Source organism: Mercenaria mercenaria, chromosome 7 (genome assembly GCF_021730395.1).
Source record: "Mercenaria mercenaria strain notata chromosome 7, MADL_Memer_1, whole genome shotgun sequence".
NCBI classification, from domain to species: domain Eukaryota; kingdom Metazoa; phylum Mollusca; class Bivalvia; order Venerida; family Veneridae; genus Mercenaria; species Mercenaria mercenaria.
In genome coordinates, this window is record NC_069367.1 from 23,651,095 (window position 1) to 23,723,183 (window position 72,089).

At 35.5% G+C, this 72,089-nt stretch overlaps 3 protein-coding genes across 3 annotated transcripts; 2 read left to right on the plus strand and 1 right to left on the minus strand.

Moving 5' to 3' along the window:
* The first annotated feature begins 2,472 nt into the window (after window positions 1-2,472).
* Window positions 2,473-4,296, plus strand: LOC128558211 (uncharacterized). The gene has a single exon (XM_053547067.1). The coding sequence runs from the start codon at window positions 2,473-2,475 to the stop codon at window positions 4,294-4,296; it is 1,824 nt and encodes a 607-aa protein (XP_053403042.1).
* A 2,299-nt stretch (window positions 4,297-6,595) lies between these two features.
* Window positions 6,596-16,881, plus strand: LOC123556000 (stabilin-2-like). The gene is made up of 5 exons (XM_053547069.1): window positions 6,596-6,654; window positions 7,317-7,454; window positions 14,589-14,789; window positions 15,681-15,761; window positions 16,646-16,881. The coding sequence occupies exons 1-5, from the start codon at window positions 6,597-6,599 to the stop codon at window positions 16,879-16,881; spliced, it is 714 nt and encodes a 237-aa protein (XP_053403044.1). The 5' UTR covers window position 6,596.
* A 32,858-nt stretch (window positions 16,882-49,739) lies between these two features.
* On the minus strand, window positions 49,740-53,394 carry LOC128558781 (uncharacterized). The gene is made up of 3 exons (XM_053548995.1): window positions 53,275-53,394; window positions 51,813-51,932; window positions 49,740-50,248 (listed from the first exon to the last, which is right to left on the minus strand). The coding sequence occupies exons 1-3, from the start codon at window positions 53,324-53,326 to the stop codon at window positions 50,079-50,081; spliced, it is 342 nt and encodes a 113-aa protein (XP_053404970.1). The 5' UTR covers window positions 53,327-53,394; the 3' UTR covers window positions 49,740-50,078.
* Between the last annotated feature and the right edge of the window lie 18,695 nt (window positions 53,395-72,089).

The following is a 72,089-nucleotide window of genomic DNA, read 5'->3' on the forward strand; positions in this document are numbered from 1 at the left end:
CTGTGTCACGGATACCTGCTAAACGTCACCATGGCGACGCGAAAAACATATTGCGTAAACAGTTCTGGTATCTCTCCTGCACTGGCATAAGTTCCAGGGATATGTCCAGGGTAGGTCTCTTTTATTTCTTTAAGATTTTCTTCTAATAAATGCTTTGAATTTACACCGACTTTAACTTTTTGGTTTATTTTTCACATATACATATTTATTTTTGATTCAGTTTTATATAGTTTTAAATTTTGCATTTAATTACGATGACATGAAGGTGACAGGTAATTGCCTTATATCTAAAATAAATAACAAATAAAATCTCGAAAGCAACCGGTTGTTCGTGCATTTGTTTTTAAACTCGTGTAATGACAAACTCGGCCGTTTCCTTTTTTTCTTCCGAAAATAAATTGTGAAATAATCTGAATTTTGTTTCAAAACAAATGTTGTATATCAATTATACCCTTATTTGAGCGAAAAGGCCGACTTGGATAATTTTCGATTCTTTTTCTTGAAAAGTCACTAATAACTTTGGTTATTTTCTCGACTTTATTTTTTTTCAAAAAAAAAACCAACACAAATAAATGAAATTCACATATCTCCCTTACGAAACAGAAGTTATTGCTTTTTATTTCTCTAATTATTTAATTCTATTTCTTTAAGTGATCTATTCAGAGACCTTTGTTTATCTTTAATTCATTTGTTCCGGGGTAATTTACTCTTAACAGATCGCGGTCCATAGTTTGTCTATATTACCTCTAAATTTTGCCGGACGGATGTCAAAAAATTTACGAATATAATTTATGAAAATTCCTCCATGAAGTCATGTTATAAAACATTCCGGACCACGTCGTACCAGGTGTATAGCACTCATACACGGGCCTCATATCAAAACGTTAGTATTTTACTTTGAGGAGCGGAGGCTCGACCTCATGAACCGTACGTTGTTTCGCAGCCTGACTGTTACCAGTGGACACTTATCCTTATAGCAGATCAAATATCCTTCTAAATTACTGTGTCTGAAATCATTAGTCCTCCACCTCTGATTCATGTGGGGAAGTTAGCAGTTCCTTGCGGAGAATAGGTTTGTACTGGTACAGAATCCAAGAACAATTACATGGTTAGGTTAACTGCCCGCCGTTACATGACTGAAATACTGTTGAAAAACGGCGTTAAAACCCAAAACAAAAACAATTACTGTAAACATTTTGGATGTTTATGTAGTACATTATTTCTTACATCCAATGTATTGATTTTATTACATACTCGTTTCTATTCCCCGTTAAGTTACACTGGTACCGGAAACGTCAATATTTTTCCATATACTGACGCCTGACTTTCATATCGGGTGCGTGACGTAATTTTGTGTGTGTTGTTGCACTATTTTTTTTATTTATTTCAGTATTGTCAATCCTATTCAGGCTGTTGAACTAATTCATGATAGGAACATTATATTTATACTTGTAGATGCGTATGTAATAAAAAGGTTATTATCTTTGCATCGGAAAATATGCACTCGTTCTTTAGCGGAAGAATATTGCGCTCCTAAAGTCGCGCAATATTTCGCTAAAGAACTCGAGCATATTTCCCGATACAAAGGTAATAACCTGTAAATATTGCGGCCGGTGGAACAAATTAACAAAAGTCGATATACGCGGACAACAACATTTCTTATAATGATAAATAACCATGAGATAAAAACAAAGAACGATTCATTAATTGGTTCGTGTCAGAAGAAAGTATTTATATGGAGGCCTTAAAATACCTTGGCCAGGAATAAAATATATGAGTTTGATTGACAACCTGTATTCCAAACTCCAGCTTTCATCTGACATGGCTATCTTCATTTAATATTAATTTCTAGGAAATTTGTATAAGCAATATTAATATCAAATTAGACCACAGTTTTCTGTTACAATCACGATATATCGTATCATGTATATATATTTCAAATATCTTTCTAGTAAACGTGTAAAACTTTCGCTGTAAATGAAATCTGATATTTTTCATCATATTTATTTTTTTTTTCATCCCATATATATCAAACAATTATGAATTTCTTTCTATTCATTTATTTTCATCAGTGTTTCATAAAAGATTTTTCATCTCTGTTTTATATTTGCAGCCATTATTTAATTTGGATTTCTTTGAATGTTGGACTGCGATCTGCACATTTTTTGTGTATGACTGTATGCTCCTTACAATACCTTTCTTGTTGTCGGTTGCATCAATCACATAGTGTGTAAAAATCGCCTTTCGCTGATCATGCAGTCATACACAAGTCCGTGGAAACTGTCTATATTTCTGCATATAATTACAATTTTGTCCATCTATTCAAATAACATATACACGTACAGTGCTTACACGCAGGTAAAGATTCAAATAAAACACAATATCAGTCACCCATATAGACAATCCCTTACTGGAATTAACTATTTACGAAATACTTCTTTCGTAAATAAATCTATTAGCACACTTTTCATTATGACCTTTATTACATGGCTGGTTTGCCTGCTGGTTCTTGCTGGCGACGTTCATCCGAATCCTGGTCCATCATCAACTCACTCTGTTAGCTCAACGTGCTCATCTACTTCTACCATATCACAGTCATTGTCAGATCTTATGTCGGGAACTGGTTGTCTCTCTGTGCTGCATTACAATGTACAAAGTCTTTTTAACAAGGTTGATGTTCTGGAAGCCGAGTTCAGCTCTTTTGATGTCCTTTCTTTTTCTGAAACATGGCTCAGCTCTAGTGACTTAAGTGACGATATACGATTTAGAGGTTTTCATGCGCCAGAAAGAAAGGACAGAAAAGGAGATAGTCATGGCGGAGTTATTGTTTATGTTAAGGATAGCTTACATTATATTCGACGACCAGATCTCGAACCAACAGACCTCGAGTGTATTTGCGTTGAAGTATCCTTTACCCACTCGAAACGAGTTTTAATTGATACCTTTTACAGACCCCCAAATTCAAATGCCATATATACGTCTTTGATAGAAGATTCTCTCAGTTTAGTTCTTGACACTAACATTTCAGACATAGTTGTAACTGGTGATTTCAATTTTAACCTGTCTAATCCTAATTTATATCGTAAACTTACTTCCATCTGCCAATATTTTAATCTTAACCAGCTTATTTCTGAACCAACCCATTTTACTGAGACATCTTCTTCCATCCTTGATCTATTTCTTGTATCATGCAGTCACCGTGTAATTGCCTCGGGCGTGGGAGAGCCGGTTCTGGACCAAAATGTACGTTTTCACTGTCCCATCTTTGCTCTTTTTGCTTTCTCAAAACCTAAGTTGAAATCATTTAAGCGTCTTGTTTGGCAATATCATCGTGGTGATTACGACTCCTTGCGTAGAAACATATGCAACACTAATTGGGAGATTCTTAAAGATGACAATATTGAAGCATATGCAACATCAATAACACAAACACTTTTAGATTTATCGAAACAATGCATTCCAACCAAATTTATAACTGTAAAATCAAATGACTCGCCATGGATAACAACACAAATAAAACAAAAAATTCGCAAAAGGAAAAAACTGTACCGAAAAGCTAAACACTCACAACAACCTCTACACTGGCGTAAGTTTAGACAAATTCGAAATGAAATAGTATCACTCATTCGCAGTGCTAAACAAGATCATTTCAATAAAATATCAGATTCACTAAAATCAGATACAAACTCACAAACAAACTGGTGGAAATTAATCAAAGGACTGTTATCACCTAATGAAAAACAAACAATCCCAGCACTTAAACATGAACAAACAAATGAACTAGTCTTCGATCCCCAATCAAAATCTAACCTATTAAATGAATTCTTCTGCGGCCAATCTTCTCTGGATATAGCCAACAAAGAACTACCTCATAATTACTATAAGGAGCCAACAAACAAACTTTTAACAATATCAATTTCCCCGCAAGATGTTGAAGATGCTCTCATAACACTAAAGACAAACAAAGCAACTGGACCCGATGAAATTAATAATCGAATACTTCGAGAGACTGCTTCGGCCATTAAATATCCATTGTGTTCCTTGTTTAATCATTCTTTGCAACGTTGTATTGTACCCCAACTTTGGAAAGACGCTCATGTTTGCGCAATTTTCAAAAAAGGTGACCCAGCTTTGCCAAACAAATATCGCCCTATATCTCTTCTTTGTTGTGTTGAAAAGGTCTTTGAGAAAATAATATTCAAGTATCTGTTCAACTTCTTAAATGCAAACAACTTTATTTCACATCTGCAATCTGGGTTTAAACCAGGCGATTCCACTGTCAACCAATTAACGTAGCTATATAACACTTTCTGCAAAGCTTTGGACGATGGTCTTGAAATCCGAACAGTCTTTTTTGACATCAGCAAAGCATTTGACAAAGTCTGGCATGATGGTCTTCTTCTGAAACTTCGTAAAGCTGGTGTTGATGGTCCTCTCTTGTCTTGGTTCTCTAACTATCTCACAAATAGACGTCAATCTGTTATTCTACCTGGTGCTAATCTAACTGGTGTTCTCTCCAGGCTGGGGTTCCTCAGGGTTCAATCCTAGGACCTCTCCTTTTTTTAGTTTATATAAACGATATCGTTGAAGATATTGGTGCTAGAATTAACATGTTTGCTGATGATACTAGCCTTCATATTGTAGTTGACCATCCTGTAATCTCCGCTCAAGTTTTGCAAACTGACATCAACAAAATCTCTACTTGGGCAGATACATGGCTCGTAAAATTTAACCCATCAGTCAGAAACTATGCTTATCTCACGCAAAGCAAATAAACCACTTCATCCACCACTTCTCATGAATAATCAACAAATATCAACTGTAACATCTCATAAACACCTTGGAGTTCATCTTTCTGAGGATGGTTCCTGGCATAATCACATAACACACATAACAGAGCGGGCCTGGAAGAGGATCCATCTGATGCGCAAACTTAAATTTCAACTTGACAGAAAATCTCTCGAAATCATTTATTTTTCCTTTATAAGACCCATTCTCGAATATGCCGACGTTGTTTATTGCAATTGCACCCAATACGAAAAACAGGAGCTTGACAAAATACAGAACGAAGCATCTAGAATTGTGTCTGGAACGACACAGCTTGTTTCATTTCATAATCTTCATAAATAAGTTCCCTGGGAATCACTTGAAACACGTAGATTGCATCACAAATTGATTCTTTTGTATAAAATGAAAAATGGTCTCACACCTGAATATTTGTCTTCGCTTGTTCCGCAAACTGTGGGAGAAACAGCTACATACAGCTTGAGAAATGCCGCCGACATTCAGGAACTACGTACTCGTACGGCACTTTACTATAATTCTTTTCTTCCATCGGCTTTAAGAGAATGGAATTATTTATCTCCTCAGTTGCAAAATTCCCCTTCTTTATCTTCGTTCAAACACAGAATCCGTGGTAACATTCGCAAAACACCTGCACATTTCTATATAGGAACGAGGAAATGGCAAATTCATCATGCTCGGTTACGCAACGAGTGCAGTTCCCTAAACCAACACTTACATAGCAAAAATATTTCTCCCTCACCTCTCTGTCATTGTGGCCTTATAGAAAGTAACCATCATTTCTTTTTTTGAATGTCCACTTTACACAAATATCAGAGCTTTGTTGTTCCAAAAAATCTCTAACCTATGTACAGTCACGCTCTATACGTTGTTGCACGGTGATCCAAATCTTAGTGAAAACACTAACATTGAATTATTCATCGCTGTTCAAGATTTCATAAGGGACCGTAGACGCTTTCCATGACACAACATATAGGATCTGCTTCCAGCATTCGTTAATCCAAATCAATTCTCATCGTCATTCCTTTCATACTTCTTATGAAAATGTCTTTGTTATTGTTGTTAAAAACATATTTCAAACATTATATACTTGACCGTCAGATGTATAAGTAATTACACTTCAGTCGGGAGAAGACCTCTATAAGCTAGGCTTTCGGTCGTATCCCTTTTCAAATTGATTGTATCGTTGTTAATGTTAATATCTCTGTTGTGATCATATCAATTTGTTTGAAATAAAATATGTTTAAACTAAACTCCAACGCAGTGATCTCCCTTGCCGCTTCGCTCATTGATCACTGCCAACACAATGTCAGCTAAGTAGACTTCTTTTAATTATATAATTATTTAGTTAATTTTACCCCAATGTTTTCGTAGTTTACACTTCTTTTAGCACAGGCAAATGTCCAATAATAAAAAAATAACGATTGTGAATGAAAAAGGGTAGTTATTTATAAGACCGCTAAGTATCTTGAAACGAAACTGAAAGTTAACATGTCGACGTTATAATATCTTTGATGCCGTTCAAGATAATTATGCTGCCATTGATCCCAAGCCGAAACAGATAGAGGCTTTTCAATATTTTCCTGCTGGCCAAGATATGTTATTGTCAAAAGTTTGGTAGATTTCTATATTATATCAACATATAAGTTTATTTTAAAACCGATCATCACGTGATGAACAATGGTCACGTGAATGTTGTGTTGGCAGTGATCAATGAGCGAAGCGGCAAAGGAGATCACTGCGTTGGAGTTTGCCTGTATTCTAGTTGCAAATTTTACTTGTGTTTGTTTCAGATGAATCCGCTATTTGTTACCGTACTTGCGTGCGTCTTTACTGGAAATGCTCTGGCAGGTAAGAGGTAGAGATAAGATGTTCAAAGTACTATTAATTAATTTTTTAAAACTGTAACTATCTTATTGTTAATAGTAAGATCATGTTGTAAGTATTACAATCAATTTTGTGGCAGACGAAATTTCTGTTTATAATCACGGGTACTTGTTTAGTGTTACCTTTTTTTTCAGAAATCCTTTTTTTCACACAAACAGGGATCTTTGAAAAAATACACTAGACAGGTGAATTTTACGGTGGCATATGGGGACAAAGGAAATATTTTATTTATCACGTGCGCACGTGTTAGCTAACACGTGCGAACGTGATAACTATCACGTTCGCATAGGAAATGTTTTATTTATCACGTTCGCACGTGATAGCTATCACGTTCACATAGGAAATATATTATTTATCACGTGCGCACGTGTTAGCTACCACGTGCGAACGTGATAAATAAAATATTTCCTATGTCCCCTCTATGCCACCGTAGAATTTGGTTTCAGATTTTGTATTTTTAGTATGGCGTTTAAGTTTCATGCAGCAAAAAAAAAAAAAAAAAAAAAAAAAAAAAAAAAAAAAACAAGAAAGTTAAGTGAGATATTTTTCCCATTTCTTAATATTTTCTGTATATTTTCTGGCTTGTTTTAGCATTTGTACTAATTTACTAGTTTCCACGTTTTCAGCCTATATCGATGAAGCGTGTGCAAACAGTGGTGAGTGCACGGTGACCAATTCTTACTGCTACAAGACGTTTAGTAACTGTGACAAAGGGGAGTGTCAATGCAAAAGCGGTTATTACGAGGAAGACACACAAACATGTTGTGAGTATATCAAATGCCCTCTGTTATCAAGGTAGTCCGTTCAATCCAGGGGTCATGGGTTCGAGCCCCACTGGGTCACGACCACGCCCTCTCATATGACACCAATACTTGTTTTTTTTTTCAGGAAGCGGTCTCGAGTCATGACATACTTCAGCACTTACTTATTTCGGTTCTAAGGATGGCGTACTGCAGCAGTTGACATGACATACTGCAGCACTAACGTATATCGGTCCTTAGGATGACGTGCTGCAGCAGTTGACATGACATACTGCAGCACCAACGTATTTCGGTCCTAAGGATGACGAACTGCAGCAATTGACATGACATACTGCATCACCAACGTATTTCGGTCCTAAGGATGACGTGCTGCAGCAGTTGACATGACATACCGCAGCACCAACTTATTTGGGTCCTAAGGATGACGTGCTGCAGCAGTTGACATGACATACCGCAGCACCAACTTATTTCGGTCCTAAGGATGACGTGCTGCAGCAATTGACATGACATACCGCAGCACCAACTTATTTCGGTCCTAAGGATGACGTGCTGCAGCAGTTGACATGACATACCGCAGCTCCAACGTATTTCGGTCCTAAGGATGACGTGCTGCAGCAGTTGACATGACATACCGCAGCACCAACGTATTTCGGTCCTAAGGATGACGTGCTGCAGCAGTTGACATGACATACCGCAGCACCAACGTATTTCGGTCCTAAGGATGACGTGCTGCAGCAGTTGACATGACATACCGCAGCACCAACGTATTTCGGTCCTAAGGATGACGTGCTGCAGCAGTTGACATGACATACCGCAGCACCAACGTATTTCGGTCCTTAGGATGATGTGCTGCAGCAGTTGACATGAAATACCTCAGCACCAACGTATTTTGCTCCTTAGGATAGCGTGCTGCAGCAGTTGACATGACATACTGCAGCAGCAACGTATTTCGGTCCTAAGGATGATGTGCTGCAGCAGTTGACATGAAATACCGCAGCACCAACGTATTTTGGTCCTATGGGTGACGTGCTGCAGCAGATGACATGACATACTGCAGCGCCAACGTATTTTGGTCCCTAGGATAGCGTACTGCAGTAGTTGACATGACATGCTGTAGCACCAACGTGTTTTGGTCTTAAAGATGACGTGCTTCAGCAGTTGAGATGACATACTGCAGCACCAACGTACTTCGGCCCTAAGGATGACGTGCTGCAACAGTTGATATGACATACTGCAGCACCAACGTATTTTGGTCCTAAAGATGACGTGCTGCGGCAGTTGACATGAAATACTGCAGCACCAACGTATTTTGGTCCTATGGGTGACGTGCTGCAGCAGATGACATGACATACTGCAGCGCCAACGTATTTTGGTCCCTAGGATAGCGTACTGCAGTAGTTGACATGACATGCTGTAGCACCAACGTGTTTTGGTCTTAAAGACGACGTGCTTCAGCAGTTGAGATGACATACTGCAGCACCAACGTATTTCGGCCCTAAGGATGACGTGCTGCAACAGTTGATATGACATACTGCAGCACCAACGTATTTCGATCCTAAGAATGACGTGCTGCAACAGTTGATATGACATACTGCAGCACCAACATATTTTGGTCCTAAAGATGACGTGCTGCGGCAGTTGACATGAAATACTGCAGCACTAACGTATTTTGGTCCTTAGTATGACGTGCTGCAGCAGTTGACATGACATACTGCAGCACCAACAGGATTATGTGCTGCAGCAGTAGACATGACATACTGCAGGACCAACGTATTTTGGTCCTAAAGATGACATGCTGCAGCAGTTGACATGACGTACTGCAGCACCAACAGGATTATGTGCTGCAGCAGTAGACATGACATACTGCAGGACCAACGTATTTTGGTCCTAAAGATGACATGCTGCAGCAGTTGACATGACATACTGCAGCACCAACGTATTTCGGTCCTAAGGATGACGAACTGCAGCAATTGACATGACATACTGCATCACCAACGTATTTCGGTCCTAAGGATGACGTGCTGCAGCAGTTGACATGACATACCGCAGCACCAACGTATTTCGGTCCTAAGGATGACGTGCTGCAGCAGTTGACATGACATACCGCAGCACCAACTTATTTCGGTCCTAAGGATGACGTGCTGCAGCAGTTGACATGACATACCGCAGCACCAACGTATTTCGGTCCTAAGGATGACGTGCTGCAGCAGTTGACATGACATACCGCAGCACCAACGTATTTCGGTCCTAAGGATGACGTGCTGCAGCAGTTGACATGACATACCGCAGCACCAACGTATTTCGGTCCTAAGGATGACGTGCTGCAGCAGTTGACATGACATACCGCAGCACCAACGTATTTCGGTCCTAAGGATGACGTGCTGCAGCAGTTGACATGACATACCGCAGCACCAACGTATTTCGGTCCTTAGGATGACGTGCTGCAGCAGATGACATGAAATACCTCAGCACCAACGTATTTTGCTCCTTAGGATAGCGTGCTGCAGCAGTTGACATGACATACTGCAGCACCAACGTATTTCGGTCCTAAGGATGATGTGCTGCAGCAGTTGACATGAAATACCGCAGCACCAACGTATTTTGGTCCTATGGGTGACGTGCTGCAGCAGATGACATGACATACTGCAGCGCCAACGTATTTTGGTCCCTAGGATAGCGTACTGCAGTAGTTGACATGACATGCTGTAGCACCAACGTGTTTTGGTCTTAAAGATGACGTGCTTCAGCAGTTGAAATGACATACTGCAGCACCAACGTACTTCGGCCCTAAGGATGACGTGCTGCAACAGTTGATATGACATACTGCAGCACCAACGTACTTCGGCCCTAAGGATGACGTGCTGCAACAGTTGATATGACATACTGCAGCACCAACGTAATTTGGTCCTAAAGATGACGTGCTGCGGCAGTTGACATGAAATACTGCAGCACCAACGTATTTTGGTCCTATGGGTGACGTGCTGCAGCAGATGACATGACATACTGCAGCGCCAACGTATTTTGGTCCCTAGGATAGCGTACTGCAGTAGTTGACATGACATGCTGTAGCACCAACGTGTTTTGGTCTTAAAGACGACGTGCTTCAGCAGTTGAGATGACATACTGCAGCACCAACGTATTTCGGCCCTAAGGATGACGTGCTGCAGCAGTTGATATGACATACTGCAGCACCAACGTATTTCAATCCAAAGAATGACGTGCTGCAGCAGTTGAAATGACATACTGCAGCACCAACGTATTTTGGTCCTAAAGATGACGTGCTGCGGCAGTTGACATGAAATACTGCAGCACTAACGTATTTTGGTCCTTAGTATGACGTGCTGCAGCAGTTGACATGACATACTGCAGCACCAACAGGATTATGTGCTGCAGCAGTAGACATGACATACTGCAGGACCAACGTATTTTGGTCCTAAAGATGACATGCTGCAGCAGTTGACATGACATACTGCAGCACCAACGTATTTTGGTTCTTAGGATGACGTGCTGCAGAAGTTGACATGACATACTGCACCTCCAACGTATTAGGGTACCATACTGCAATATACTGCCGAAGTTGACATGGCATACTGCAGCATCTACGTGTTTTGTCTATTAGGGTAACATACTGCAGCATCTGATATGGCATACAGCAGCACTAACGTATTTTGGTCCTTAGGATGACGTGCTGCAGCAGCTGACATGACATACTGCAGCACCAACGTATTTTGGTCTTTAGAGTTACAGTATGCAGCAGTTGACATGACATATTGCAGCTCCATTAGGGTACCATACTGCAGCATACTGCAGAAGTTGACATGACGTACTGCAGCACCAACGTATTTCGTCCGTAACGGTGGCATACATCAGCGGTTGACATGACACATTGCAGCACCAACGTATTTTGGTTATAACGATGACATGCTGCAGCAGTTGACATGACAGACTGTAGCACCAACGTATTTCGGTCCTAAGGATGACGTGCGGCAGCAAAAATGTATTTCGTCTGTTATGATGACATACTGCAGCAGTTGACATGGCATACTGCAGCACCAACGTATCATAGTACTAATGGTGACATACTGCAGCATACTGCATCATCTACGTATTACGGTCCTTAGGGTGACATACTGCAATACCAATGTATTTTGTCTGTTAGGGTGACATACTGCAACAGCTGACATAGCATACTGCAACACCTACATAGTTCAGTCCTTAAGGTGACGTACTGCAACAGTTGACATGACATACTGCAGCACCAACGTATTTCAGTCCTCAGGGTGACATATGCATCAGATGACATGGCCTGCTGCAGTACCTACATATTTTCATCCTTAGGGTGACGTGGAACAGCAGTTTACATGATATTCCGCAGCACCTACGAATTTCGGTCCCTAGGATGACGTGCTGCAGCAGATGATATGACGTACTGCAGCAGCTGAGTTTGCATACTATTGCCGCTGACATGGCATACTGTAGCAGCTGACATGACATGCTGTAGCAGCTGACTTTGCATGATGTACTGCAGGTTTTAACATGGCGTTCTGCAGCAGCTGACATGGCATACTGCGGCAGCTAATTTGGCATACTAACATGGCATACTGCAGCAGCTGACATTGCACATTGTAACAGCTGACATTACATACTGTAGCAGCTGACATGACATACTGTAGCAGCTGACTTTGCATACTGTAGCAGCCGACATGACATACTGCAGCAGCTGATTTTGCGTACTATAGCAGCTGACATGGCATTCTGCAGCAGCTGACATGACATACTACAGCAGCTGACATGGCGTACTGCAGAATTTAACATGGCGTACTGCAGCAGCTGATATGGCATACTGCAGCAGCTGATTTGGCATACTAACATGGCATACTGCAGCAGCTGACATGACATACTGCAGCAGCTGACATAACATACTGTAGCAGCTGACATGACATACTGTAGCAGCTGACTTTGCATTCTGTATCAGCTGACATGGCATACTGCAGCAGCTGACATGGCGTACTTTAGCAGCTGCCATGGCATACTGTAGAAGCTGACATGACATACTGTAACAGCTGACATGATATACTGTATTGCTGACATTGCATACTGTAGCAGCTGACATGACATACTGTAGCAGCTGACATGGCATACTGTAGCAGATGGATGGCATACTGTAGCAGGTGACATGGCATACTGTAGCAACTGAAATGGCATACTGCATCAGCTGACATGGCATACTGTAGCAGCTGACTTTGCATACTGTAGCAGCTGACATGGCATACTGTAGCAGCTGACATAGCATACTGTAGCAGCTGACATGACATACTGTAGCAGCTGATATGACATACCGTAGCAGCTGACATTGCATACTGTAACAGCTGACATGGCATACTGTAGCAGCTGATATGACATACTGCAGCAGCTGACATTGCATACTGTAGCAGCTGACCTGACATACTGTAACAGCTGACATGGCATATTGTAGCAGCTGACATGGCAATCTGCAGCAGCTGACATTGCATACTGTAGCAGCTGACATGACATACTGTATCAGCTGACATTGCATACTGTAGCAGCTGGCAGTACATACTGTAACAGCTGACATGGCATTCTGCAGCAGCTGACATTGCATACTGTAGCAGCTGAACTGACATACTGTAACAGCTGACATGACATACTGTAACAGCTAACTTTGCATACTGTAGAAGCTGACATGGCATACTGTATTAGCTGACATTGCAAACTGTAACAGCTGACATGACATACTGTAGCAGCTGACATGGCATACTGTAGCAACTGAAATGACATACTGCGTCAGCTGACATAGCATACTGTAGCAGCTGACTTTGCATACTGTAGCAGCTGACATGGCATACTGTAGCAGCTGACATGACATACTGTAGCAACTGAAATGACATACTGCATCAGCTGACATGGCATACTGTAGCAGCTGACTTTGCATACTGTAGCAGCTGACTTGGCATTCTGCAGCAACGGACATTGCATACTGTAGCAGCTGACATTGCATACTGTAGCAGCTGACATTGCATACTATAGCAGCTGACATGACATACTGTAGCAGCTGACATGGCATACTGTAGCAGCTGACATGGCATACTGTAGCAGCTGACATTGCATACTATAGCAGCTGACATGGCATACTGTAGCAGCTGACATGGCATACTGTAGCAGCTGACATGACATACTGTAGCAGCTGACATTGCATACCGTAGCAGCTGACATGGCATACCGTAGCAGCTGACATGGCATACTGTAGCAACTGACATGACATAATGCAGCAGCTGACATGACAGCGTATTGCAGCAGCTGACAAGGCATACTGCAGCTGCAGACTTGGCGTACTGTAGCAGCTGACATGGCTTACTGCAGCAGCTGACATGACATTCCACAGCAGCTGATATGGCATACCGCAGCAGCTTACATGGCATACTGTACCAGCTGACTTGGCATACTGTAGCAGCTGACATGACATACTGCACCAGCTGACATGACATACTGCACCAGCTGACATGACTTACTGCACCATCTCACATGACATACTGCAGCAGCTGACTTTGCATACTGTAGCCGCTGACATGGCATACTGTAGCAGCTGACATGGCATACCGCAGCAGCTGACTTTGCATATTATAGCAGCTGACATGGCGTACTGCAGCAGCTGACATGGCATACTGCAGCAGATGATATGACATACTGCAGCAGCTGACTTTGCGTACTGCAGTACCTACAATGCTTTACTGCTGCAGAATTGCGATATGGATAATAAGACCTAATGCAATATTTTTTTACATATGGCAAACTTTAACCCTTGGTCGATAGTTTGTAGAAACACGATTTTTTGTAAAATGATCAAATTGTTTTCTTTATAAATGTACATCAAGCAAGTTTTATAGATAAGTCTTAGCGGAATGAAACGTTAAACAAACGTTTTTTAATGTAAAGTATTAGATTTATGACTGAATGAATACATTTTGCTTCGCAAACTAGACAATCATTAGTAATCGATATTGAAAAAAATTAATATCTTTCACGTGTTAATTCTCGATCTTTGAAATCATAATAATGTCAATGAAAGATTTATATAGTAAAATGTTATATGTCTGCTATAGACTTCAATCATTTCAGTGAAAGAAAGGGGCATAGGTGAAACATGCTCTTCCTCGACCCACTGTTTGTATGGAGCAACCTGTAACAGTGGCACGTCTAAGTGCGCTTGCACTTCCGGTGAAGAGTACAACTCTAAACTGAAGCTTTGTGTGACCTCAGGACTGAAGGCTATAACAGAAGAATGTTCGTCAGATAGCAATTGTTATGGTTCAAGTACCAGTACGTTTTGTTGGTATTTACAGGTCAGAAGTCTGGGTTTAAGGTTCAAGTCAGTCGACTTCAGGAAGTGACGTAATGATAGATCATGGGTCAGTCCCGACCACGTTTATGTTTATAAGGTTACATATGACATGTATGAGCCTCGATTTCGCATAAAGCGGATGCAGTGGTCCTTTTGTGAGACATCGAAATAGGAAACCGGACATCGCGAGTTCGAGCACCCCGCTCCTTCAAGTTTAAATAATGTCATTCTTTCAGACAAAAGTCCCATGCATGGGTGCTTTACATGGACCAGGGAAGCTTCCGAGACTGGAGCGGCGACTGTATCTTACAAAACACTGAGAGGCTTTGAAAACGCATGAATTAGATATATAGCTCCGAATATTTCCTTTTTCAGGCCCCGTGTTCACAAAACATTTTTCGTTCTCAGCTGAGTTTGAGTTTGAAATTTTAGTATCAATTTTATTAAAACTTCGAAGTTAAATTCCAACTGAGACTTACCATCAATACTGAATAGCCATTTGAAAAAAGTTATTAACTTAAAATTTAGTTTTAAACATGCTATTTAGATATAAATGACAAATAAAGTTTCATTATCAAACTCAGCTGAGACTGAAAATGTTTTGTGAACATGGGGCCAGGAAGGGGGTTTATTCTATTTTCTAAAAAAAAAAACTTAGTATGATAAATTATGTTACTTATACTTTAATTGATACTAGTAGGCATAAGTGTGTGCTCCAAAACACACATAAAAATGAAAAATGACACAGCATTAATTCAAATAAGGTTTTTCGCCTGATATGCTATTTAGATCAGTAAACATTCACCATGAAAATAGTGCACAGGATTTTGAAAGATATGTGAGAATTCACTCATTTTTTCATTATACAGTGGTAGAGTGTCACGGAACTTCTACAAAGACCTGTAAATGTAAAACAGGGTATATCACTGACGCCTATACATGCAGACTGCGTGAGTATTGTACAATTTGTTTGTTTTGATATAATTATCATTGTGTTGATTGTCTGACAAAAATTGAAGATTCACTTCAAATGCTTATAGTCAGTTTTATTTCACCAGAATATCTTGCAAAATATACTCAGTGGTTAAAATTTAAGTTTATTTTGTGGCTACACTACTAAAACGCTAAAAACTGAAGCCAGATCATCAATTTACATTTAACCACAAATGACTTCCCGACTGATGTTGGCTGACTTCCCGTCTGATGTTGGCTGACTTCCCGTCTGATGTAGGCTGACTTCCCGTCTGATGTTGGCTGACTTCCCGTCTGATCGTCTGATGTTGGCTGACTTCCCGTCTGATGTTGACTGACTTCCCGTCTGATGTTGGCTGACTTCCCGTCTGATGTTGGCTGACTTCCCATCCGATGTTGGCTGACTTCCCGTCTGATGTTGGCTGACTTCCCATCTGATGTTGGCTGACTTCCCGACTGATGTTGGCTGACTTCCCGTCTGATTTTGGCTAACTTCCCGTCTGATGTTGACTGACTTCCCGTCTGATTTTGGCTAACTTCCCGTCTGATGTTGACTGACTTCCCGTCTGATGTTGGCTGACTTCCCGTCTGATGACGGCTGACTTCCCGTCTGATGTTGGCTGACTTCCCATCCGAAGTTGGCTGACTTCCCATCCGATGTTGGCTGGCTTTAAGTCCTATGCTGACTGTTTTCCTAATTAAACTTCGATGGTGAAAAGTCGTATCGGAATTATTTCGTATATTCATCATCGTATTTTCAATTTTTCGTCACCGGGTGTCGTTTTTTTCTACTTTTCAATAAATTTTGACCCTAGCGGGATATCAGAAATTAATATTTTTTGTATGTGTACGATGTATTTAGCTCATGTAACTGAAGATTGTAAAGTGTCCCCTGGATGCGCAGAACAGGTAGATGTCGGCACAGGCCAGGAAACAGAAACATGCGATACAAATGACTTGAAGTGCAAATGTCCATCTACAGCAGACCGGGTATCAGCAGTTGCTGAGGGAGTGACGTACAGACTGTGTTACAGTAAGTACAGCCTTCTTGTAAGAGATCAACGATCTTGTTACAGTAATTTCGTTACCTTGCCTTAGTTCACCTTTGTTAAATTTTCGTCGAAGGTTTACATTCTCTGACACCAGCTCTCGGCAATTAATATATTGTCCGCTTGTGATTTTTGCCTCAAAGTTGTATAGAATATCTTTGTTTTGCCAATACTTGTTCCCTTGCAAAATCGATTTTGCACGGGAACAAGGGAAATATCTTGTTACTGTAATTGGTTTTTTAAGGAAGTAAAATCTTCGTACAAAGGAAAAACATGCAACCTTGCTACAGTAAGTAAAAATCTTTGTACAAGGGAAGAAACATCAAGCCTTGTTACAGTAAGCAAAATCTTCGTACAATGGAAAAACGCACAATCTTGTTACAGTTAGTAAAATCTTCGTATTAAGGAAAATACTTGCAACCTTGTTACAGTAAGTAAAATCTTCGTACAAGGGAACTACATGCAACCTTGTTACAGTAAGTGAAGTCTTCGTACAAACGAAAAACAAGCAATCTTGTTACAGTAAGTAAAATCTCCGTACAAGGGAACAACGTGCAACCTTGTTACAGTAAGTAAAATCTCCGTACAAGGGAACAACGTGCAACCTTGTTACAGTAAGTAAAATCTTCGTACAAGAGAACGCCTTGCTACATTGCTACAGTAAGTAAAATCTTCGTACAAAGGAACTACATGCAACCTTGTTACAGTAAGTGAAGTCTTCGTACAAAGGAAAAACAAGCAATCTTGTTACAGTAAGTAAAATCTTCGTACAAGTGCAATCTTGTTACAGTAAGTAAAATCTCCGTACAAGGGAACAACGTGAAACCTTATTACAGTAAGTCAAATCTTCGTACAAGAGAACGCCTTGCTACATTGCTACAGTAAGTAAAATTTTCGTACAAAGGAACTACATGCAACCTTGTTACAGTAAGTGAAGTCTTCGTACAAAGGAAAAACAAGCAATCTTGTTACAGTAAGTAAAATCTTCGTACAAGGGAACAACGTGCAATCTTGTTACAGTAAGTAAAATCTCCGTACAAGGAAACAACGTGTAACCTTGTTATTGTAAGTAAATCTCTGTACAAGGGACAACGTGCAATCTTGTTACAGTAAGTAAAATCTCCGTACAATGGGAACAACGTTCAATCTTGTTAAGTAAGTAAAATCTCCGTACAAGGAAACAATGTGCAACCTTATTACAGTAAGTAAAATCTTCATACAAGGGTAAAAATCTTCGTATAAGGGAATAACAAGCAACCTTGTTACAGTAAGTAAAATCTGTCAGTTATAGGACTCGGGGAAGTGTCTATGCCTAAAGATATTGAACAATAAATTGGGTCCAATCTTTAAGGTGACTATGTCTTAGACTAGCTGACAAACGATATAAAATGTCCTTTGTTAAAACGTACAGCTAGTGAGACCAAATATCTCATATATAGAAATTACCTCTGGCTACCTTGCCTAAATGATTCGTGTATCAATGATTTGTAAATGACTTCTATTAGGAGCTAAATAATTTTAGGGATCAGGCAAATTACTAAATGTTTCAAACTAAAAATTTTCAAATTATAATAAGCTCAAACTCCTATAGGCTGGAGACTCTATACTTGACTGGTCTTTTTGTTGAAGTTTCCGTCAGACAAAGTCTTTGAGATTCAACAACATATGAGTCCTATCGCATAGATGCTCGGCCTCTTTCCTCTTAATTGAAGTTGCAACTCTATCTGATTGCCCTGACTCCTGGATGCTCAGCGCCTTTATGCTATTATATGTAGAATTCAACTCGGTGCACGACAACTCGTCGAAAGACAATTGGTTGAATACGACAGTTTGCCGATTATGACATTAGGCCTACTGCGACAGTTCGCAAAAGGCCTTTAATGCGAAAAATTTGGCCCCCCCCCCCCAATGCCTTGGGGGTCCTTTGAAAAAACGCTGAACCGTCTTAAGCGGGAAAGTTTCTACTATTCAGTAGTTTCCCAAACTCTGTCTCTGTCTCGGGCTTTCCGATGCTCAGCCTTTTTTTGCTTTCTTTTATGTATTCAACTTTCATTTAGGAAAAAAACCCCCAGCGGGGGCCCTATGTCTAAAAATTTGGGTTAAAGTTGGGAAAACTCTGTTTAGTTGATGAACTTCAAACGTCTTCTTTTAAAAAAATTTACCCGCCCGGGACAGGGTAGTTCCCAGAAAACCTTTTCTTATAAAGGAACGGGGAAATTAAAGTATTGGTTGAATCCTCGTTTTGTTTTTTCTATCGCTGGAAAACCGAAAAACTTTTTGTCTTAAAAAAACCCCGCCATCCCCTTAGAAGACATGTTTTATAGAACTTTTTTCGATTGGCCCAAATTTTTATACATTTTTTTTTAAACAAAGTCTTGCTCAAACCCAAATATCGGTTTCCCTTTTAACATTCCCTATTACTTAATGTGCGGTGATGTGATCCAGCTATCGGAAATTAGGGAACCCCCAAATCCCCACAAAGCCCCAAAACCCTAGTATCAACGCCAAATTTCCCAGAAAATCATTTTTGCAGTTATAGCAAAAAAAAGGGGGGAAGTAAAGCCCCTATCTGTGCTTATGTGTAACATTATAAAATTTAAAAACCCATAAAAAAATTTTTTTGAAAAAATTTTCCCGTACAAGGGAACAACGTGCAAGCTTGTAACGGGTAAGTAAAATCTTCGTACATGGGAAAACATCTTCGTGCAAAGGAAAAAAGGAAATCTTCTTCAGTAAGTAAATTTTTTCGAAAAAGGGAAAAACGTGAAAATCTTCTAAGTTTAAAGAAAGATCTCCGTAAAAGGGAATCAACGTGCAACCTGGGTTAACATTAAGTAAAATCTCCGTAAAAGGGAAAAAAGGGTGCAACCTTTTAATAAGTAAAATCCCCGTACAAAAGGGAACAACGTAAAAAAACCCCTTGTTACGGTAAGAAAAAACCCCCCGTAAAAGGGAAAAAGTGCAACCTTTTTAAAGGGTAAAAAAAAATCTCCGTAAAAGGGGAACAACGTGAAACCCTGTTACGGTAAGAAAAATTTCTCCGTACAAAAAAACAACGTGCAACCCTGTTTGGGTTTAAGTAAAAAATTCCGTAAAAAGGGAAAAAAACGTGCAACCTCGTTAGGGTTTAAGTAAAATCTCCGTAAAAGGGGGAAACAACTTTGCAACCTCGTTAACGGTAAGTAAAATTTTCCTTTAAAAGGGAACAACGTGCATCCTCTTTACGGTAAGTAAAATCTCCTTAAAAGGGAACAACTTTGCAACCTCGTTTGGTAAGAAAAAAATCTCCTTTTAAAAGGGAACAACGTGCTAACCTTGTTACAGTAAGAAAAATTTTCCGTAAAAGGGGGAAAAACGGGGTAAACCCTTTTAAAAAGGGAGTTGTATAGGGATTTTGATAAGAAACAATACAAGAACATAAAAAAAGAAAGAGAAAAAAAATTTGGGAGGGGAAGGGCCTAAACGGGCCTTTTAGTGAAAAATTATTAGACTTCAGTTTTTTTTCCAAAATATTTCGGTACAAATCAAAAACCTTTTTTATGTGAAAAACGCAGTTTGTTATGTAATTTACTAGTTTACCCGGGACATATTTCTTTTTTGTGCTGTGTATTCACTACTTTTTTGCTGTACGGGTTAAAATATTTTCATGTGCATTTTCCAATATATTCGGTACAATTCATAATTTATTCTGTAGATAAAGCAGTTTGTTATGTCCCTTTTACTATTTGTCTGGAAACATTCTTAGTTTGTGCTGTGCTTTTTCACTAGTTTGGGGCTGTAAAATTTAAATAGTTCGTCATGTGTTTTAAACCAATATTTTCGGAAACCAAATCATAATTTGTTATGCAGGTAAGGCGGGTGTTAAGGTACATAGACTAGTTTGGCAGAATTTATTTTAAGAATTGCTATGCATTTGGGTTTGCTAGTTTGTGCTGTAAATTTTAATGGTTTCGTAAAATATATTTTGTATTGGAAAATGCACATACGAACAAATTGATTGGACAGCCCAGCTGTTTTTTTTACATAAAAAAACTCCCTTTATCTACATAAAAAAATTTGTTTTTAAACCGAATATTTTTTAAAAAAGCACTTTAAGAATTTTAAATTGTACAACACAAACTAGCGAATGTACTGAAACAAACTAGTAAATGTGCATAAAAAAAATTTTTTATTACGTAAAAAATTTAGGGATTTGTACGAATATTTGGGGAAATGGCACATGAAAACTAAAAATTTTACCCATCCCAAAGGCCCAGTTGGGCCGTTTTTTTAATTTGGTTTAAGACTTTTTTTTAATGGGGGGGTTCGGGGGAAAGGGGTTGTGTCAGGAGAAAGGGAGAAAAATTTTTGGGAGTAACAATGACAGTGGGAAGTGCTTTGTTTTTTTAAACGGGGGTTGGGGGGAAATTTTAAATCGGGGGGTTGAAAACAATTTAAAAGACTTTTAAGGTGAGACAGTATTGTATAAAAAAAACTTTAAAGGGGGGGGGGGGCCAAATTTACGAAGAAATTAAAAGCTTGTTGTTGGGGTTTATAAAATTTGCAAACTTTATAACTTTTAAAAAGCAACATTTAATACAGAAAAAAACTTTCCAGATGGAAATGATTCGGGAAAGTTTTTTTCAATTTCCCGGGAAAAGACGCTGTCCCTTTTAATATTTTAAAAAAATATTTGGTTATAAAATGTTACTTTTCAGATTACCATTGAACTTATTTAATTTTAATTATAGTTAGGCCCCCCTATATTATAAGGGTACAAAAAAAAAATATTTTTTAAAAAAAATGTTTTCTTTTTTCCATTAAAAATTAATCAAATGGGAAACCTTAATTTTTTTATGGGCAAAAAATACGGTTAAAAAAAATGTTGCAAAAATTACACTTCAGGTTATCAGTGAACGAATACAAAATTGGGGGGGAAAAGTTTTGGGCCTTTTGATTTAATGCCGAAACTAAAAAATTTCAGTTTCTCTATAATACCCTTGGGGGGTGGCTTCGTGGCCGAGCGGTAAACATAGCTGACTTTAAATCACTTGCCACTCACCGATGCAGTTTTGGGCCTCACTCGGGGCGTTGAACTCTTCATGTGGGGAAGCCATACATGTGGCTTACGTAAGATTGGTTGTTCTATCCAGGTGCACGAAGGGGCACCCGGTGTCTTCCTTATCAAAGCTGGGAAAGTCGCCCTTGACCTTTTTTATAATTGTGTTGGTTTTTTCGGTGAGACGTTAAACTTAAAAAAAAAATAAAAACAACACATCGGTTTTTTTTTGGGAAAATAAAATTTTTTACAAAAAGCCTTCTGAGTTTAACAAGGGAAAAACAGACATGTTTTGTTACCGTAAAGTAGCTTAGATTAGAGCAAAATGTAAATATTGTAATTCAAAATCAATTTACAGTAAGAAGATTTTGTAGTTTTGGGCAAAATGTGTTCACTTTCACATTAAGCCCTTTTAGATGGAATTTAAAAATTTTAAAAATTTTAAATTTAGCGAAAAAATGTTTTTTTGGGTTTTTGTTTTTTTTTCAGTAAAATTACTTGAAAAAAAATTTACGGTGCAAAAGGGACACGAACAATGAATGTTCGAATACCGTTGGAAATTGTCCAGGCGAAAAAGACAAAAAAAAAAGCTTTTAAATTTTAAAAAGTTTCATCTTTTCCCGGTTCAGATTTCATTTTTTTTAAAAAAACATACATCTGACTTTAAAAGCTGTTGTCGATATTTTATAGGTTTTAGAAAGAAATTTATTACTTTTTGTTTTTAACTTTGATAAAATATTTGTTTTAGTATACCTGACAATATTTTTGTCGTCATTTTGCTGGTGTTTTGAAATTCAACAAAAACTGCCGATTTTTTAAGTAAGTGTTTTAAATTTTTGTCTTTCATTTTAAAAGGGTTAAAATAAAAACTTTTTTTTCTAAAATGTTTCTTTTCCCTTTTCCCCAGCTGTCTTTACTGGTTTTTTTTGTAAGAAAACCATGCTTTAAAAATATCGAAAGAAAACTTTGTTTTTTTTTTTTTTTTATTTTTTTTTTTTTTTTCTTTTTGTTCGATCGACATGCAAATCTAAATTTGGGTTTTTTTTTCATTCCAGAATCGGCGGGGGGCAAAAATGTTTGGGTTTCCCTTAGTTTATCTCCTAATTGGGGGGCCCCCCCGGGGGGGGGGGCCCGGCTTTATTTTTGTAAGATGATATGGTGTGGCAAAGGCGTAATGGTTTTTGGGTTTTTAATTTTTCAAAAATTTGGGGTAAATTTTATTTTTTCTAAAAAATCACTCCTGCGTTTTAAGCAATTTAAAAAGCCATTCTTTTTCCCCTTTTCCGCAAAATTTTTGCCCGAATCAAAAACGTTTAATTTTCCATAGCTTTTTAAAAAAAAAATTTTTGGAATTTCCATTGGAGCGGGAGTCTGGTTTTTTAAAAAACGTTTTTTAAATTTTTTTTTTAGATTCTAAGGTAAAATTTTTAAATTTTTTTAAAAATTCCGCCCCCAAAGGGAAAATTACCCAAACTGACATTTTACTGGTTTGGGAAAAAATTTTTTCAAAAAAATGTTGCGATTTCCCACTGTCTCGGGTAATCGTCGAAAATTTTTAAGTGAAAAAAAAATTACAGGGGATGCTATGCTTTCCCTTTTTTTTTGGGTCCCTGGCAGAGTGGATGGGAATACCTAACGAGCATTTTTAAAAGGCCCCTTTGTTTTTTTTTTGGGCAAACGTGGCGAGAAATTTTTCATATATTAAAATTTGTGACCAAAAAAAATGTGGTGAAAAACTTGGAAAAAAACTGCTCATTTAGAGAAAGCGGGGCAACCCTTTTTTGGTGCGCTGGCCCCCGGAAACCCCGCCAGGTGACCCTTTATTTTCTAGTTTACGTGCATAAATTTGAAAAAGCCCATGGGAAAAGACAATTTGAAGATTTTTTAATTTAAAGTAAATAAATTTAATTTTAAAAAAAATTTTTGCTTCTTTTTCAGGTAGAAATTTCTCGGTCTGACTTTCTTCAAGCAAAGATATTATGTCGCCAAAGTGGATCACTTCTCGGTTTTAAAATTTTTTTCAACAAAATATATTATGGCGCCAAAGTGGATATTTTGGGAAAAACAGATATTATGTCGCCCAAAGTGGATCTTTTTCCCCTCCTAACTTTCTTCAAGAACATATTTTTTGTCGCCAAAAGTGGATCATTTTACGGTCTAACTTTCTTCTTCAAGCACAAAATTTATATCGTCAACGTGGTTTATTTTTTTTCAAGCCAAAAGTTTTTATGTTTGCCGGGGGACCCCTTTCCCCTCCTAAAATTTTTTCAAACACTTTTTTATGCGCCAAGTGGGTTAGTTTACGGTTAAAATTTCTTCCCAAAACATAAAATTTTTTCGCCAAAGTGGCATTTCTGCAAGCAAAAAAATTTTTGGGCGCCAACGTGACATTTTCCGGCCCCAAATTTTTCAAAACATATTTTTTGTGTTTGCCAACGTGGATCAATTTACGGTCTAACTTTCTACAAGCATATACCCTGAAAATCCCAGGTGGTGGTCTTTTTGCAAGCACAGATATTTTGTCGCCAAAAGTAGACCAATTTTTGGCCTAACTTTTTTAAGCCATTTTTCTGTGTGCCAAAGGGGATCAGTTTAGGGGAACTTTCTTCAAGACATATATTTATCGCCAAAGTGGGTTTATTTTGCAAGCCCAGGGTATTATGGCCCCACGTAAAAAAACCATTTTCCGGGGCCCAACGTTCTTTAAGCACCCTATTCTGTGTCGCCCAAGTGGATCAAATTTACGGGCTAAAATTTTTCCCAAACCCATATTTTATATCCCCCCAAAGTGGGTCATTTCTGCAAACACAGATATTATGGGCGCTAATGTGGACCATTTTCCGGCCTAACTTTCTTTAAACACATATTCTGTGTCGCCAACGTGGATCAATTCACGGTCTAACTTTCTTCAAGCACATATATTATATCGCCAACGTGGATCATTTCTGCAAGCACAGATATTATGTCGCCAACGTAGACCATTTTCCGGCCTAACTTTCTTTAAGCACATATTCTGTGTCGCCAACGTGGATCAATTCACGGTCTAACTTTCTTCAAGCACATATATTATATCGCCAACGTGGATCATTTCTGCAAGCACAGATATTATGTCGCCAACGTGGACCATTTTCCGGCCTAACTTTCTTTAAGCACATATTCTATGTCGCCAACGTGGATCAATTCACGGTCTAACTTTCTTCAAGCACATACATTATATCGCCAACGTGGATCATTTCTGCAAGCAATATTCTTCCGCTGAAGAACGAGTGCATATTTCCCGATGCAAAGACAATAACCTTTTTATTACATACGCATCTACACGTATAAATATTATGTAAATATCATATATACGTTCAATAGCCTTAATAGATTGACAATACTGAACTAAATAGAAAAAAAAATAGTGCAACAACACACACTGAATTACGTCACGCACCCGATATGAAATTCAGGCGTCAGTGTATGGAAAAATATTGACGTTTCCGGTACGAGTGTAACTTAACGGGGAATAGAAACGTGTATGTAATAAACTGTCTTCTTATGTTATCAGTAATATATAGATAACAATAAGTCTAATTGCTTTTAAAAATATACTGTGAAGGATAGAAACAGATCTAAACTGAGAGTTGTTCATAGGACAACAGAAAATTGTTCTAGATTCAACGATTTTTGGTTTGTTGGCGAGAGCGTAATAAATTATGTCAAATCTAGCTCTTTGGTCAAATCAAACTGCTTTCTTGAAGGTTACCTGACCAAAATATATTTGAAAATACGAACAACAAGAACATATGGTTTATGTGGATATGAAATTAACAAAGTTGACTCTGCATTAGTTTTAAAACAGTACGCGCTTAACACATGGATAGCTTAACACAGCGTAAATGTGCACTACCACTAAAGAACTGGAAGCTTCGTTTTTAACAAACGAGTGTAACTGCACGGTATATAAGTACGACTGTAGCTCTACGTAATTTGTTTTGTGTGTTTCTAAAATTGAATACATTTGTTATGCATTTTCTACATCTGAAGTGAATATCTAATGATAAAATATTTTAGCGAAAGTAGAACATTGGATATCTTTAAAGGCTGAATTATATTTTGTTGTGCGGTCTAAATTATGCGTATGCTGCTAAAACGCGTATGGGTTTCTCATTAATTGAGCCGCACCATGAGAAAACCAACAGTGCATTAAATGCACTATGTTGGTTTTCTCATGGTGCGGCTCAATTAATGAGACATGGATCCAGACAAGCCTGCGCATCTGCGCAGTCTGATCAGGCTTTCAAAGCCTATTACAATTAGAGAAACCGTTAGCGAACAGAATGGATCCCGACCAGACTGCGCGGATGCGCAGGCTGGTCTGGATACATGCAGGTCGCAAATGTATTATGTTGGTTTTCTCATGGTGCGGCTCAAACGATATTTTTCTTTAATATATAATAACGTTTTTGGAATCAAGACATCCAGCGAAGGGAGCAATTTATATTTTACTTTTATAAAACTTTTGTATTTTTTCTACTTTATTAGTATCCCGAAAATATCTTTTTAGATTGTGATATAACTATTAAGTTTTTAGCTCATCTGATTTTTTGAAAAAAAATGATGAGTTATTGTCATCACTTGATCGGCGTCGGCGTCGGCGTCGGCGTTGCCTGGTTAAGTTTTATGTTTAGGTCAGCTTTTCTCCTAAATTATCAAAGCTATTGCTTTGAAACTTGCAACACTTGTTCACCATCATAAGCTGGCCCTGTACAGCAAGAAACATAACTCCATCCTGCTTTTTGCAAGATTGATGGCCCCTTTTTACTTAGAAAATATCAGATTTCTTGGTTATGTTTTATGTTTAGGTCAACTTTTCTCCTACCCTATCAAAGCTATTGCTTTGAAACTTGCAACACTTGTTCACCATCATAAGCTGACCCTGTACATCAAGAAACATAACTCCATCCTGCTTTTTGCAAGAATTATTGCCCCTTTTGGACTTAGAAAATCAGTTTTCTTGGTTAAGTTTTATGTTTAGGTCCGCTTTTCTCCTAAACTATCACAGCTATTGCTTTAAAACTTGCAACACTTGTTTACCATCATAAGCTGACCCTGTACATCAAGAAATATAACTCCATCCTGCTTTTTGCAAGATTTACGGCCCCTTTTGGACTTAGAAAATATCATATTTCTTAGTTAAGTTTTATGTTTATGTCAACTTTTTCTTTTAAACTATCAAAGCTATTGCTTTGAAACTTGCAACACATGTTCACCATCATAAGCTGACCCTGTACATCAAGAAACATAACTCCATCCTGCTTTTGGCAAGAATTATTTCCCCTTTTGTACTTAGAAAATCAGTTTTCTTGGTTGAGTAATATGTTTAAGTCAGCTTTTCTCATAAACTATCAAAGCTATTGCTTTAAAACTTGCAACACTTGTTCATCATCATAAGCTGACCATGTACAGCAAGAAACATAACTCTGTCCTGCTTTTTGCAAGACTTATGGCCCCTTTTGGACTTAGAAAATAACAGATTTATTGGTTAAGTTTTATGTTTAGGTCAGCTTTTCTCCTAAACTATTTAAGCTATTGCTTTGAAACTTGCAACAGTTGTTCACCATCATAAGCTGACTATGTACATCAAGAGACATAACTCAATCCTGCTTTTTGCAAGAATTATGGCCCTTTTTGGACTTAAAAAATCATCGGTAGGACAATTTTTCTATTATACAAAAAAAAATCAGATGAGCGTCAGCACCCGCAAGGCGGTGCTCTTGTTAATTCGATGTTGTTAATGTGTAAGTAGACGACCAATAGAACTTAACCCAAATAATTTTGATTATTGTCCATCCGCTCATTTTTGTAAGTATCCTTTTCAAACAGACAATATTATTAACTGCATCACCAATACACTAAAGTGCGTTCACTTCAACGAAAAAAAGCAAACCGCGTGTGAATTCATAATTGATATTGATGGACCTGATTCATACAACACCGGGCTATATCATGTGATCGGTACACAGCACTATTCGGCATGTCCCGCGTATGTACCGAATTCATGCGCACGCAACTACTCCGACTGAAACGAGTGCAGACCGGACGAAATTGGTGTACCGGGTGAAAACAGGGTACACAATCGGGCCTACCTAACACTATTGTTTCCATAAGTTCTAATGGTCGTCTCCGTAAGTCATATTGTGTTGATACATAAATAATGAAGCGACTGGCGTTGCTGATTATATGTATACATCTGTATTACCATAATATGACTAAAATGTTGTAATAAACTTATAAAATTTTAGATTACATCTTTTGTTTATAAATACCATTAAAGACCCACAGCAACCTAGTGACCTATTCCACTCCATCCACATAAACCTCAAGAGAAAATCATTCTGTTTGAAATGCAACTATACTACAAGACGATCGATTTAGGCTCTTCTTGAATTAATATTTTTCGCAACTTCAACTTATTCTTTCTCCTTTCGTTATAGTTTTAAAAACATAACTGTAGAAAAAAAGTGTTGTCTGACATAACATAGTGGTATATTAAATCAATAAAATATTTAGGTATTAAACACATAGTCTTGGCCCAATATAAGTCACTGTAAATTTGAAACAAAATACTTGTAATTCTCAGTTTTACTATGCAAATTATATATAGTTACTTTCATGGAAACGCGAAAGAAAACAGTTATTCTGTGGTGGGTCTTTAATATTACAGTAGAAATGTATTGAATGTGCGTGACTCTTCCGAGATAATTTAAGTCGAACGGAATGCCTCGATATCACTAATTGAACTGGATGGTATATAGCCTTAGATCCTCCTCTGTTAACCAGCGGGAAGTTAGCAGTAGAGCAGTAACAGCAGTATTACTGCTATTACTGCTATAACGTTCTAGCGGTAATAGCAGTAATACTGCTGTAACTGCTGTTATTGCTCTACTGCTAACTTCCCGCTAGTCCTCTGTTAAGGGTTTTGAGCCGTTTTAATGCAATATCACAGTTATATAATGGTGATGAGCTAACATTGATTCTGTGAAAACACACGTTAACAATTTCACTGATTCGCCAGTAAAATGGTGGGAATGGAGACAAGCCACGTACGTAATGTGCAGGCAACTTGACGTTGGAAGCTCTGATTCCGCTTTGTCGCGCAAACAGCCAGATCTGCCACGAGAAGTAGAAGTTCAGACTGAAAACAATATACTCTTCGCCCTAGAAGTTAAGTCGATTAGTTGAAAGTTGAGGGAATATCTTAGTTCGAGAAGCTGAAATTAGTTTTTTTAAAATTTCTGCTTTTCGCGCTAAATTTTGGGTCAAAAGGTTGTAATTTGCGCGACAACTGTCGTAACAAAAAAAAAATCAAGTACGACAAGCTGGAAATTTTGCTGAATATTTCAAGTTGTCGCCTGTCTGTCTGATCGGAAAGTCGATTGCTGAAGCAGAACTCCTTATATACGGGTACATCATCGTTCAATACCGAAAATAACAACACTTTTCATTCATAAACTCTTTTTGGTTGAGCTGGTTCTTAGCCTTGTCAACGGCTTCCGCAGAAAGCAAAGTAAACAAATCTCCACTGCATTTAAAAGATTCGGTCTTTTTCATTGATTTCATGTAATGAGATTCGAAAGTCTTTTTCGTTGTTTCTAAACAAAAATTTGTGACAGTCGTAAAGCGAGCGGAACAAGGGACAAAAGCTTTGATCTTTTTCATTGACTTCAAAATTATCCTATCCTTATACAAGGATTGCTTTTTGTAACATTCAACATTATTATTATCATTATTATGATAACGCTCAACATAATTGAGACTGAAAATCTGTGAAGTACATACACTGGTATACTATATCGAACAGTTATGCAAAAATGAAAAAAAACTTTCATTTAGAGATAGCCTCTTTGGGTTTATATACGCTCCAATAGCTGGTTTTTCAACTTGCTAATGCATTTGCAATTGCTCGCACAGAAAGCAATGTATAACAAAAGGACCGCAATGCGGAGCAAAATACGCCAAAAAGGTATGACCTTTAAGTGTGACCTTGACCTTGATGCAAGCCATTCGAAACATTCGCTCTGCACGTCGTCCGACATATACCAATCTGTTCCGTAATGTCTAAAGTTCATTCTAAGCCATGTCGCCAATGTAAATTCTACGACTGGACCGAGTTATGACGTCATCAAAATGGCGGCCATTATTTAAAACAAGATGGCCATGAAGGCCTATTGACCTAAAAATCATCAAGATTAACATTCTGACCAAGTTTCTTTAAGATATGCTCATAAATGTGGCCAACTAGCTTTTCCTTTGATTTGATCCGTTTACCTAGTGTTTGACCCCACATAACCCAGATTTTGAGCCAGACCTAAAGATCATCAAGATTAACATTTTGACCAAGTTTCTTTACGATATGCTCATAAATGTGGCCTTTAAAGTGCTAACTAGCTTTTCCTTTGATTTGACCCGTTTATCTAGTTTTTGACCCCACATAATCCAGATTTTGAGCTTGACCTAAAGATCATCAAGATTAACATTCTGACTAAGTTTCATGAAGATGCATTCATAAATGTGGCCTCTGGTTAACAAGTTTTTCCTTTAATTTGACCTAGTGACCTAGTTTTTGACCACACCTGACCCTAATTGAAACGTGACATATAGATCATCAAGATTAACATCCTGACCAAGTTTCATTAAAATATGGTCATAAATGTGGCCTCTACAGTGTTAACTAGCTTTTCCTTTGACCTAGTTTTTGATCCTACATGTCCAAGATTCAAAATTGACCTTAAGATCATCAAGATTTACAATCTGACAAAGTTTCATGAAAATACAGTCATAAACATGGCCTCTACAGTTTTAACAAGCTTTTTAACCTTGTGGCCTAGTTTTTGACCCCAGATAATTCAATATCAAATTCCTCCAAGATTTTATTAAGGGTAACATTCTGACCACGTTTCATTAAGATTGGGCCAAAATTGTGACATCTAGAGTGTTAACAAGCTTTTCCTTTGATTTGACCTGATGACCTAGTTTTTGACCCCAGATAACCCGATATCAAACTCGTTCAAGATTTTATTGAGGGTAACATTCTGACTAAGTTTCATTAAGATTGATCTAAAATTGTGACCTTTGATTTGACCTGGCAACCTAGTTTTTTTCAACCCTAGATTATTCGTTATCGAGTTCATCCAAGATTTTTTTAGGATCACATTCTGACCAAGTTTCATTAATACTGGGCCAAAATTGTGACCTCTAGAGTGTTAACAAGCTTTTCCTTTGATTTGACCTGGTAATCTAGTTTTTGACCCTAGATAACCCAATATCAAACTCGTCCAAGATTTTATTCAGGTAATATTCTGACCAAATTTCATTAAGATTTGACCAAAAGTGTGACCTCTAGAGTGTTAACAGTCAAATTGTTGACGACGGACGACTGACGGACGACTGACAGACGACGGACGACGACGGACACAGGGCGATCACAAAAGCTCACCTCTGAGCACTTCGTGTTAATATATCGTCATCTTCAAATTATTGATTGAGTTGTTTGTTTTGTTGCTGAAAGTGGAGTTTGTTGTAGTTTACAACATACACATACATAATTATTTTGCATTATGATATTTTAAATAAAATGAACGTCATTTGTACAATATTAAAGATATATTATGCTAAACATTTCATATTTGAATATATAAACAAATATTGCATATCGTTTACATGTTTATGAGTATGAAAGGTAGTGTGTAAGTTTTAAATACTACATACGAATTAATGTGTAAGTAATGAATATATTACGCTCTAAAAACTCTGGCAGTTTGTTTGAAACAAGTGGTTGTTACTATACAGACATTTAATTATGGTTGAAGTATACACAGTTAGTTTATATATTTAGCCAAGCTAAAGATGTTTAATGAGGATTTTCTGGAGTTAGATCAATATGCAATGATGAAATATGTAACAGGTGAGCATAGTACATCTTTAAAGGGGTGTGAAATAAAGGAAAATCTTTGACGAAGTAATTTCTATGCTGCACCATACTTGTAAATCAAAAATAGAAACCTGTTGATAATTACTTATAATAATAATCTTACAAAATTGAAAACAGTAATTATTTATTATAGTAGATTAGACAAACTTATAACCGCAATCACGACCCTCCAATATTGTACATTAATATACTATAATATAATTCTAAATGAGTAAACTTTTTTCTTTCTAGTGAACTCTTGTCTTGGTATTTAACACAGCTGGACGTAACTAAATAATACAAGAGTATAACTATATATAATATGATGATCGTGATTTCTCTGACATAGACTGACTTCGCATCTTCGTAAGGAGATAGTGATAGAGCCGACAGGGACACAATGGATCGCGCTAAAATCAAATACGAAAAGATTATTGTTGCAATAGAGTCAAATGTGACTGAAAAGAAACAAACGCTCCTAAAACTTGGAACGCTTGTGTCATGTTTCTTCGAAATCCTTCAAGGGGTTCAAGAGTTACAGAGCGGACAAGAAATTACTTACGGACGGACAGACACCGGATTATAAAATAATACGCCCCCATCGGGCGTATAAAAAGCTTTTGAAAGAGGTCAATGGTGAAAAATTACAAACGGCAATCACTACTGGATGCACATGCCATTGAAAGGGTCATGAAATTGGCCTTAATTTTTTCAAACGTTTTAACAGGTCGTCATTAAAACTCACCCATTACTTCTTACTATTTAAGGGGATTTTCATGACCATAGTTTTAATGCCATATAATAAAAAGCCATGAAATAAGGTTATTAAAACCTTGGTAAAATATACCTTGTTGAAATGAATTTGATGGCCACGAAAAACTGCTTAAAATAAACCATTTAAATAAGTTAATCGGCTCCTTAAAACTCCATAAAAATTTTAATTGGCATGAAATTAATGTGTCATTAAAAATACCCCTTAATTTGACATTAATTAGTAAAATCTAATTGGGCCATTAATTTTTTATACTCTGTTAATGGCCGTTAATTATTAAATATTGATTAATGGTCTCATTAAATACGTCAGATTCAATTTTAATGAGTTCGTAATATTTTAATGGTATATCAAATTAAGGGCCATGAAAATTTGCCATCAGAATTAGACATCTTAAGATAATCAACTTCATATTGATATTTACCGTATTGAATTAAACTACGTATTTCTACACGTGTAATAGTATCTATACATATGTACTGTTTGGTAAACTGCTAGAAAAATATTTGATTCTTCTTTTTTCTCTCATTGTTTTGTAATGTAAAAACATGTAACAACCTCGTACAAACATTTATCATATTGTTTCCTCAGTCTGTCATATATTCATCTGAAATGAGAAAATAAATGGATATTGTATTGTGTTGTACTGAGAAGGGTTTACAAGTACCAGTATAACAGATCAAGTGACCATGTTGATAGTTTTAACTATTCAACATTTTTATATTAACAAACATTCTGACCAAGTTTTTATTGGTACAGTCATTAGGCGTCAGGTGTATTCAAAAAGCAACTGTTAATGACAATATCAGCGCACAATAGGCGTTCACGATTAAGCTCTCCTTCAGTACTTTGTGCTCCGGTGTATGTACTTAAACAGCTAAGAGCAAATATTTGAGGGATTGCATAGCTCCCCCAATCAAGCGTACCACACTCTTTGATTCATTGAAACGAAGAAGTCATTGATCTGCCCATGCCCCAAGTGAATTTAAATCAGACTGTAAATCGTCACAATCATGTGTACTGTTCACTTCTTTATAAACCTTATTTTCTACTCAAGGATTGGCAAATTTGAAAATCTGAACTGGTCTGAGCACATTTTATAATGTAAATTTCTTACCCCACCCACTTTCTTATACAAATGCTGATTTTTTGGACTTGGAAAAAAAAGTGGCATGCATCAATACGTATTTACCCTTACAAAAATAATGTAGATTGATGTTATCAAATAAATTAATACGTTATCATCCGACTTTCATTGAAATAAATCCGATTTTTCTGGGAACACAATTTGGCAAACATCTGAAAAAAAATGGCGTAACTGCATCAAGGGGAAAAAAATTTCATGCAACTAAATATAACATCATGATATATTATAGACGATGTGTGCGTAGTATGTATTTATTGTGATTAAAGTCCATTTTAGAACAACATTGGACTAGAATTATGGAATTATAAGCATTCAGTGGGACGAGTAGAGCAAAAAACAAAAAACAAATACTTTTGTGCTTCTGAAAATATACGAATCACATTTTACAGAATGTAGGATTTAATGAGCATCACATTGTTTTTAAGGGCTATTAAATTTACTCTTAAATGAAATCGTACAGAACCTGGACATTTAATGGTCATTAAATCAAACTTAAGTGCCATGAATAATCTTGTTAAATTAAAAAAATACAGAATTTCACTATTTTTTCAAACCCATTGACATTTTAGCTACCAAACTAAATTTTTAACGGCGTGATTCATGGTCAAAAATGGGTGTTTTAATGGTATTTTAACATGTAACCCATTAATATTGTGAAGCCAGTTAAGTAAAGTGATCCAAGAATAAATGGGGTTAATTAACGTTTTTTTTTCTATTTTTATGGATATTTTACAGGGTTTTAAACCATGTTTAATGGTATGTGCATCCAGTAGTGAATCTAAAAATCTTAAAATATTTCAAATACATCTAAATTCCGCAATTTACACAAAATATGCCAAGCTATTGTTGATAAAACGAATACATGATAGCAATTTAGTTTTTGGACGGAAAGGTTAACATGCCAGAGATTTCCTCTACAGTTAAATTCTTTAGGGAAAAATGATGCCCATCCTTTAGGCTGGAACTTACAGGACCATTAGCATTTATCTTATTTGGAAGTCCCTACCTATTTCATTGAATGTTATGTTGGTTGATTTTGGGTCTTTCCGCGCGGAAAACAAGAATGACAATTTTAATATGTCAAGGACAGTCACGTTCCCAACGCGTCACAAAATCTTATGTGCTCGACCCTTATATGTACTCATACCTGCACAAGCCTGCTGCAACTATTCGCGGATATAACTAATAACATTAACAGGTTTCAACCGGTGTATTATACATTAAACAACTAAAATACTTCTTGTACGGGTTATATACTTAGGAAGATTAATCTTAGCCCATTATAATCAGATTGCTAATAATAATATACAGCAACCGTGCTCTAATTAGTTTCCCTTCACAAACTCGGCTAAAATGATCGACATGTTCTAAAATGATCGTAGCAACCGAAACTATGAACTATGGAAAGTTTATGTTTTAAAGACTCCATTATTGTTCAATAAAGTTTTGATATCCTATGGACTATTAATTCTAACCTTTGAAAGGCTTCTATCGAAATAAAACATATCTATCGGGAAAGAAACGTTAGAAGAAAGGTAGGAATTATAATCTTTGCATTTGGTTAAGTGCGAATGTTTAAAGTCATTGTGGAGTTCAACGCAATACGAATGGTAGGCCAGCAAACTGGTACAGTGTTTATGTGTAGCAGAGACACAAAACACACATACACAGCTATAGCATTACTGGAATATGATGATATTCGTATATTTTGATGGTACAGCATATACCAAACCAATATATCCAACAAGAAAATAATCTGTTGAAATAAAGAGGGTGGGGTAAGATATAATTTTATAATTTCACATTATTTAATTATTAATATACTTCAATATTGTTATTACATTAAAAACAAATATTCTAGGATGGAAAACTAAAGATAATGAGATGAAAATTTGCTGTGTAACATAAATAAATAGAGAATTACGCAAAGTTATATATTCAAACTTGGCCGCCATTTTTATGACGTCATAGATTGGTCAAGTCGCGGAATTCGGACTGGCGACATATCTATTTTTGACATTCAGACATAGTCTAACAGTTTGGTATATGTCGCCATTAATCTTTTTTCCGATCGCACGGGATCCCCGTACTGAATACACTCTAACTTTTAGCAATGTGTATACAACATGAAAGGATTTGATCAAAGAATTCAGACAAGTTCGGTTACAAACATTGGTCAGGCATAAGTCGAAGGAGTCATATTCCCATTCTTTTTACAGAAAAGTTTCGGCTTTCAAACATATTTGGAAAAGATTTACAAATAGACTAAAACAATTTCGAATATATGACAATAATTTTTTTGTGTACTAATTAGCGTTCTAATAAAGCTATGATTATCACCATTGTTTAAATTGCAGTATCATCACTGCTTCTCCTCAATTATTTTATTCATACATATCTAAAACAATTTGCCCATAAATAGAACCGCCTGAAATAATAGCATGAAATCAATGTCCTACTCGTACATACTGCCAATAATGAAATCTCAGGTGACGATAAAAGGCGTATTTGACATTCTGAATCCAAAAGAGGAGTACCAAGAAACACACACGAGCACGAGCATATATCCAGTATGGTGGCTAATTTGTGCCATTTCATTACGACACCCCGTCGAACGTAGATCTGACGTTGAAAAAGCTGTGCAATAACCATATCTACCATAAAACAAAATGTATATTCAAAACCGATTATAATTTAATTTGACACATTTATAATAAATCATGCTGAGGTTCCTTTGCATTGTTAAACCACAATATGAATCTGGACAGGTACTACTTAAAATAATGACAATTTTTTCTAACAAATGACTGTAATTACCTATTATTGACTCGTGCATCTGGTCGTACATAAAGAATTGTTTTTATATTCATCTATATCAAATACAGTGTGGGGGAACACGTGACTTAAAACGGCAGCTTACACGGAAAAATGGCCGATATTTTCTCCGATTCGCAAGGAAAATCCAGGTATTTCTATTGATCAACCTTTGTTTAGATGTTCTAATATATCCTATCATATGCCCCCTACCTTCCGATTACCTCCGGTACCCATAATTTGTTCCATTCACCTATATTTATCGAGAACACTTGGGAAGTTTGAATACATTCGCAAGTTTTGGAATGACGCTATCCACGGACGGATACAGTTTTGTCCAGAAAATACAAATTACTGAAGTAAATGACTGTACAATTACATGAAAAGTTAACCAAATACACTGTTCAGCCTAAACATGTTAAGAACTGGCAAAAAGCAAAGCTGCCAAAAAGAAAATGTCGAAATCTACGAAATGGCGCTGAATACGTACATAGTCTTCGAAGGTGCTGTGCACGTACAGGAGCAACTATTCTATTTTATATTAAAGAAATACTAAAGTTGCCGCGAGGCTTCTGTATTTACAGCACACTATATGATTGTTTTTCGTAATAAATAACATTGTGACGTCTCAACTTTAATACTTCACCGTTGTTTCACGCACCGATGTCAAATAATATTCTTTCGGAATTCACAAAGATTCAAAAGTCTTTGGGTAGATAAAAGCACAAAATATGATTGTATTGTTTAAACACAACAGAGAATATTGGCAGAAAACCCTGATTTACTCACTCAGTCATAGCTGTGTAAAAGAATTTACTGGAAAACATTTGAATACACAACACTATTTATCATATAAAGTGAATCTACTATGCCTTCGAGTTATGAATAAGGAAACTGATTTGTCAGATTTATTTTCTTTTGCAGGGGCATTCCTTTCCCGCCATACATGTGTTGGCACATAATCTAGAAGTTCGGTGACATGCTCCCCGAAAATTGTTTGGTATTCAAATGCCATGTGATACATTCTGAGCACATCTGAGTACCTCTCCAGCAACATATGATTGGCAATTTATTTTATAAATTTATTTTGACTTTTTTTCCAGAATTTTAAACTGTGGTCAGAAGCCGGTACTGACCTATTTCAGTCACAGTTTCTCGAAGAACGACTTAGAGGCACTGAGAAATAACAATGCAAAATAGGCAGAACTGACCTGGTTTTATTGCCTCTATTTAATTCAGTGACCATTTCCACAACTCTTTTATATTTGAAAAAACATCTTGGACTACACTTTTAAGAAACTAGAGTTTTACATTTGATTTCCCTCAGTTAAAAATACTACACCATGCACAAAATCGTACCAATAATTATCTTGACTTTTAGCTATTCAAATTTCACCATTGGGTTCAATTATTTATTAATCATAACAATAATTATTCGGTAACTTTTGTCTGATATAGAGGGAAAAGGTCTAATTTATAGAATCGTAAAGAGCTGGCATTGGGTCAGAAAAAGTCCATATTCAGCATTTTCTTGAAGAGAAAGCATTTAAGACGTGGTCTACATCTTTGCAAACATCCTTTTAAATGTGTATAGAGCTAGTAAAACATTCTATCACTTGTCATTGTTGAATGAAAGTAGTTTTTGAATGCTTTCATTTTACTGAATGAGCGTTCGCAAAATGCAGATGTTGGAGGCATAGTCAGAAGCACAAACAGAGTAGTGTTTACACACGGTGGGATGTATAAGAGTGGTCTGAAGTCTGTGGTTTCTGACTGGCAATATTCAAGTGTAGTTTCTACTTTGTTACCTCATTTTTGAGTCGGCTAAACGCTTTCAAGCGTTTGACGAGTCCTTGATATCGCCCGATTTCTCATTCTTATTAAATGGCCTCACAACACAGCGAAGTGATGTAGTTCCATTAGATTGTCTCTAATTTCAAAGAGTTCATTGATCGAATGAAGTTCAGTTATGTCAATCCTATTTGCTATGACCAATATACGATGTAATCAGTCAAATTTATGACTTGTAATTGTGCAGTACTCTAATAAAGCCACGTATTTTCTTCCGCGGTAACTCATTAAGCATAAACACGCATAACGATTCTGCGGGATTTGGTAATACATTTGCGCATATGATTATTGTGACGAATTTTATGCCCTTTTGTCACAAAATAGCAAATATGATGTTCACAAATTCAAATAAAAACTGCATATTAACTTATTAGCCAAATTATCCATTTGTTACCCTGTCCGTTTCAAAAAATAATCTTTAAAGTCATTGCGCAAATAACAAATTTATTGCGCTGTGCATTTTATGAATTGCGCAAGCTTACCAAGCTTACATAACTTCCAGCGAAAGACAAAATATAGTTCCAGAACATACTGCTAGTATTTTATTGAGTGGGTACCTCTGAAAGCATTGGAATGTCTCTTATCAAAGAGTTTACCACATCGATGAAATTAAATTATGACAGCTTCATTTTAAATGACCCGAATAAGATATGTGCAGTACATTAATTCTTACGCGAGACTTCGAGGATGAATCCTAACTACATTCTGGACACTTGTCGGCGAACACGCGTGACCTGTTTATAACAACGCTTCTACGACTTTGCGTGGGTTGAATTTTGCAGTCAGTAAACGGATGAATTATCGGAAGAAGAAACTCTTACTGGTTTGTTTAATTACTACTGATATTAAAAATGATTTTATTTCTCATTTTTCGAGAAATAAACAAATCGGCGAAACATTAAATTGTATTTTCTTGTAGTTTTTGAAATCGAAAGTAGATCGTCTATGTTTGGCTGCTTTGACGAAACGAAACAACTTTTTTATGAAAAGATTTAAATAAGAGGTAATTTAACCGTAAACTTCAATGTCAGATACTGCCAATTGCTGCTAAATGTCCTCGTATCATCACAATTTGTAAAACATATTGTTGAAACTGGAGATTTAGAAAAGTGTAATCGTATCCGGATATAATATTTTGGGTAAATATCGAGCTGTGTTAAGAAATTTTAACATTCAAGTAACAGACATGATAGATATTATTGTAACAGAAATGATTCTAGAATTTATTTTTATAACACCTACAAATAATCTATATCAGACTCATATTCTAGTCCTGAGGCATGATCTGAAAGTAAAAAGATGAAGTGACAGTCATTCATACTTTGGATAATGTAATACTAGAAAGAATCTAGGTAATATTTAGAAATTGAAACATAAAATTTTCAGTTAGAAATCGCACCAAAGGCTGTATCAAGGGTCTACATATTCAAAAATTTCTTGTGGTGATACCCCAAACCCTACTTGCAGGAGGGGGTATCCTCCCACACCCTTCCCCCATATTGCCACCTGACAGTTTGATACATTTGCCCTTTTACCACCTGCCGCAATGCCCATTTCAAAATCTGACTGCAATTTAAAGCGGAAAGAAACACCCCTCCCCACACCCACCCTGCTACCGACCACGTAAAAATGGCTCAAACATTTTTCAGCCCAGTCTGGGCCTGTCTGTCTACATGAATCAAAATGGATAATTGAAAGTGCATGGACTTCGGGATTACAGACATGATTTTGAAGGGGTTAACAGGTCTGAAATAGAATAAATGATGGTTTTAACTAAAAAAAGAACTGCATTTATTAATATCGATTACACTATATATTGACGCTCGGCAACATTTACATTCATGTATCTCTAAACGCAAAAGTAAGTATACTTTAAATTGACATCACTTATAATATGATTGAACAATACCTAATATATGACAAGGTTATCGCCAGGCCCATTATCTATGAAATATCAGTTCTTTCGTCCATCCGTTACAAATTGTATGTGGCAATCCGCGCTGTAAAATTTTAATATATAAATTGTCATATTCAAATTTTATCATGTGCGAATATATACCAGCCGATAATTGCCTCTTTTGGCAATGCCGGAGGCAAATGTTTACTGGAAAAATATATATAGTCATGGGCAGTATCTTAGTGTCAGCTGTCAAATTGTAGTATGTACTTTCAACATTTTTATTTCTGCGAACCACTCTTCAATTTTAGAGAAATATATTGGGTTTAAATACTTGTATAATGTCAATCAAAGTTTTACTAGGCATCGACCGAATGTTCATTTCATTTATTGTAACAAAATCTCTCTTTAGTTGGGGGAAAAAACTAAAAACAAACTGAAACTGGTAGACTATACTACCAGTACATCAATCATTAGCCGACTCTCAGGCCCTTCAGGCCTTTGATTAAATATCTGAAATGTGCCATGAAGATCTGGTGAATATGCGGTGTAAATAGGCACTGGCACTTCTGACTTGTTTTCAGTAGATTTTGACAGCAAAACGGACTTCATTTTATAGAATGTGAGTTGCCTTTTCTAGACAAAATGGTCGAAAAATACATTGACACCATAAACTCAAAGTAATCCAAGACAGATTCTGCATCATGGTTGTCTGTATGCATTTACCTTCCAACACGCCTTGATATAGATGTTTTAGTGCCGAAGTCTCTGATTATACGCATTGCATTTTTGTATCGGGCAAGCCACACTGCAGAGTCATTCCGCTCAGTCGAGAAAACTTGTATCTTTATCTCTGTAACGGCATTTAGTAAGTCCATATCTTCCTTCTGAAAAAAAGGCTCGTTAGCGCTACGATGATACTCAACACATTTTCAGATTCAAAAGAAATGACAAAGTCAAATCTAAGAACTGCAGCAAGATACTAGCTTGCCTTCTCATTTCCATCTTCATGCAGTATTTTCTGAGCATGGATTCTCACTGGAAACGTGCTCTTGATCATGCGGAAGGCCCGACTTGACCACAGAGACTCAGAAAGGATTCGCATTTTAATGCGTTGTTCCAATTCCTCCCTTGGAACTGTGTCCCTTGCCAGTTCCTCGGTAAACGCTACCGATCATTCAGCTGAGTAATCGAACAGAAAGCTAATATCTTGCACAGCTGACATCAAGGTTTTGAGACATGGGATTTTAGAACTGTGTACTAAGGCTAAATTCAAACAATGAACTTTGCAATGTATATCAGTTGCGTCCGTAGCTCTTTCTTTTATAAGCGTTTGCACACCACGGTATTTTTTATGTTTAATGCCCCATCATAGCATTGCGCTCTTAACTTTAGAATACCTAGATCAGCTTCTTACAAGAATTCTTAGATATTGCGATTAACTTTAACACCTTTGATAGATTTGCAGTCAATAAATCATATAGGAAGTCTTTACAGAGGCACATTTATCACCAGTCGACCTAATCCTAATGCATAGCGAGAGGTGTTTCTCGGTTGATTTGTTAGTTGCATCGTCAACAATGATGGCAAATAAAGGAGCATTTATACAGTCCGCTTACAGTTTTTCTCTTATTGATTAAAGCAAACTCTCATTATCTCATTTTGAATATCAGGAGATGCGTATTTTGAATTAGATCTCTATGTGCATTGTCAGATTTTGTTGTTGTTGTTTTTTAAATTATACTGTGCATTGCCCAAAAGCTCCTTTTGAATTTCACCATCTTGCGCAAATATGTTTAGCATTGTCATGAAGTTGCTACCCTCTTCCGTATGGCCATGTGTCACTATATTCTGCTCAGTACAAACAACAGTAACCTTTATTATTTCACCTACGTGTCTATTTCTTTGTACTAAATTCTTTGTTGATTCAGATATTTTCTTGCTTACCGAATTATTTTTTCCCTGTCTTGATAGTCGCATAATAACTTCCCTCTAGGACCGACGAAACGTGGTGATAGGATTCTGTGTAACATCTTTTGAGCCAGATGAAAAAAATTCTTCGAATCTGTGTAATACTGGTAGCTCTAATATGAAGGTTTTCTTCCTACCGCCAACAAACATACTGAAAATATGTAAATAAAAACATGACTTTCATATGAATTTAAACAAACTATGGGAAAAAAATATGTAACATCCATCATCCTTTTCACCCTCGTATTCTAACTGCATTTTTTGGGGCATTTTCGTGTTGTTTTTTTTTCTCATATTTGAAGAAAATGTGTAGTCATATGTCTAAAGTGTCTGTATGTGTCTCCGAGACGTTATATAACACTATGTAAGTATGTGTTGCCATTGATATTACTCTAAATACTGCGTTTATGTAACAAAATTGCTGTCCACCTATAAAGACGTTGTAAAAAAGTTTTCTTTTTATTTTCATTTGCATGTTCTTTCATGCACGTTCAGAATTACATTATGCGAACAAATATAGAGCATGTCTGATTAAGTGCATGAACTTTCGTAGATCTTGTTTTTCAGAAAATGCGATTCAACCTTTGGCATTATAAATGTGTAAAACACTTTTAAACACAGAAGCCTCGTGGCAATATAAGTATTTCTATAATATAAGATTGAACCATTGACCTTGTACGTGCACAGCGCCCTAGAAGACTATGTACGTGTTCAGCGCCATTTCGTATATTTCGACATTCTCTTTTTGGTAGCTTTGATTGTGCCAGTCCGTTACATGTTTTTATTACATGAGTACCTATAAATAGTAACAAATTTGTGCTGAAAAATATCCCATTATCGCATTGCGTCATGCATTATCACATTATCATAATAAGCCCCGGGGCCATTATCGATAATGGCCCTGGCGTTAGCGCGGGAAATTAACGTCCGTAAACAGAAATGACGTCATCGCGTTTCGTGGAGGTAAAACAGCGAATATTTCCGTTTTATTTTATCATCTTGAGCGTAGCATCGTGTATTCTTCGTGAAATATCGTATTTTTATCCCTAAATTATGGAATAAGCAAGAAAGTACAACTATCCAGGTATTTGATTTTATACAGTAAATAGACTCTTATACAAATAATATAGAAACTGAAAAGCTGAAATTTATTGTTCCAGAAGATGCAAGTACCCATAGAAATGACACAAAAATACATTTCTTACTATATTATAGGTAAACATGTAATAAACAGGTAAATACATGGGAGAGCGGTGCCTTTGAGGGATAATGGCCCTGTAAGAAGATAATAGCCCTCGGGCTAAAGCCCTCGGGCTATTATCACCTTACCAGGGCCATTATCACTCAAAGGCACCGCTCTCCCATTTATTAACCTATACATGATGGACTGGATACTTTGTTAAGTTTTAATGTCATTGTACTGTCGTTTACTTTAGTAATTAGTATTTTCTGAACAAAATAATGTCGGTCCGTGGATACCGTCATCCCAAAAACTGCGAATGTATTCAAACTTCCCAAGTGTTCTCGGAAAATATAGGTGAATGGAACAAAGGAAAGGTACCAGAGGAAATCGGAAGGTAAGGGGCAAATGATAGGACATATTAGAACATCTAAAACAAATGTTTATCAATAGAAATACCTTGATTTTCCTGACGAATCGGAGAAATTAACGGCCATTTTTTCGTGTAATCTGCCTTTGTAAGTCACGTGATTCCCCACTCTGAAATACATTTGTTGACAATTTACAACATTTAAAGTTAATATGTAACAGAGTAAAAGTGCCTATGGTATGTCCTTAAAGTCTTATATTTTGTTAGGGACGCTAAACACAATGACTTTAATAATAACCCTATAAAAACACTAGAAGAAATCAACGATGATATCAATTGATACTTTTGTGAAATTATATGAATTTTTATTTACTTATTTACACAAATATGTGAACCAAATAGCTATCATTTTCTCGTGGAAATGATAAAATCTCTTAACTTGATGATAAAAATATGATATTACAAAAAATGTAATAAGTTCAAGAAACACTACTTCTGCTTTATATTGTGATATGGCACTAAGGTAAGCTTCAAAATGAAAGCATTAATTTTACCCTACATTGTCACCTTTAAATGGAACAGACATTACAGCCTATCCCTAATCTCTCTTAAAATAAAAAATATGAGCATTTTTACTACCAATAGATACCATACTTTCATGACATTACACCAGGTTTTTATAAAAATCAGTCATTAGCCCTACTTATCAAAGTGTCTTGCAGTCACTAAATTTCAGGAGAAAAAGCAGGTCAAATACACTTACTGTCCGTTTTGCTGTAGAAAACACCGGATTCGTTCAAATCTGCCTCCAGAAATAATAACTCATAACATTTATGGATTAAGGTATACCAAATATTCCAGTCTGCTATTTATAGCTACATGCATGTACACATTGATTTCTTCAAGAATAAACTTTCAAAAAATAAAACATTAATATTAATATTAATACACTTTAATCAAAGATATCCTAAATCCGTGTAAGGTAGACGTGTCTCCTTTTTCAATACCTTTTCAAAAGCGAACATACGTTGTTGTGATACGTTAATAATAACATAATTCCAACCAAATGGTGAAATACGAAAGGAATATATTTAAAAGAGCTGTCTTTAGTCGGTGAATACAAAACAGTTTTTGTTATCGGTCCTAAACATGTTATAACATCGGCATAAAATCGGATATTGCCATGGGTACCAATCTGTTTTGGTAAAATCAAATATCAAAACATGTCTTGATTTGTAACTGTTTGATAAAAGTCAGAGGCATCGTTAACGACGAAACAAATAAAAGACGTGATATACCGAATGCTTCAGGGAAATATGTAAATGACTTTTACATATGTATGGAAATTAATTCTGGAGCTGAATGAAATGTTTTATATTTTAGTTATTATTTATTTATCAAAAGGGAAATTATACTCTTATCATTCACGCTAGACAAATGGATAATAAGAATTTGGTAATATGTTGATGGTGATTTGCTTTAATTTTAGAATACGAATTGCGAATGTTAGTCAGATATTATGTCAATTGGTGTAACAATAATAATAATAATAATAATAATAATTATAATGATAACATCTTTATTTATAGAATGTAACACATGGAGGTATAGATCAGTACAAAGTAGAAATGATACATCTTAATTTTTAATCTGGCCTTCTGAAAACCAACAACATCCGAATACAGTTTACACTATCACACAACCTAATTAATATCACATTCGTCCTTATTAATATCAGATTCATTCTTAGGCAAATACTCCTAAAATAGATATTGCCTTTAGATATCCATTTATACAATTTTCATTTAGGCAATGGATTAGTTATAAAAATAATAAATTATAGTATAATGGCATAGTTATAATTCATCTGATATCAACAAATAGATTCTTTAGGCAGTCAAATGCAAGATATACTTTTTTTTTTATAATTTTAAAGGTATTTCTTGATACAATCATTGTTTTAAGAACAATGCTACATTTAGACTGACTTTCGAATTTAAAACATTTTTAGTAGTATAACTTTAATTAAACAGAACTATGCACTACGCAGGCTAGCTAGTACTTTAGTTACCTAGAAACATATCTGCACAGAGGAAGTACGAAGAGTCCCTCCTTGTTAAAACTCCCGTTGATGACTTTAAGAACTTGCGTCATCAATGCCGTTTTTGAACATTAAATTGGATATAAGTTAATGTAATAAGAGAAGAAAGTTGTATGTACTTTGATGCCAACATCTTTGTCAAGCAATGATTTTTTTGAGTAAGATTTGTTTATCATTTTTTCCTGATTTCTTACGGAAGTGGTTTCCAAATTAACTTATCGTGCCTGTCGAATTTGGTTGAGAGCACCTGCGTCTAATCAGTTTTATCAAGTTAAAGTGAATTATGACTATTATCTCCCCCTGACTCTTGTATCGATTTTCCTTACAATCCTCTGTGTGTAATTACAATATATGCTAAAAAGTGTTGCGCACTGGAATTTCAAGAATGTTAAAATAAAACATAATGTTGGAGTCTCAGAACAGTCTTTGTTCTTTTTTACCTAAAACCATTTACCGAGAAAAGGGCATAGAATTAATTACTGGAGTTTATTCTGTGCAATATAATACTAGTAATACAGAAAGTATTTTTGTTTTGTCTACCATGCATGCACAGTGACTCAAGAAGGCTCGCATTTGCCCCAAAATCCCCTACATGTATAACAGAAAGTGTCTAAAGGGATCAAATTCCAAGTTTTCTTTTATCCAGAAGGATTGTGTTATCAAACTGCATGCATTTTAATATTATGGGTATCAGAAACGAAATTTTAAAACAAATCAAAAATATTCAATATGGACACAGCTGTCGGCCAGAACCAAAAATGACCAAAAGTGGGTTGTTTTCTTGGCAGACTGGAGATTATCGATGTTATCAAGTCGCAAATATGTGAGAGCATGGTAGTGCAGGCATATGGTGAAAAAACGTGTTTCTGTGGGAAAAGCATCAAACTTGCTGGAAAGTGAGGATATGATGTCTTAAATAAAAAATGAAAGTAAGTTTGAAAAAAAAAATCAAAATGGCCACAATTATTCAAAATGGCTGCCATTCATAAAAAATATGAAAAAAGTACCGAACAAACGCCCCCAAAAACCTTTTAGCTGGTTAATAAGTGTTTTCAATAATATTTAGGCTAACACTGATTATGTGACGTAAATATTCATCACCTTTGTAAAACTTTCACTTGGCACTTGCCTTGTTAGATTTCTAAAGTTGGTGTATTTTCTCTTTTATTATAAATGTTTAAACTCTGAACGCTGTTGATATAAATAAATGAAGATCTAGTCCTTTGTTGTTGAACAAACTTCTGATTCAACATTTTACTGGACCCTATGTATTTATTAGATTCAAGTTATGAATTCACTTGTCCGCAAAAGTTTGTGATATGTTTTTGCTGACATAAACTAGTTTCTCGAAAGTGGTAGTTCTATGTTTTAAGTTAATCCAAACATTGAAAGTTTTCTCAAGAGCTTTTTAACATCTTCAAAAGATTCCTGCAGCAGAGTGTCATCATGTTCCTGATTAATAACCTCAGTAATACTTATTGGACAAATATAGTCAGGTAGATGAGTGCAGGACTGTATAGCTGATTTAAGATATTCATTTATATCATTGTGGGAATCCAAACATTTATCATCATACTAGACATCGCCATCATTGTCATGATCATCGTCTTCATCACCATCATCATCAGTAACAACAATACCATCATCACTAGAGCAAACATTGCAGTCAATAGGTATAAAATGTTCATTTAGCACCTCTGTTGCGATTCTTACAACAGCTATAGTCAGGCAATGCAGTGTTAAATTCAGCATTGTAAAAGAAATAAGACTCAAATGCTGTTTATCTAAAGTGATCTGCTATTTTTTCAATTACAGTTGCTCTGCAGATACTGTATAGCTAAATGCATGCATCACTTATTTGAACAGGTATGTTTGCGTCTTAACAGTCAATTTCAATTTTGTTGGGTTTAACGTCGGACCGACACAGTTATTGTTCATATGGCGACTTTCCAGCTTTGATGGTGCACCTAGGTAGAACCACCGACCTTCCGTACGCCAGCTGGATGGCTTCCTCACATGAAGAATTTAACGTCCCGAGAGAGGCTTAAACCCACATCAATGAGGGGCAAGTGATGTCAGTTACAATGATTAGAGAGTTGTTCCTTGTGATTCAGAGTAGTGATACTGAAAGCAAGAATTAAAGGAAATTGATGAAAGGTATTCATCCCAATATTGTGTGCGTAGCTAAATCGCGCTGCTAGCAATAACCACACATGGGCAAATTTTCACGATTTACCATCGCATAGTTCTTGGATATGGAGCGTCCTTGTGCAAAAAACAATACCAACATTTATACTGACAATTTGGGTCGTGCAATTTTTTTAAGTGTTGGTGTGATGATGCTTTATGGGAGGAATAGTCATGGAAAGTACTTGTCCAAGAAATATCTTGCACGAATTGAAAATATTTTGGAAAGCCAAGTTAAACTTTTTTTATCGAGAAATGATGCAGCAGACTCACAGTTTAAATGTGACCGGCTCAAAATAACGCCGTTTTACTTTCTTGTGTCCCCCTAGTGTTTTTAGACGCCGGGGTGTCACAGACTTGCCCTTGTCCATACGGGTTTGTGCTGTGCATATCTCAAAAAGTATTTGACCTAGAGTCATTAGACATTATAGGATTGTTATTCAGATGATGGAGTTGTGCACCTGGGCTTTTATAGTAAGACCAGAGTTATAGCCCTTGACAGTCAAACATGTGCATAAAGGGCTTAAAAGTTTATGTCGCTAGTAAATAAAATATAGGAATATTACTCAGCATGTGAAGCTTTGCACCACTGGTTTTATTTGAGATGTCACTCAGTAAAGCTAGATTTATGACCCCTGACTTAGTAACAATAAGGTTAAATGGCCTAAAAGTTATTGTCGCGTGTATCTAAAAAAAGGTTTTGACCTACGGTCGTGAAACAAGCCGCCCTGTCTAGCATGATAAGGGTTAACATAAGTTAAAACTAGAGTGCTTCAGCTGAAATATTCGTCCATGCCACACGATGTAAAAAGTCCTAGTGTTAGCACTGGAGGATGTGTAGTTTGATTTATTGGAGTTGTAAGTGTCTTAATTTAGGGATCAGTTCAGTTCATATGGAAGCGTCCTATCAAGGTAAAATTGATCGATTTTTAATAGTGATAGATTTCTTGTCGGAACCCGAATGTCAGTTGTTAGGACTGATATTGTTTGACTGATTTTTTTCAGACCCGTCGATTGAAACCAGGGATTCATAGGAAAAGCTTATTCAAAAGCTGAATCTTCTGTTGTTTCCTAGTGTCAATTTTACGGTAACTGTTGTACATTTTTATTTTTAAAAAGCATTGATGGTAAAAAATGTACATTGTTAAAGCATACTGAAATCGTAACAAAACACGTTTTATGATCTTCTTTTATGCTTAGTACATGTTAAAATGCTAAAAAATATTGCCTATTTTAAATAGTTGGTATGGGCGGAGGGTGAGTTGGGGGATGGAGGATAAAATTCTATTCGGCAACTGATTCTGCCTTTGGGGCCAATGCAGACCATGATCAGCCTGCACGTATGATCATGGTCTGCACTGTTTGCTATTCAGTCAGTAAACTTTCAGTAAACACCCCTTTGAATAGTAAGTGGAACTTCCTGAATTGAAAGATGACCAGTCCACTTTTGAAATTTAGCAGGGTAAAGGTTTAAACTACTGAAATCGTTCTGCAATGAATATAAACGACCATTTTAAATATTTGTTTTGTACGACTTCACGAGAATCGTATGATTTTTTTATAGAGTACTGCCATCTATTATTTAATTCCAAGCGATAGATGTTAAAGTTGAAAACGGGACAAAGACAAACGCCACTGCATGACACTGGTATATTTTTAATACAGAAGAGTGGATATATATGTATACAAGTGACAGTACAATCATACTAAGAAATGGATATTGACTGAAGGGATATATATGTATACATGTAACAGTACAATCATACTAAGAAATGGATATTGTCTGAAGGGATATATATGTATACAAGTAACAGTACACTCATACTAAGAATTGAATATAGACTGAACTTCCTTCAAATAAAAATGAAATAAACGTCCTAAACATTTTGTATAATACTTCTAACTGAAAATTTGAAATGACCTACAAAGTCTTAAATAATGCACATGTCCGTTTTCGTTTCCATTATTTCACCCACAGAAACATAGTGAAAAGGGAGAGACAGAGGACGACATGGGAAAAGCTCATTCCTGACGCACTGTTACACAGATCTTTCGTACACGAACACGCTTCAGTTCCGTCTTTGCTATCACATTCGTCTCCAAGGCTAATTGGTGAACAAACTCTAATTACAGCTGTAACAGAAAATAAAGATTTATAACTTCTATTTGTTAAAAAAGTTTATATCTTAAACAAGAATGTCTGAGATAGCAGTAGTTTGTGAAACTTCCTAAGCGCGTACAGAAATACGAGTTTGTTTTATGTTGTGCGAAAAACTGCATAAAATGTACAAAGTTATATGTTGTGAAGGTAAATGTATCAATTTGAAAAGATTAATATGTTCGGGGATGTAATAGTTGAACAAATTTAGTCAGTCAGCGGCCCGCTCATAATGCTTAAGCACTATCTGTATAGTACAAATACTGGTATACCATCAAGCAGTTACGCTCAAAGGGAACAACCTTTATTTAGAAAGAGTTTCTTTTGGTTTATATATTGCAATAGCTGGTTCTCAGAAATTCGAGCATTTTCTCTTCCAGTTTCATTCACACAATAACTATATACAACTTGAATACGTATTTGACATTTTGACTTAAATTAGATCAATATCGGGCAAGACATGAAAATAACGGAAACTACTAATCTGTGAAATAACGAAATGATATGAACAAGCAGAAAAAAGTGTAATAGAGCTGACATACGGCTTGAGTGTGCCTTCTTTCCATAATGGCACACCTGGTGCTTGGATTGCCCCGTGGTGAATTTTGAAACAAAGTTATCATTATGGCTAGAAGACATAATCAAACCGTTTATTGACCTTTCTATTATATACTATTTCATTATTACTAGACTGATATGATCATTTTTTATATTTCCTATCATCTTGTATGTGTCAGTTGTATCGCATATTTTTATAAGTCAGCAATTATTCAGTATCGATCATAAAACAATCCAACACCCTTTCACCCGTCAGTTACGTTACTACGTGACGTCAACTTCAGAGGGGTCATTATAACTATGACACGTCATGCATACTGTGCCACTAGTGATCCGTTAACGGCTTTTTGTTATAGTAAGGTACATAATAACCAGTGATAGTTAAAAAATTATCCTATAAAAAGATGGTTTTGTCGTGTGATGTTATAATGGAATATGCAACTTTTGGCTACAATTCTTATTAGAAGGAGCTTAATGACACATTAATACTGGCGAAAAAAGTATGAAAATCGGATAACAAACAAAGAAGATATAACCATTTGCAAACAAATCATTTAATGACACGGCAGCCATTTAGGGAAGAATGACATTACCATATCTCCTTATATAGGCATTACTATATCAATAAATAACAATATAGGTAATCACATTTTGTAGGTCGCAATACAATATTCTTAGTTTGTACAAAAAGGTGTATATTAAAATATACAAGAAATTTAAGTTATCTAACAAAATTTTTGCCATAATTACTATATTTGGTAACGGCTATACGATGACATCACTGTGCTCAAAATGGCTGTCAATTTATTAAATTTATAATTCTCAGTTTGGCATATCAATTTTGTTTGTAGTCTGATTTTCATATGTTTTGTTCTCCAATTTTAATGCTTCATTAGGTTATTTGTAAATAAAAATGTCAAATGTTACATATTCCCCTGTAACTCTTGTGTTATTTATAATGGTTTAGCGAAATTATCTCACTTCCATCCGTCTTTGTTTTCAGACAGGATCCTTCGCAGGTAGCTGTTTGAGCGTTACTCTCATCAAAAGGGTCGTTGCATCCTATGCAAGTGTAACATTTGATGGCTGATACACTTGAAACTGAGAAGAACAGAAAGCATTAAAAGTGTATAATTGTACTAAAGCTTCATCATTAAGGTGGTGCGGTGCACCCATGATGAACTCGGCCATTTCCGTGTGATTATGTATAAAACGGTATTGTTCGTAAAGCTGTTTTGACAACCTTTCGCTTATAACCAAAAAAAGTGTTTTTCTATAAAAAATGGAGAATGCCGAAATACGTAATCAAACGGGAAAAGCCGATCGTCATTACTGGTCCATGGCATAGCTTATTAATAAAAAGGTTACTCTACATCGCCCGCTGCCTGATTGAAATCGACAGTATTTCTATCTCATAATATCGAAAGTTTGTGGTAAAACAAATTAGCAAACAAACAAACAATTTCTATAAATAAGAGTTTAATATTCAAAAGAGATAACTATATAGAAATATGATCATCCGATACAACATTATATATCTTAACTAGGTTTAAATAATGAAAGTTTAGGAGTTTATCTGAAATATAAGAAAAAGTTCTATGTCCCGTAATTACTGTTTAAGTCAGTCGATATGAATATCCCGACAATTGTCTCTATCTAAGCTAACACTGATGCATCATACCTGAAGTTTGATCAAAATCTGTAAATGATATTATTTCAGTACCGATTATTCTCAAGTCTGCACGGAAGAGAATTTATATAAAGCACAGCTTAAATCGGGAATCGACCTGCCTTTAGCTCATCCGAATTAACTTAATAAACAATGTGTTTTACGTAGTTTTCGTCTGAGATGTGAAACCAAAAGTTGTAGTCCTGTTTGACGCCATATAACCTATACTGTGTTGGTGCGCCGTAAAACCCAAATAAATAAATAAATAATTTTCGTCTAGAAAGTGTGTAATATATTTATAAATGATACTGTCTGTATTGCCAAAAGACCAGAAAATATAAGAAAACCGAGTCCAAGTATGGGACCGCCACATTGAACTCAAAGCCTGATGTTGCGACAGTTAATACAATCTGTAGGAAGAGCCTTAATTTGAACATACTTTTAGAAATCTTCCACGGAATTTTCAAAACATTAGATATAGGAAATAGCATATATATTGAATAATTTTATATAATATATAAATTGTAAAATATTTTGACAAAACATTAAGTATGAAAAAGTCGTAATTGCATCCTTTATATTTTAAAAGCCTGATTTCCTAAGAAATATATCAGATAAACATTTTTATTGAATTTAGTCGAAGCAAAATATGTTTAATAAGAGAGCAGCTTTCGCAGGAAGAAGGACATTATTGAGAAACCAAAGAATACGAGTAATTAACTTAATAAAATAAAAAGCGTGCGTTAAATTAGCGTAAAAATATATTTTACTCACCCAAAACGCAAACAATTAGAAAACCCAAACACAATGCATTTAAGTTATTCATTTTCAGAAAATTTTGGTCTTTTGAATTAAACGTAAATGCAAACACTGTTTCCAGACGGTTACAGGACGCGCGCCAAAGGCAAACTGAAGCAATAAAGAACGACTTACTTTCTTGTAACAGTTATGGGATAAAAAGCTTACAAGTTGTCAACATTTACTGTTGGCTCCTCCCCCAAAATTTTAGTCGCTTGCATCTATTGAGGCCCCGACATAGCATTTTTATTCAATCTTAATTGTTTTTTTTATATTTTGTTATTGATGTACACAAAATTGTACAGGTTCTGCTCATCCCGGGGCTAGAGGGCGTGGACGGTAGCATGCATTTACACTACCGTCCATGAGCAGGCTCAATCAAACCGAGCCTGCAACATTTCGTTTTTGTCGTGTTGAGCGACCCGTGGAGTTTCCACTTTTTCTATTGCGTAGGAACTGCATTGACAATTTCACTTAATCAGTTTCAGAAGAAGAAGAAGAATAGTTTATAAATAAAGGACTTTAGCCATTATGGTTCCTCGTCTACAATTCTGTTACAATGTCGGGTTTGTACACACACGCATGCACGCGCGCGCGCACACATTTACACACAAACTCACGCGCACGCACGCCCAAAAACATATTTGTGAGGCCTCTGTTGCCGAGTGCTTTAGGTCGCTGACACTTTACGTAAAAACGTAAAAAATACAAATAAAAAAAATTGTACAAATTCATACATTGGTTTTTCAATAAGATGAAATATACATTATTATATCAGCCGCCAAAAATGGGTTTGCTTCATATTTACCGTCTGTCCGCCTTACTGTAGACTTGATTTGCGATCAATAACGCGAGGGTTGTAAAATTTCATACCTTGATTGCTTGTGATCAGTAGACGTTCCCTACTGACTTTGGAATCAGTGGTGCAAATGTCAATGTAACAGAAGTAAATTTGATACTATCAAGTACCCACCCATCTGCAGTAACATTGTGATTACATTTTTGTTTCACGAATCCCGTATGAATGTTTTTTCTTGTTTCTGACTTTGAGATACTCATGTTTGGTGTTTAAACCTTTTAACTCAAATTCCGACGGGTCTGTTTTAGAAATATGTATTCATAAATTTGGTTAGAAATTCTGTTCTGAATTTTGACACCCCAACGCTTGGTGACAAAGACGGTAAAATACTAAAGGTAGGCTACCAGCAAGTGCTTGAGATCTTAAAATATCTTTTTGACTGATATTCACAGAATACATTTATGCTGTAGTTTACCCGTAGAAGAACAATACAGCATATGGTCCACAGTAACGGCCACACTATAAGTATTAGATGTAGACGTTACTTCAGAAGTCCAGATGCAATATCTCAAAAATGTGCTTTGATATTTTTAGGACATTTTTCTTTGTTTCATTTCTTTACGTACTACTTATTCCACACCAAAAAGTTTATGTAGAATTTAGTTTTACCCAAAAAGTTAAAATGACCAGCTTACATGGATTTTGGTTTTCGGCATCACCAAGTACAACGATTCTTGTGATGTTTGGTTTCTATTTGTACATTTGTAAATGCAGGAGATGTACTATGTAGAGCTTTAAAAGTATGGATCAGAACCTTGTATTATTAGGGACGATCAGTCCTTTAAGTCTCAAGAGATGTGTAATCACAATAAATAAGAATTATGTTTAATTTCTAAATGAGCACTCCGCTATCACTAAACTGATAAGAGCTGCGGGACATTACGAATTTCCTTTTAAGGGTTTAATCAATACATAAAGTAATACTGTTTTCAAAAAATATTACTTTCGTCGTAGATAAGCAGTCATTGATTGACCTTGGAATTGAATCAGACGATAAACGCAAAGCCCTCGACAACAGATATTTATTACCGTTCTGAAACAGAATGTAAGTTGAAGCTTAAAACTAAATTACAGCCAATAACTATCAAAATTAGATGAGCGTTATCTTACACATAAATTTTTCAAATAATCTTATCTTTAAACTAGAGCTGTCACAAAATACGGACTTGTCACAGAAGTAAGCCAATGTCAAAATCGAACTTGTCCTATATTTGATACCTGTGTATCAAGTTCTTGGACAATGTGACCTTTGACCTACTGACCTCAAAATCAATAAAGGTTATCTGCTGGTCATTACAAACCTTCCTATCAATTTTCATAATCCTAGCGTTCTCATGTTATCGTCCGGAAACGGTTTAATTGTTCCGGGTCTCTTTGACCTTGACCTTTGACATACTGACCTCAAATTCAAAAGGGGTCATCTGCCGGTCATGACCAACCTCCCTATCAAATGTCATGATCCTAGGTCCAAGTTCTCAAGTTATCATCCGGAATCCGTTTAACTGTTCCGGATCACTGAGACCTTGACCTTTGGTCTACTAACCTCAAAATCAAACTTGACCTGTATTTTATGATGTTACACCTGGGTACCAAAATATTTGATCCTAGGCCCAAGCGTTCTCAAGTTATCATCCGGAAACCGTTTAATTGTTACGGGTCAGTGTGACCTTAATCTTTCACCTACTGACCTCAAAGTCAAACTTAACCTGTATTTTATGATGTTACACCTGTGTACCAAAAATTATTTAAATATGTTAAGCCTTTCATGAGTTATTGTCCGGAAAACATAAAAACCAACGGACCGACAAACATTATATTTGCCACAGTATTAGCGAAGTATTAAAGCGAATTCGATCTAAATATTTTTTCGAAAAATCTAAAGATTACCCGTTGAACTTGAGACGGACATTCTTCACACAAGACGTTTATTTTAATAATTACCTTGTATTTGATAAAAAAAAGTCCATATCCAATATACAATGGACAGAATGCATTTAGATAAATGTATAATGCAACCTAATAATAAGTTAACATTTTTTCAAACAAACCTGCGTTGGCACGCATGTATTTTAGCTCTTACAAAATGTTAAACCGCTTGTAAACTTATTGGTTCCCCTAGTTTTATAAGTTCCAGTCTTTTGTTCCGTTACTTTATGAGATTTTAAGATGGTCAAAAGTGTCAATTTCATTTGCTTGTGTAGCGCTTGTTTATTATTACCTACCCGCAGACTTCGGAGGTGATTGCGTATATTTCTTTGCAAAAAATATTTTAAAGCGCTGTACTCCCGACAGACCGTTTAGCTTTCGAATAATAACCAACCAATGCGTGTTAAACTTCATAGGAGTATTGTAAATGATCAGTAAATGACCACTATTACAGTTTTTCGCCAGTAGGCAAAATGTCAAGGTCATATTAAACTCGAGATTAAATAAGTTTTGATAAATAATCGGAGAACGCTGTCGTCCTTGTAGATTATTTCCCTTTGAGAAGTAGATTACGCCATTTAAGTATAAGTTGCAAATTTGGATTCACAAGTTTGATAAATCTATTGTTTTACTGGTCCAAATATTAAAATTCTAAAATTTGATAATCAAAAGACTTATTGAAATGCCTGGAATAGTACAACAAAACTCTGTACGTTTGGGTATCAACCCAAATATGTTACATCAATCTAGTAATGTATAGGACACATGTGTTTTAACTAACTCCTTTTTAAAAAAAAATGCAATGTTATTTATTGAATGAAACATATAGATTAGAATCATTTTCTGGCACACTAACCACAGTGTCATTATAATACGGAATCCTGTTTCCGCCATCGACTTTTCGACTAGACAGATACGCGAAAACTTGAAATTAAGCATCTAATTCCAACTTTTCATGCTATACATTTACCGCGAAAAGTCGAAATCTTGAAGTTTTTGACCCGACAATTGTGCAAACGTCAACTTTTCGACCTAGAATCAAGCGTGAAAAGTAGAAGAAGGACAGAAGTCCAACAGAAAAAGTATCATTCAAAAAACGTACGACCTATTCAGCACATCTCATAGACATAAATTACGTGTAATATATACATGTGCTCACCGACTGAATATATGTTTACTTAAAAAGTTAGAAATTTCCTAACAACAATTTGCAAAAACAGTGATACATTTGTTCCCCATGTTTGTATGAAAACCCCATAAGGGAATTAAGTTTGACGGTAAACTAGTCACTCGATAAACTGACTGACTGATTCTTAAAGTAGTTCTATCATGCTAAAGAAGAAACCATAAAACAACCAAATACTCAGGACTATTTTACTCTTCAAACTCTCATACACAAAACGTTTTTGTATTAAACAATTTGAGGTTGTCTGAACATTAGTATCAAAGATTACTTTAATTTCTTGTCAGCAATTTATCTTTCTTTCTTCATATTAATCAACGCTCACACTTGTACAAACTTGAAACGTTTTCCCACTGAAATAAATTATGTTCAAGTAAAAGATAACGAATATAGGAATGAAACCCTTCCTGGTCTATATCCTCAACAGCAGCAGTAAATTATAACGAAACTAGTAATTGTTCCGCAAAATCTTGCTATGACAGTTTTAACTATAGTAATATGTTTCATGATAATCACTTGAAAATGCTTTCATAGTTATATAACCATAAGAATAAGATGCGGCAGCAAATGACATACATATTTAAATACGTATATCTTCTTAAATGCATCATTTGCTGACGATTTTAAAGAAGTTGAGGGATCCGCTTAAGAAGACCCAAAATAAAAGTAACAAATTTTATTATATCTATACATATAAAATGGATTGAGATATAACTACTGACTTTGAACAGGGACAGACTTTATCATATTAACGTATTAGGTTCAATAATTGTATAATAAGTAAAACAAATATAATGTCAAAAACTTTAAAAGTTGGTAACTCTAACGTCTACAGTTTAAAGGAAATGCATTTGCATGTTTGTTAGAAAAAAATGTTTATTTACATTTTGGCTGACAATGCTTAAACATTTGTACCGTTTTTGAGGTAAATGACACGACATAAAACGATGTACGTGTACACCTAAAATTATGTGCATCAAGCATGATTTGGGTCTCTATTTGCTTGTTTATTTAGACGATATGCACTTAGTGTCAAGGAAGATTATTTCTTGTCTTTGCTTCTTTGTTTGAAGAGAAAGTTTGAAGGATTACTTCATGTATTTGCAGTTTTGATTAAAACAAACTAAGCAAACACAATAATAATAGAAATACTCAAATGATTATAACTCTCTTTACAGATGCTTGATTAGTTATGAACAGAGTTATGGCACGATGTCCAATCTAAGTCATTTGATGCGAGTTCAGTCAGTGCTGATTTAAACTGCATATATATTTTTCTATTTTATATATATAAAACAAACACTTTTCATTTTATACAATGTTTCAAAGATGGTCAAATAAGTTTAAGTATCATTTTACGACACTTTTTCACTTTTCATATATTCTGTTAGACATTTATTTAAGGTTTCATTGTTTGATTTCTGAAACTTTGTAATTAGACCCTTTTATATAAAACTATTCAGTATAGTATGCTATTTCCCCAAAATGATGGGAGTACCCTCTCCCGTACCTCAAAATTTAGAACAAAAAATTCACCAGAGTTCACCATTTCATTACCTAATTTCAACTGGAAGACCCCTGATCCCACTAAAATGATGGGTATACCCATCCCGTACCTCTAAATTTAGACACCAAAATGCACCAGAAGCCACCATTTCATACTTATATTTCAAAAATGCACAGGGGGAGACCCCCTTACCCCCTAAAAAGGGCCGACGGGCTCCCGTACCTACCCCCGCTCAGCACTATGCGCCTCGCCGTTGACGCCTGTGTTCTAAACTGGTGCCTTCAAACTATTTCTGGATCTGGGCCTGTTTCCCTATATATTTTATAACAGGAAACAAAGACTTTAACTTTAACGCTGTTACATCACAAAACGTGTAAAACCCAAATTTAACGAATGATAATACAGATATTTATCGATAATATTAATTTTCCTTGGTTTAATTTTGTGTTTAAAAGACATTATACATTCGTTTCGCCATGAAACGCGCTAATGTAAAGGTATGATAACAACAGGCAATCTTGTTGACCCATTAATATCATGTTACAAATGCCATTGAAAATGTCAAAAACAGCAGTATTATGTTAGAATACTCTTTTCAACATGAGATTCGACACTTTGTTTTAATAATAAAACTAACGTTGTCTTCTATATAAAATTTACAAACTCAGGCATAAATTGCCCGAACAAGACGTCCATGTGTCGGTGGTGTGACAGTACCTATATGTATAAAAAGTTTAGCAGCATGAATGACACAAGCCATCGAATGGTTTAGTTTTACGTGTAAGGTGGTCTGTAGATTCAGAATGCTTTGAAAGCCAATAAAACACATTTTGTAGTAAACTGAGATTGGCATATTTTACTCCTGAATTTACAGATACTGTAACACCAGATTCTAAACTCCCCTTAAACTGTCTGTATGAAACATGTGCAAGCGACTGTAAGGAGTGTTGAACTTTTCATTACCTTTGATGCGCAGATTCAGTCAAACCTAGTCAGCTATTATTTTGCTTAATTGAGTCGTATTTTTCCAAAGTATCTTTTCTTCGTAGAACAGCTGCGAGAGTGTTAGACCACCTTTATTTATGGTTTGTATCCTGCACATAACAGCACTTCAACTTACGAATATGTCTTTTCTTCTTACACTTCAAACAAATATGCAACTATCAGAAATATAGTGTTATTGATTAAATTATTTCATATTGGTCTAGTTATTTATCCCAGAGTGTTGGTATTGGCCCAAAGCAAAGGAGCGGTAAATACGACGTACTGCTCTTGGACAAATAAAGCAGATATGAATTAATTTGATCCTTGGTAATGTCATTGTTCAACTCCATAGTGGGCCCTTGATTTCACAAGGCTAAATGCTTGACTACTGTATTTAGGTTATGTTTTCTCGTATGGCCTATTTTCATATTGGCCCTGATTTTCGCATTATATTTTATTTGAGTTTAGTATTGGCTCAGTCTGTTTCATATGACATCCAAAATGTATCTATTATTGTGTTCGGCGTTCGTAGGTGAACAAAATTGTATCTATTTATTGAAGATATTTGTATATACATTAAATATATATTTTCGTGTAGTACTGAAAAAAATTTTTATTTATGGACAGATAGGTATTGGACTTTTTACTCTAGAATTTGACCAAAAATGTTACTAGACATCTATTTCGTGTCTACTTAGCGGGAAAAGACAAAGATATTCTGGTAGGAAATATCTTGCTACACGCGAATATTGACGGCGTAATAGGACGTCATATTATCACTTATTAGTGTATGAAAGAATTTTAGGTAAGCTATTGCAATAATAGGCCCATAAACAGTCGGGAGAAATACGATCTAACATGTCTGCCGGAAGGCTGTTGTTTTACCAACCCTTGGGACAGCGTAGATAAAAAGCCTTGCCAGCGCTCGATGACATTCCACGCTGTTCCTCGGTTTAGGGAAAATGCACGGTTTGTCTTTGTTAACTTGAATTATTTCATACTTGTATAGTTTCAACCAATTAGAAGCTTTTCTTTCTATCACGTGACAATACAAAATGGAAACCAGTATTGTACTGTGTGATTTAAAGTGTATTCACATTTTCTTAAGTATATAGGCCTATAACAACATCCAAAAACTCCATATTTTTTCATACTGGACGGGACAACTCTTCCGATTCCTTATAAATAGTCATTTGGAATTACTTCCCTTGTATATAGCGAAAGAAGTAAATTTCTTGTAAAATGATATATTTTTCTCATTTTTAAACGAAACATGTAAGTGTAAGCACTTCATTTCTAAGTAAGGACGTTTTCTGTTCAATGATATTTCATGAACAATTTTTCCTCAATTTATTTTTACTGAGAGTAAATGTTGGAAAATTATCATACGTGTTATCAGAGAAGAACGTATTGATGTGTATTGTTGTTTGTCAATTAAAATGCGTGATTTTTTATGTCTGTGTTCTTTATGTGAGATAAAGAGGTAATTTAACAGATTTGAGTACACTACTGAATTCAATATGACTCGTACACAGCCGTATGTGGCCTCGGCATTCGGCTCGTCCAAATATGGATTATTACTACTGTGTTCGAGTCCAACAGCATTCAGTATTGTACTCACCACTGTTAAATAACTTTGCATGAATGTGTACAGTCATCTCAGCAAAATGTTATATGTATTAATTTGCTGAATATCAACTTTTGCTTTATCTGTACTTTTATACCAGAACTTATTATTATATTTCTGCTGAAGATATTTGTACCCCAGTTTTACAGCAGAATGATCCTTTCCCCCATACCCATACTTACATGTACAAACAACCGATAATGGAATCAAAATATAATGTACCCTGTTACATGTAGGTAAAATGCAAGTATACGGCCATTCACTCATTTAATACATGCATAAAACATGAAAATAAAACTTTATTGCAAATGTAAATAAATTGTATAGATATTTCATATTAGAAAGCTATTTTGACCGCCATTGTTTAACAAATCAGTTCCATGAATTAAAAGGAAAAGTAAGATGATGTTTGACAACTAGCATGTATTACCTTCACAAATTGCTAGCAACTGTGTCTTACATTATAACCTTTTGAGCATTTCTCATTGTCTCAATGTTAAAAGAAATCTTCAAAAACGTAAAGTATTGGTTATTAAAAAGTTATTTTGATCAGTACGTATTTTTTTCAGGCAAAAATTAAAACAAATCAACTCTTACAGTTAAGCACGAGAAGAAGGTATGAGTTGCTTCCCTGTCAAAACGTCTCTGGCTTTAAAGTAAATAAGTGTAGACCTTTACATTTGAAAATTTATAAAAAAAAAAAAACAAAAACAGCGACATTCTGTGAGCAAGAAATCTTCTGATGTTTAGCTACACTTGGTAGGGTTGGTCTTCCCTATTTTTGCTTTCTGTGTAAACAGGTTTAAACAGAAAACATACCGACTAAAACAAATTTAACTTTATAAAATGATTTTGAATGTAAGCCGGTCTTTAGAAGCAGGTCGCTAATGACTGATAGACATTTCAGTCCTTTGGCAATTTAAAGCAGACTTGACCAGATTATACAGGACCGCGGAATCTGAGAGGAATATTATTGGGGACCAAATTACATCAGAGTTACTGTCGTATTTACTGTGTTCACACGATTAACTGTTATCCTGCAAGTTATGAAAGCAATTTGTTGCCTTGTGAACGCGACATGGGTTTAATATTTAGCAATTTGTATACAACATGATAGGATTCGACCAAAGAATTCAGACACGTTCGGGTATAAATATTAGTCAGACGTATAAGTGGAAGGAGTCATATTCCCATTCTTTTTCTAGAAAACATATTTCTTAGCAGGTCTTCCAAATATTCAGAATAAAAGTAATTGATTATACTAAAAGGTTTCTCCCATTCTCTTCTGAGAAGCGCTTAATCGATTCCGCCTAAGAAACTCCTACGGTGGTGAAAGATGCCTGGTATGTCCTTAATGTCTTATATTTTGTTAGAGACGTTAATCACAATGGTTTAAGAAATCATCACGGTCTAGCTGCAGGCGCGACCTATCATATTACATTTCAAAAAGGGGAATTCCGAATTCTAGTAACTTACCTTGTTGCTATAAATAAAATTAAGATGAAAAAGTTAACTAATAACCCTATGAAAACAATATATAAAACTGTAAGAATACAACGATGATATCAATTCACGCACGTACTTTTGTGAAATTAAATGAATTTTATTAACACAAATATGTGAACCAAATAGCCATCATCTTCCTCGTGGGAATGATAAATATATTGACTTGAAGATAAAAAATATGATATTACTAACAAGGTGGCAGAGGGGGTGGTGTTTTGCTAGATTTTCAACTCGCTTTTTACAGGTAATAATACTTCTGCTTTATATTGTAATATGGCACTAAGGTAAGCTTCAAAATGAAAACATTAATTTTGGCCTACGTGGTCACCTTTAAAAGGAGCAAACATTATAGCCTACCCCGAATCCCTCTTAAAATCAAGAAAATATGAGCATTTTTACTACCAACAATGCCATACACTTGTTTGTGTACTTTCATGAAATTACACCAGGTTTTCATAAAAATCAACCCTTAGGGCGCAAAGCCCTGATAAGCAAAATGTCTCTCAACCACTAAGTTTCAGGAGAAAAAGCAGGTCAAGACACTTACTGTCCGTTTGCAGTAGAACACACCGGATTCGTTCAAATCAGCCTCCGGAAATAATAACTCACAAAACTTATGGATTTTAGGTGTAGCCAAATATTCCCATCTGTTATTTGTAGCTACATGCATGTACACAATGATTTCTTTAAGAATAAACTTTTAAAAGATAAAAGATTGATATTAATACAATTTAAATAAAGCTATCTTAAATATTTTTAAAATATCGACCGTGTCATAATTCGAAACTGGCCCCCTTCTATCTAAGAGGCGAGAAGGAAATTCGCCGGTTGGTGTTTGCAGTTAGTTTTCAAAATGTTTGAATACACGCATGGTATACAAAACAAAATCTTTTTTCTCTATTTATAGTATTATTCTACACAGATTAATATATTTTCCATTATTAAACTTAAGTAATTAATTCTATGCCTTTTCCCTCTAAATGGCTTTCAGAACTTACTGAATTTTATGAATTATCGGTAAATCACTTAGTGAAACTTATATTACGATGTAAACATTGGAGACAACGTTTCATCGTGTGGTATATATCGGATATATCGGAAATGTTGTATATACCGGAAATTCATGAAATGCAGAAAGGTTCACTCAGTGTTTTATATCAGCAATTTATGAAATGCAGTGAATCAGATGCTAAGAGAATGATATATCCAACATTCACGTCAGGAAAAAGATTACTACCAATGCGTTGTACAATGTAAGACTTCATTCGTTTTGTCTCGGCGATATATGACCTTTTTGTGTCGATTCGCCGTAAAACCCAACACATTCATTCATTCCATTCTTTTTGGAAACATCCCTATCAAGCAATTATGACTTACGAGATAACTGTTACCCTAAATCCATGTAAGGTAGACATGTTTCGTTTTTCATGACCTTTTCAAAAGCGAACATGTGTTGTTGTGATACGCTGATAATTACATAATTCCGACCAAATGGCGAATTACGAAAGGAATATATTAAAAGGCACTGTCCTTAGTCGTTGAATACAAAACAGATTTTGTCATCGGTCCTAAACATGTTTAAACATCGACATAAAATCGGATATTGACATGGGTACCAATCTGTTTTGGCAAAATCAAATATCAAAAAAATGTTTTAATTTGTTACTGTTTGATGAAAGTAAGAGGCGTGATTCAAACTCATATACCAAAGGCTTCAGAGAAATATATAAATGACTTACAAATGTATGGAAAGTAATTCTGGTACAGAATATTTTTCGTTATATTCTAGTTAATATTTATTTATCCAGAGGAGATTATACTCTTATCATTCCCACTGGATGACAAGAATTTGGTAATATGTTCACGTTGATGTTGATAAACTTTAATTACACGAAACTGCTTGTGTAAGCTAGATATTGTGTGTCAATTGGTGTCTTTTTTCAAAGGTATTTCTTGATATAATCATTGTTTTTAAAGAACAATTCTGCGTTTAGAAATTCGAATTTAACATTTTTAGTAGTCTATTTGTAAACAAAACGATGCCCTATGCAGACTAGCTAGTATTTAATTAAGTCACCTTTGAGACAAATCTGCACAGAGGAAGTACAAAGAGTCCTTCCTTGGAAGAACTGCCGTTAATGACTTAAAGAACTGGCGTCATCAATGGCGTTTTGGGACAAAAAGTAATTATTTATTGTAATAAGAAAATAAAGTTGAAAGTACTTTAATGCTTACATCTTTGTCAAGCAATCATTATTTTGAGTAAGACTTGTCTAGCAAACTTTTCTGGTTCTTTACGAAAAGTCCTTTTGTTTTTCAGGTTTGCAAATTAACTTATTGTGCCTGTCAAATTTGGTTGAGAGCACCTGCGTCTAAACAGTTTTAAGTTGAAGTAATTCATGACTGTTATCCCCCTGACACTTGTATCTATTGTCCTAACAACCCTCTTTGCATAATTACAATTATATATGTCTAAAAGGTGTTGCGCACTGGAATTTCAAGAATTCCATAATTTTGGAGTCTTAGGGCAGGAGATCTGTGTTCTTTTTACCTAAAACCATTTACCGAGAAATGGGCATAGAGATAATTACTGTAGTTTAATCTGTGTAATATAAGACCAGTAGTAGAGAAAGTAGTCTTTTATTATATCTACCATGCATGCACTCAAGAAAATACGCTTTTGCCCCTAAATCCCCTAAAACATAAAATGTCTAAAATCAAATCCCAAGTTTTCTTTCATCCATAAGTATTGTGTTATCAAACTGCATGCAATATTTTATTGTTGAAAGAAATACATGACGTTAATGAAAATACTTTTAACAATATGGGTATTAGAACCGAAATTTTAAAACAAATCAGAAATTTTCATTATGGGCACAGCTGTCGACCAGAACCAAAAATGACTAAAACTTCTGCGAAAGAAGCTGGACCTATTGTCAAAATATTTTGTGGTCCTTGACTGTGCTGTCTACTAAAATCATTATTATGTGGTGTAATCATGGCAAAAATGCCCATTTTCTCCAAAATCTGTGATTTCAGCAGTATTCAGTTACATGTTTAGAACAAATCAATAAATCTGTTTCAAAAAAGCTAAATTCAACATAGAAGATACACGTTTTGGTAGCAAACACTGTTGAATTTTTTCAAGGCTTTAGTGAACCTAGTCCTTGGGAACACTAAATGCAAATATCAACCGGCAAATATCACTCCCAACTTTAAGAGAACGCTTGTAGTAATATCATGCTTTTTACCTTCAAGTCATTACAATTTTATTATACTCGCGAGACACATGATTACTATAGGGTTCTCATATTTGTATTGATTAAAGATTCATTTAATTTCACAAAACTGCGTCCGTAAATTGATATCATCGTTGTATTCTTCCATTCGCTACAAATTGTAGTCTGAAGTTGTTTTCCTAGAATTATTAGTTAACTACTTTCATTTAAGTTTTATTTATAGAAAGGTAAATTACTAGAATTCTGAATAATGACCGGATGCGTCCTGCAGCTAGACACTAAACTAAGACGCCCCCTCCACCCTCCCCAACGATCGAACAAACATTGGATACAAATAATGAAATAATGGAGAGGTCTAGTCCCTCCTAGATAGGCTTCGATTGATGACTTTCTTCACCATTGTAATTGACGTCTCTAATAAAATATAAAACATTAAAGATATGCAATAGCTATCTTTTGCTGCATAGGATACAGGTATTAACTTTGAATGCTGCAAAATATCTTCAAATGTATTTAATTTGACTGAATATAATTCAACTCTGTATGTACGGCTGGACTCACAAGTCGATTGCATGTAGTTATAGTCCTTTGTTAGAAAGAATTGCCATCAGTTAAAGAAGCAGTAGTACATATTCATACTGTGGTTAGTTATGTATTTATCAGATGTGTTCTTTAGTTAAAATAACAAACAATACTTTCTACATGGAAACACGTCCATTTAATGAATACATAGGTAACTATCTAGTACTTGGTCATGTTTTTCAATTACAAAAAGATCCTCATCTAACTAAAAATAATTTCAACATATTAGTGTCTGTAGCAATTTTATAAGCAATTTACCTTTTATTTTTGAATAATTGAAACGAGCCTTAACATGAAGCATTCTAATTATGTTAAATTTAGTTATTTGAAAAGGACACTCTAGTTTTAAGGTAAATATCGCATTTATACAGGCTTTTCAACGTCAGGCCGACGTTCGACGGGATTCCATAGTGAAATGACACAAATAAGTCACCATACGGTATTTATGCTCGTGCTCGTTTTCTTCGTGCTAATTTTGGAGTTTATAATGTCAAATACGCATTTTCTGTTCACTCGAGATTTTATTATTTGCACTATATACATATAGGACCATTTCATCCAACATTGATTTCATGCTATAATTTTAAGCGATTTTTTTCTTTTGGTTTTACTTACCAAACAAAATGCTTTTAGGTATTTTCAAGACAACATTTGAGGAGAATACAACACTTAAGATGCTGCAGCTGATTTTCATGGTGATGATCATGATGATGAAGATAATTTTATCTGATATCTTAATGAAAACGCTAAGAAATATATATAAATTTTTATTACCAGATAATTCAAAATTGTGTTCGGCTATTTGTAATTCACTACTACCACCCACAAGAAAACAAATCCGTTCAGATACAGACCACGGTATCATATATCAGAAAAAGACATAAAAGGCGTTAATGAATATTTATCTGGACTATTTTCAACTGCTAATAAAGGAATGTCTTTTTTCTTTCTGGTGGTTTGTTTGTTCTTTGAATTTGTCATAGGGGAATACAGAATATTACTTTGATTTACTTGCGACATTTAAGAGGGTATTGTGCCTTTAACTCTTCATTTAATCAAATATTATTTTATATTTTCACCAGATGTCATTCTTATAGAGTTGCAATTAGAGATTTTCAACTTACTCCGACGCGGACTGCGGACAGAGGACTGCGTACTTTCAGTAGGGGTTTTCTCAAATAATTAAAGGTTCGCAAGAAAGAAAACATACTTATGGTATATATGTTTCTTTTACCTATATGTGTTAAGTAACTTTTGCTTTCACTGTAGAAATTAGTGTACTGTGATACAATTATCTGCTAATACAATACAAACGTTTGTAAATAAATGAATAGTGAACAGGCTATATTTAACACACGGAATCGCAATTTTCAGATGTCATATTCTATTAATGTTCAGTTCATGACATATTTTAACGATTCGGCTCGATAAATGTCTACATGTAGGATGCCTCTAGATTCAGCTAAATAATCTGTCGCATTTTACTTGATTTTAGCATATTCCTATGCTTTAACATTCTGTTTTGATCGCGTTACTTAACTTCCACGAAACTCGAACAAGTCAATATTTATTTATTGTCGTAGATAAATGACATGTGTGTGTGTGTTCGGGTTAAACGTCTTTTTCAACAATTTGTCAGTCATATAAACGACGGTGTCTTCTTGTAGCAGTGAGCACAATGCCCAACTGGAATATCACGACATTATAAACATATTAAGCTGTGTATAGCTTTTGACCGACATAACGACATGAACGACATGACAGCTTCGGACCAACTGTACTACGATAATTTTTCACTTTAATATATATCTGTCCGGAAAAGTTCACTGTTTTTCATTAATTTTGATAAGTGTATATAATGTTAAATAAAATAGAAGTTTTCATGAAATATCTTGAATTATTTAGTTCAACACTTTGTCTAAACATACAAGAAGTTCTCATACATGTATCTTTCATCCCAGTCGTAACGAGATCCGATACATTACCATAATTTAGTGAAAACATCCTGAATTAGTTATGTATCAGCATGTTTGAAAATAAAAGAAGGAAATAGCCACTTCGTTCTATCATAATCTGATATCAGAATTTCGTTTTAAATTCATGACTATTTTCAAATGATTATTAAGTATGGATTATCAGTCTCAAGTGGAATTTAATCTTTAAGTATCATTTAAAACTAGCTGTCTAAATTTCAAAATTTTCAAAACTTGATGTGAACATAGGACCTGGAAGCGCCCAATGCCAAAATTCCGATCATATTCCAAAAATGTTTTATGGCCAGTACATGCATAGAATTGCCAACGAAATTATATTTTTGACCTAGCCTACTCCAATGACACCATTTAAAATAAACATTTATGTGTGGTCATTTGATACAACCAGCTTAGTAGTCGACAATAGACTTTTATCATTAAGCTTTACTGGTTGAATACCTGTTCGAACACATGCATATATGGTATGTGTACATACTAGACTTCATGAAACTTGGACAAAAGATTTAAACTTATGAAAACTCAAGGTCTATATTGGTTTAAAAATTCATAATGTAGCCATCATGTATGTCATGATAAGGTGACCGGGAAAACTGACGGAATTCAGTACCGTGTAAAACTGAAATTGTAGAGAATATATATGTATAATACCACGTGCGACATTTTTTACCGCGGTGCATTAAAATGTCACGCATCGTGTCGTGCATATTCAAAATTGTGCGTCGTACAATAGCATTTCAGCCTCGCGAGTGCATTAGTATTGTATTGTATTGTTTTCTCAATCACTATTTACATTCTTTGATACCAGATATTCAATTAAGTAATAACTTATAACATATGTTGTTGTGATTTCCTATAGCCTGATCTAAAAAAGGTGAGTGAACCTCTTTAGGCGCAGGGGAAGACTTTCTGTGTCCTCACCGGGTGGTCACTGTTACGTTATACATAACAAACTTATATATAGTTTGAGAAAAAACCTATAGTAAGTGTAGTACATGTCGAAGGAAGCTGAAAATCTCTATTGTCAGGTAAAGGTGGTTAATCAGATATGGCCATCCAATGGATTTGTTCAAAACTTTACCAGCTGATCATTAAAACTAATTTGTGTTCACCGAATTTTCACTGGAATCATTTCTTAAAACTGATTTTTCTATCCTGGGTAGCAATATTTTAGCATAAGTATACATCCAGTGAACATATTTTGCCTAACGAATGATATGAACATAAGCACTATTCTATTAAATTATCAAGGATTTGAATTTACCAGTACATATTTTGCCAAATTAATTAGAACTGCTAGGTTTTTTTTATTATTACCTCCCTAAATTTATCTCGGTTGCCCAACAAAGATGGAAAATAAATGAATTCTGAAGTACAAGCTGTTTTTAAATTTGACTTTTGTCACAGGTAGTTGAAATATCCCAGTATTTACAAATGCAAATGTAAAACTAGAAATAATGTTGAAATCGAAAGAAATAGACTACTTTCTAAATACTTTTATATCACACTGAGGTTAATAAAGAAAAATAATAAAATATACATTTCCAATAGGGTCCTTACTCTTACTGTGGGTCTTTTTATTCCTTAAATTGATCTCAGACAGAAGATATGAAAACTGAAAAAAAAATCAAATATCATAAAAAATGACCACCTATAACCTTTTAATAACACAGAATTTAAGGTTTGTTTTAATATGAAGATGATAAAAAAATTAAACCTTGAATTCCTGATATTTTATACTTCAAACGTACGTTGCAGCAATTTAATAGTTCTATTAGATTTTATTTGCTGTAATTGTTGAAGTTCATAAGGAATCTCTTTAGATATGTTAGTTGGCCGATATCTTTTGAGCATATAGTGTTATCCATAAAGATTGAGTGGGCACACCAAGGCCGGCTGTTGTACTTGTTTAATCTATGATATTTAATTGAATTAAAAGTATTTTTACTTGTACATTCATAATTGTTGATGACAGTGTTTAAGGGCTAATATATTCCAGCAATTAAATTTTAAATAACGTTTTTGATACGATTAACATTCTTTTCTCTGGGAATGTCTCAACAATTCCATTTCAGTTACCGTTGATACTTTCAATGTGACACATTGGAATAGAAGTTTCACTGGGAGTTTACAAGCAAATCAAGTTACATGACTATGTTCAAAGCGTGAGAAAACCACTCTGAATGTCGAAAAACTTGACATTTATTTCCAGGATTTTAGTAACCTTTCCATCAAAACGTGTTACTCTTAATTGCAATTTTTTTTGTTATTTCTGCAGGTGTTTCTTAGGCGAAATCGATTAAGCGCTTCGTAGTAGAGAATGGTAGAAACCTTCCACTATAATCAGAAACTTTGTGGAAAAAACCTTCTTAGCTGAAAATGTTTTGGAAGAAGGAGAGAAGCTTGACTCTTTTGACTTATGCATTGACACAAGTCTCATGTTACTAATCAAACCTGACCAATAATTGTATAACTAAACTTGACTGAACTTTTTGGTCGAATCCTTTCATGTTGTAAAAAAACTTTAGTTATTTTCACAAGGTAACAAATTATTGATATAAATTGCAAGGTGAAAGTCCGTCGTGTAAACACAGAAAATAGGACACTACCTCTGATGAGATTTAGCCCTGAATAATATTCATCTCAGATTCTGTGGTCCTATACAATCTGATCAAGTTTGCTTAAAATTACTAAAGGACTCTTATGCCTATCGTTAATTAGCGAACTTCTGCTAAAGACTGGCTTACATTCAATACCGTCAATTTGGTTTTAGTCAAAACAGAACGCAAAATATAGTCTAAGAGTAGATCAACCCTACTACGTGTGGCTAAATCATTTTCCTCTCATTTCATTTAGTTTAAAGAACTCCGCTTAATTTCTTCACGAACATGCTGAAATTACCAACATCAGACGATTTCTTGCTCATATCAAGTCACAGGCCTTTTGGTTAATAAAATCTGTAAAAACTTTCACATGTAAAGGCATACACGTCTTGATATGTGAAACAATTTCTGTCAATATAGCATTCTGATTCGAAAGCTCTATTCCATGTTTGATGAGTGGATGGCCGCATATTTGCATTTGACCTTCATCCTACAGGGTACATTATATTTTGATTTCATTATCAGTTAATTGTATAAGTAAGTATAGGGGAAAGAATATTGTTGCTGTAAAATGTTTATAGGCTACCGGTATCTTCAACATTATTATGACACTGTGATTACATCGCCAGTAAATGATTTTAAACTATATATTGCGTTGAGCCGTATATGTCACAGAACGAATTTATAACACGAGTGAAAATTTTGACCGAATATATCACACGTGTGATGTATTCGATCGACGAAACTTAGCAAGCACAAGCAACGTATATAATACATAATATGT

Excerpts from the sequence above, each read along its gene's own strand:
- LOC128558781 (XM_053548995.1), bottom strand. The coding sequence starts at position 53,326 with ATGAATAACTTAAATGCATTGTGTTTGGGTTTTCTAATTGTTTGCGTT. Across the intron at positions 51,933-53,274 it reads TCTAATTGTTTGCGTTTTGG|TTTCAAGTGTATCAGCCATC; the intron begins GTGAGTAAAATA and ends TGTTCTTCTCAG. Across the intron at positions 50,249-51,812 it reads GAAAACAAAGACGGATGGAA|CTGTAATTAGAGTTTGTTCA; the intron begins GTGAGATAATTT and ends TTTCTGTTACAG.
- LOC123556000 (XM_053547069.1), top strand. The coding sequence starts at position 6,597 with ATGAATCCGCTATTTGTTACCGTACTTGCGTGCGTCTTTACTGGAAAT. Across the intron at positions 7,455-14,588 it reads GGAAGACACACAAACATGTT|TGAAAGAAAGGGGCATAGGT; the intron begins GTGAGTATATCA and ends CAATCATTTCAG. Across the intron at positions 14,790-15,680 it reads TTGTTATGGTTCAAGTACCA|TGGTAGAGTGTCACGGAACT; the intron begins GTACGTTTTGTT and ends TTCATTATACAG.
- LOC128558211 (XM_053547067.1), top strand. The coding sequence starts at position 2,473 with ATGACCTTTATTACATGGCTGGTTTGCCTGCTGGTTCTTGCTGGCGAC.